Source organism: Papaver somniferum, chromosome 2 (genome assembly GCF_003573695.1).
Source record: "Papaver somniferum cultivar HN1 chromosome 2, ASM357369v1, whole genome shotgun sequence".
NCBI lineage: Eukaryota > Viridiplantae > Streptophyta > Magnoliopsida > Ranunculales > Papaveraceae > Papaver > Papaver somniferum.
Window position 1 is genome coordinate 120,775,006 of NC_039359.1, and position 72,089 is coordinate 120,847,094.

A 72,089-nucleotide genomic window follows, 5' to 3' on the forward strand; every position below is an offset into this window, starting at 1 on the left:
CATCTCTAAAGCTGACTAAAGAAAATGGGAGACACATCCGCAACACTGCTAGATAAAGAGACATCCGCTACACAACTAGATAAACATTATAAGATGCGTCCGCTGATTTACAGTTTGATAATATTAGGAGAGAGATAAAGATGATAGGGACATCTGCTACACAGCTGGACTAATTACGTGTGATGAGTTAAACCAGTGCTAGAAAGATCTTGTGCCAGATTGAAAGCGGACTAACAAAGCAACCAAAATGCATCTTTCTTCGACTCTCTCATAGTACTTAGTAGAAACAACGTCTTCTTCAGTCTTCAACTGTTGATGATAAACTATCGAACCTCATAGAACCTTGACAATTAACTCTTCTCTTCGATTTCTTGCTTGACTTAAAAATTTCTACTTCCCTATGGCCTTATTGAACAAAAAACTAATTATAGAACAAAAAAGAACGTAATGATGATTTTTTTGTTTTTTTTCATTCATTTTTTTTTTGGCACAAAAATCACAAGACAAAAATTTACATGGCCATGAGAGAAGGACTTTAAAAACTTGTATCTTCGCAACTTGTGATGTCTTGGTATCATGAATTCCAACAACTTATATCATTTTCTCTTATAACTTCTTGTAACTAAGTCTTCAACTTTGATTTTTGAATTATTCTTTTCTGTTGTTGCTTCTAAACCTTAAACGTCTTCAACTTTCTTCATAGATTTTGATGTCGCTCTGCTTATTGATGATGATAAGTTTCTACTAAGAGAGAGTCGTAATCCAGTAACTAAGACTACATTGTGAGGTTTCCTTGTCTTTCTGGCATTTCCTTCTGACCTACTTGCCTTTCCATCATGGATGGTTAGTTCCATCACGATTACCCTCTAAAAGGAACAAGTTCTCTCCTGAATTTCAAAGATCTCAATGTCTTTTTCTCTAATGTCTCAATAGAATGTTATCCCTAGCAATTCCAATTTCTATCTTTTCGGCGAGAAACAATATGTAAACTTAGCTAACCGGATACTATGTGATGCTAGAAGTTTCTCCCTTACCCCTAAACTTAAATCTAACATTGTCCTCAGTGTTCTAAATATAAAATTAAAAACATGAACAAGGAGAAACTATTACCACTTGAGGGAAAAGAAATAAGGAAGAATATTACCGTGTCGCATGAAAATGGGTTACCTCCCAAGAAGTGCTAAGTTTAAAGTCTTAAGCCAGACATCAGAAGGAATTAGTCACCCCATAGCATCATATAGAAGTAGCCGGAATAACCTTGTTTAAGACAACTACAACTAGTTGTGGTTCAGGTTCAGGTTCAGGCTCTATAAAAGGGTCTAGATAAAATATTTTCATGGACTGCATTTCCTCATAGCTAAGATCCGATTCAGGTATTAGAGTCTGCAGAAACTCAAGTAAAAACTTAGAAGCACATAATAATAACCTAAATAACTGCGGATCCTTAAAGTCAATCAGGTTTGACTCACACAGCTGACCACAATGAAAGAGGTGGTCATCCTTAAGCAAATGTGTCGACCCTATTCTCCTAAAGTAATTAGGTTTAGTCTCGAAACTTAATAACCGACACATCTGAAAATCGTATGTTCCCACAATTGGAAGAAAAGTTTTTGGTGGGAAAACAAAGTCAATATTGGTATCATAGCCTGGATTAACCATATCAACCAGAGGATGGGTTTCTAACAACTGAGCTCTCTTGCGGACACAACTAGGTTCAGGAAAAAGAGTATGAATAAAATCTTGTAAGATGGTTGAGGCATAAATTTCAAGTCCCAAGTGAGGGATATTTGTAAGACCTAAAGGTAAGGCACAAGGAGAATGATAATCACCCCCAACCTTAGAGTTTTGGGTGTCTCTAGATAGACTAGCTACAATTTCCCTAATTTTTAGATCATCGGAATCCTGAAAATGGTCAATTGTTTCGTGTAGATTATACTCAGGTGATGCATCCTCACTCATATTTAAAATCTCTACGAGTTCATCTTCTTCGTCTAAGACTAATGTTTCTAAATCGCTAGACTCTAAAGCAACATTCTCAGAATAAACTTGTTCCTCTAAACTATCGTTGGCTTCGTAATCATAAGGAAATACTACATCGTCTAAAAAGGGAGTATCTCTAGTCAAATCCTCGTCCTTTTTAATAGGTGAATAATTATTGAAATTATTTGGATTTGAACAAGAAACATTATCATTATTAAGTTCAATTGGAGTAACTAATTCCTGATTACTACGCCTACTTATTTCAAATTCTTCATCAACACTATCCTCATCATAATCATCATTATAATAACATGAAAATGGTTGGACCTCATCTAAACAAGTAGTGTTACCAATTTTATCCTCGTCATCTTTATTATGTGAATAACTATCTTCATTCTCAAAGGTATTATTGGATACACTATATTGGAAATTCAAGTTATTTCGAGTAATACTTTCGTTCGTCTCTAACTCAAGTCTACGTGTCGACTCAACTATCCTCTCAAGGGTCCCCTCCAAAGAAAGTTCCCTTAGTGTTGGATCTAAGTTTTGAGTTAATCTATTGAGGATATCTTCTAAAGATTCAGTCGTTGTTGTAGTCCTTTCGTCCATAACTACGTTATTCACCTCACCTAACTTACATGTCGATTCAGCTAACTTTCGTATCGACTCAGCTAAACCCCGAGGGACTCTTCTAGAGAAGGAATAGGAATATAAGGATCATAAAAAGGACTACTTTTCAAAAGTTTTATTGTATCCTCTAGAGACGAAGAACTATTACTATAATTTTCTTGCTCGAATGACCGATGCACGTGTGGATAGTAATTGCGCTCACCATGGTATGACCCATAACCTTCGAAAGGTTGGCGTTCCCAACCACTATTCACACTATGGTCATAAAAAGAGTGATGTCCATATTGTTCAGTTGGATATTCATATTCATTGTGATGGCTATTGTAATACCAGTTTGACATCCTAACTGCAAGGGAATTCTACACAAGCACAAACAAGGCTGACTCGACCATAACAAGCCTATTTTATCTAGCAAACAAAAAGCACGATGGCTCCCTTAGATTGTTTCTAGAAAAGCTTTTAGTCTTTCGAAAAGGAATTCGTTACAATCTGAGCAAACCTTTCTGGAAATAATCCGAGTTAAGGTAAGTTGAACTGAGGCGAGGGAAGCTCAGTGGAGCTTTGATACCCAAGGCCTCACCGGAATTACAAGGCGGCGCAGTCACGCATTCAACTCACAGAAACCATCATGAACTTCGAAGTATTCTTAAAAGAGTAACCAATATTTTTTGAATGACTTTTCTATTAAGCTCGTTACCCTATCGGTCTCGTTCTAATCAGTATTTTAAGCTTAGGTTCCCGTAGGTTACGTGTTCCTAAGGCGGGCAAGAAGGAGACAGTGATGAAATCCGAATCCTTATCTTGATTTGGCCAGGCCTTTCCCTTTACTAGAAAATTAAATCTGATTGCAGGTCCTCAACATATATGCATACAAAATCATCAAGTAAACCCGCTGACAGGGGATTCGCGGGTGTTTAGAATTCTTACCTCCCGTTCCAGACGGGGGATGAACCATTGAGGTCGACTCGGACCACCGACTCCAATGTCAGTGTACGAACCCGAGGGGCCGAGACAGTATCGTAATTGTCGTCCTTCCCCATGCAGTTTATATTTAAACCAACCCTTCCTTAGGGTTTTAAAAATAAAGTCCAATGTTCAATGTCCGAAAGAAAAGAAAAGAAAATGTCCAAAAATAAAATATTATAAAAATAAAAACTTTGATTACAGTTTCTAAAAAAATAAAATAAAAAAATATAAAAAATCTTCTTCTTCACTCCTTTTGGATTCCTTCTTTGTTTCCTTCTTTAGCTTCGCTTTTCTTTTCAGCACTTTCTCTCTTTTTCTTTAGCTCAGCTCCAAATCTGAAAGCAAACAAGAAATACCAAAACGCATAAAAAATAATAAAAAAAAATAAAACCTAAAAACAAATCTATACACAAGTCCGTGTCGGCGGCGCCAAAAATTGATCGAATTTTTATAGTGGTAAATAGGTTGTCGTTCACTCAGACTTGTTGAAAATGATTTTAGGATTTAATAAACTAAAATAAAATAAAAATATATGTACAAAAAATTGTCACAGTTTGAAGAGAGTTACTGGGACTAGGATTTCGTCGAATTCATAACATAGAGATCAATTTATTTATTATCAACGATGGAAGCTCAATAAATAAAATTAACATGGACTCTTATTTTGCCAAGATATATTTTCAAAAGATTAGTTGTAAATCCTAAGAATGATGTATCAAAACATTTAAGCTAAGCATACCTCATCAAATTAAATGACAACCAATTAATTCAAATCATATTTCAATTAAAATTAATGCAAAAGTCTTAAAAAGAATTAAATCATTTTATCCATGTATGAAATTCGTCTTCCTCCGTTGTCCCAGTGTTGGGGTTTAGCTCATCATATCGAAAACACACTCAAAATATTTATCCATGGCTCAAAAGGTGTTTCTATTGAAGAAATATGAGAAAATGGTAAAAACAGCTCAACTGCAACGTAAATAAGCGTTGCAGAATGACTGTTACAATGGAAACAGAAGAATAAGACTGCTGGATATCAACATATTATGCTACAGTAATATACGACACTTCCTGCGACTGACGCATGAGGGTCGTTGTTCTTCGTGCTGCAGAAACTTCTCCTGCATCTTTTTTTCTCCGACTCTGCAGCTCACCAATCTTCTCTAACTTCACCCCAAACTCTTCATCCCCAGCTCTAATGCTCCTATACACCTTATATAGCCTATCATGCACAAGAAATCTCTTCCATAACTGCAAGAAATCTCCTCCTTAACATGATTACTCGGCATTAAGGAAAATATTCCGAGAATATTTTCTTACTTTTTTTAATCTCTTCCGAGCCTTGATTTGATCCAAACACACTCCCTACACGCTCCAAGATAGATTGAGAAGGCTGTATACACGTGCAGGGATGAAATCTTCATGCCTCATCCACAAGCAAAACAGTGTTTTTCTTCACTCCTCTGTTTTCATCCACACGAGATTGTAGCCAATTTTAGACGAATCCAGCTGGCATACCAGGCATGTTTAGTCAAAGAAGAATATTCTGAGTTGAATCCAGCGATTTAATCTCCTTCAAACTCCCCCAAAATCACGAATGAAAAATACGCTGCACGGAAGCTTATTTTTCCGCCAAAAAAAATGTTCAAACCGTGGGGAGAAAGGTTAGCCCTTATCCAACATCTTGGGTGCCATAAAACAGTGGATGCTAAAGATGAAAATGGGCTACACATAGTCGTGGGTGCCTCTTAGCAGAAGTGGGGGTCCGTATAGCAATTGTTTTTCAGGGGTGCTCCGTGCAACTTTTCGAGCCGCATTTTCCAACAATATTTATTTCCAAAAAAATACCTACATACACAAAATATGCCTATCATGACATAACTGTGCTCTAAATTTATTTATTAAGCTAAGTAAAGAGTTGTTAATAAGAAATACACATATATGCCACACGATCATGTGATTATGACAATCTATTAAAAGCTTGTGTGAAACACATCGAATCTAGGGTAAATGATATAACAATAATTAAATTGATTCTTCAAAAATATATATGTTCTCCCAAGGGTTCCATAACCGGCTTCACAAAATCCATCTTCTCTCAGAATAATCACTTTAGGGTATGTTAACCATGCCTTCTTCAAGTTTTTATAGCAAGGAAGATGATGTCTGGATCGTACAATTTTCTATAAAAAAATTCCGGTTTGAATCATCATAGAGTGATTCATGTCAATACAAGTGTGAAACTACACCTTGTGATAATCTACCAGGTTCTCAATTTGATGGGTTATCTCTCAAGTTGAATCTTATGTTAGAGCAAGTTCGTGCACCAAGCTGTGAACTACAATACTCTACGACGAAGATTGAATCCAGGTTGGACCTTATTGAAGAGGAACTTGATGAATACAGAAATTATGGAAACAATATGGGAATTTCAGAGTAAACTCTTTTGGTTCATTTGTTTAGGAAAATTCTTGTGTTTCAATAAGGATAACTAGGGTTTTGGTATAACATATATTGTGAGTATACAAGTTATTTCCAACGATTTTCATCTTGCATGTTTTTAGGTTATTATTTATATTCTAGATTTTTCGGAAGATGAACTTGCAGTATTTAATCATTATTGGTTTCATGCATCGCAAAGTCTTATGAGATATATGTGTCCTTTACTTTTCGTGAATTGAACTGTTATCTCATATATGCTCAAAAGTTAAATCTATTATGTTTTTTATAAACTAAGAAATAGAACAAACTTTGTGAGAAATTCTAGCAGTATCGATATACTCGAGATCATAGATCTGTCTTATGTTGAGTCATAACGATTAAACTTATCTCCTTGTTCGTAATTGGAATTGAGATTAATTTATGTCGATGTTTAGGATACAAATCCACATGATTTGTTAATGTCCGATAAAATCCTTCCCTTTTTATTAACGTAAGGTCACTCATGTTGTTCTCCTGGTAATGGCATCAAATGGGGGGAGAGTTCTTTTTGAACTTGTGCTTAACTATATCTTTATGGGGAGAGTGGATGTGGAATGTGTAGGGGATGTTTGTATCTTAAATATGCTAGATGAGACACTAAGTATTTTATACTCTATGATATCATCTAAATTAAAGTTGATATGTGCTTCTTTAGTCTTTAAGTATGTTTTGATAGAATTCATTACAATCCCATTGTTTTCGTACCTTTGCCAATTTTTATTGACAAAAAGGGAAGAATTAATTAGTAGTTTTGCACTACATACATATGGTTTATGGATCATTATTTAAGGGGGAGTAAATCAACATCTACATGATTCACCTAGTATGCAAAAAATGTAAGTATTGACTAAGGGGGAAAAACATATCACTGTAGTATTACTTCGAAGCTGTGATACAATTGAACTTTGGAGAAGATAATAATACTATGTTTCTGTAACAATGATTGAGAATATTTTTTTTTTCAAAGTTTTTATCGCTACGGATCTTTAACAACGATACTGAGTTGAACACATTCAAAATCATTGACAACTTGAAGTACCAAAGAATTCAAGGAGTTGGAGAACCAAAGGAATCAAGCATGATGGATTTTGGAGTTTTGAAGTTTTATTTTGTAATCCATATGTATTGATAGTTTTGTCACTAAAATTTACAATGGGGGATATTGTTAGATCATTGCTCGGTCGAACTCACAAGTATTTCTATTTCAAGCTTGTTGTCAAATTTTGTTGATCAAAACTATATCTTGATTTCTAGTCTACATTTAGTCAAGTCTCGGATTAGGATAGAAGTGTGTAGTTGAGTACCAGACATCACTGCGTTATACCGTTTGAAGGCGAAGATCAACCGAAGCTTTTGGAGAATTTCGTCAACAAAAGGTAAGTGAAGACTGAACCACCTATTACTCAAGATTTTGACCTTTGTATCTATGAGACAATGTCGCCTGACTAAATTGGACTTTACATGCACAACAAAAATTTCTAGACAAGTTTATCTTGTTAATTATTTTAAGAACATTTGTTCATACTTGATGAATTTGGTTAAGAACAATTTATTGTTTCTGACCAAAATCGTGATTCATGGCACAAACAATGTCATTGATGTCATTAGGGAATACTTTAAATTCATTAATTGAGAGATATTGAACTACTGTAAATATGGATATAGGACAGTACACTACCAGCTTACATACTGGCGCAACTGTTATAGGTCTGAAGCCGTGGTACATGTACCCAGTACACGTACCATCGTAGCTATAGTTCGGCAACGACTTTTGGTACACATACCAAGTATGCAAACCCAAAAAAGTTATGTTGACTCGTGAACTCAGGATATGCACACATACCTAGTATGCATTCCGAAAAAGTTCTATGGACTCGTAAACTTGTTTTGTTTAAAGGGTATACAAATCCGGTACATGTACCATGACAAATAACTCACGAACTGGAAGTAAGTACACGTACTTACCTTGTCGAATGTTTTCAGATGCATCGGAATTATTTCTATGAGATAAACGTCATTTGAACAACTCTCTAATAAACCCAACTAGACATACTTGATCACATTAAAACCTATGGTTGTGACTCAAGATTAAAGTCTTACAGTGTTATATGAAAATAATTAAGCTTATAGTTCGTCTGGCTTGTTTCGGCTAACCTTTCATGAAGTAGTCATTGTACAAGGTTCAATTACGGTTCATCCTAACCAGAGTGTATACTCTATTAAGTTAATCTCAAGTCAAGTTTCATATAACGGTGAATATTAATTGCTTGATTCCAAAGTTATCTTAGCTTAAATCTAAAGCAACCTTGATCTTGAAAGTCTATATAAGGAGAATCTCAAGCAACTGGGATCTTTGAATACCCGACACTATTCTTGTGTGTCCTAGTTGTAAAATAAAGACGTCCTCTCCTTTAAACCTTTTTAAGCTTAGCGACTAAAAAGACTTCGCTTAGGATTCGTGAAGCCAGGTCCGACTATCTTTATCTTGATAGTTCGTGTATCCTGATCTTGCTACTGATTGTTGAGTCTCACACCGATCAGGCGAGATAAATAGAAATCGCAAAGTTTTTTCGTATCAGTCTTTGTGATTCCACAAGTATATTCCTCTATAACGATTATTTGTTGAAATCAGAGTAGGTATTATTTGTGAGGTGAATAATAATCTAGGATGCTTTAGTATCGGATTTTTAGGTTTGCTAGACATTGTCTATTGCAAACGATTTCCTATGTCACCTTGATCTTTGATCAAAACGGAAATCACATATAGGCTTATATGTGGGAGGCAGATTGGTCTAAAGTTTTCAATTGAGTTGAAGCAACTCTAAGGTTGTAAAGGACGTCAACAAATTAAGGGAATGAATTCCGCAGAGTCTTGCGAGATTCAAGAGGCGTAAGGAGCGCGACTGTAACTGAATTATTGTGACGCTGGATTTGGTCTGAACTGGATTCTAGTCTGAAGTCATTGGTAGTAGGCGAGTGTATGTAGTGGCTTATTACAGTTTGGCGTTAAATCTGGAATAAGTCCCGGGGTTTTTCTGCATTTGCAGTTTCCTCCATAACAAAATTTCTGGTGTCTGTGTTATTTCTTTTTACACATTATATTGTTTATCTTTATAATTGAAATATCGCATGTTGTACGTAAATCAATCAAAGTAGATACGTCGTCCATCATTATTGTTGGATACGACTTGATTGATCTTGGATATTGATCTTTGGAATCTTCCAATAACTCTCACGGTATAATCAGGTTCACAGACTTGTCTACGTTTACATATTGATTGTGAGAGAAAGAGATATACACTGTTCATATAATTCATGATTGAATTCATTCAGTTGTAACTCGCAGAATTGTATTTGAATTTAGTCCATACAGGTTTCCTAAAGAAAAAGTTGGTGGTGTATTTTGGTACGCCCGCATTTTCACCAGGCATTTGTGGATATACTTCCATAAGAATTGTTTATTTATATATGGAATGTTGCATTTCCAAAAAGTATATCCAGTTAATGTTGGGAAGATTTTTGGAAGGATGAGTCAATAGTTGATGATCTATGATAGCTCTATATGCAGTCTTGACATTAAACTCTCCTTCTCTACTAGGTTTCCACCTAAGTTTGTCTTCACCAAATAATAGAATCCTGGTACTAGTGATCTGGATAATCAAAGAGACAACCCAAAATATCTGTTTTACATGTATTGTTGACAGAGTCGATAAACTGGTCCACTATTTTGTAACTAGAGCTGATATATTGAGAAAAGGGAGGACTATCTCTATTTGGAGTCCAAATGTTTTTCCAAATATCCTCTCTGTTAGGAACGTGTAAATCTAAACTTTTCACTAAATAATACGAAGTAAATACACTACTCTAAATGAAAGAGTCTGCACTACGAATGAAGCCCAGGAACCAAATTAGAAAACCTCGCCTTAAAACTTAACTGAAAAATGGGCTGCAGTTGAAGGAGCAATAGGATGGGAAAACAAGCCAGGTCCTAGTGGGAATATAAGGCCTAAAAGAACCGAGAAGTCAAGAAGAAAACCAATAAACATTTAGGTAGAAAAGACATACCAGAGAAGCTATGAGTAAAAGGGAAAGTAGGTTGAATGAAATGATTAAGAATAACCGAGACGAATAGAAGTTTAAGGCCTATTGAAATGCATCCAATCCTACGGGTTGAGTAAAATCAATGGCTTTTAGATGCTAACAGAAAAACAATCACAACGTTATGGATTTGAGTTAACTAGAGGTAGAGGGTACACATAAGTTTGGGGGTTTAGCAAATGCGTTCAGACAGATAGGCCAAGCACATTTCAGTTGCTCATTTATTGGGGACATATTCTAGTACAAACACATAAAAATAATCTTCATTATGATTCATCCGCATCAGCACTCAAGAGCTAGCATATTAGTGTAGCTACAAACTCGTCGAGATTTTGATCGGAGCTTCCACCTAGACCCACTGCTTGTTGAGCTAGCTGCCTCCACTTAATTGAATTTTTCTTCATCTCTTTTCCTCTATCTCCCTCCATAACTTCTCTAATGGATACCTCCAAATCCTTCTTTGTCCATATCCCTTTCTCATCATCACTAACCTTAACTCGTACGCCCACTTTCCACTCATCCGCAATCAACTTTGCATTTGTTGGTTGATCTGTCCACTGTGGTATTCCCACCATCGGCACTCCCAAAGATAACGCCTCCAATGTAGAATTCCATCCACAATGTGTCACAAAACATCCAACTGCTACATGTGAGAGTACTTCCAACTGAGGACTCCATTTCACAACCAAACCTTTGTTTCCATTTTCGATTTCTCCCAAAGTTTTTTCCTGATAGCTTGTGTTCTTCTGACCCCCTAACCACCCACAAGAAATAAGAATTGCTTCCAGTCAAACCCATTGCTAGTTCCTCCATCTGTTCTTTGTTCAGCTCAGACATGCTCCCAAGAGATACATAGACTACCGTGCCATTAGCTCTTGAGTTTAACCAGTTCATGCAAATGCTGCTATCTGGTTTGAAAAGGTTAAGTCCGTAATCATTGTCGCCTTCGATTTTGTTGTCCAGGTACGCTGATGGTATTGTCGGTCCAATCGTTCTTAATTGTGGAAATGTTTTTACCATCCGATCCACAACCTGTATACGCATTTAATCATAAGCTCAAAAAAGATACATATTTTAATTTTAATCCCATTACCTGGAACAACTTTTACATAATTGACGAGTAAAAATTATTATGGATGAAATGGACACCAAAAAAATAGCAAGGATGAAACTGGATTCATCCTTACTTAAACTTAAAAAATAGCAAGGATAAAACTGGATGCATCCTGATGTAAATTAAAAATAAGAAAAAAATATTTGAAAGTAGGTATATGAAACTGTTTGCATCCTGGCTATTTTTACATTTTTGTCCATTTAAACAGTATCAAAATCTAAATGTCTTTTTCACCCAGAAATTGGTGTTTTTGATCTTTTTAACCAATTTTATGTAAAATGAATCATTTACTAAGCTAGTTTATGGAGTGAAAGTGAAAGTGAAAGTTTACTCCTCTCGTTCCATCGAAAAAGAGATTGATGCGCAAGTTTTTCTATGGCTGGGTACTCTAGAAATTCGCCGACCACAATTCTTAGAAAGCGATGTTTTTTCCCGAAAGGATTTCATTAGTGATATCGGTACGTAACACCTTAAAAATCTGAAATCTATTTCGTTAGAGGTCTCTATAGGATTGGTAGATAGTCGAAATCACTCATCAATACTTTATTTGTTTTCTACCAAATGTGGTTAGCATGTGATAAAAAAATCACTCAAAAATCTGAGCACAAAGAACTTCTTGATCAATGAGGTATAATAACAAATGATGAGGTACAGAGAGTTATAGAGCAAACATGAACTTCCAACATGTCGAAGCTATTGATAAAGATCCAGTCAGCTTCTTCTACGTTTACAAATGATTCAAAACAAGCTCCAACTAAGCTGGGTATGTTCCAGGCACACCCAAGAAAGACGGTAAATCTGACGCCTGGAGAGGTATAGGCAGCCCGTGAACCAGAACATTACCATTACTGATTACCGTATTGTCGTCGATCTTTAATAGACCCTTCCCAAACTGGTAATATATATTATTAACAGCACATGGTTGAGTGAAAAATGATCCTCCTACTAACCCAAATTGTCTTGCCACGTCCAAAGCCCATGGCAAGAACGCGTCGTAAATTATGCACTTAACAGGATTTTCTACTTCAGGAGAGCTGTTTAGTTTCTTGATAAGCTGAGCTAATTCAGCTGAACCCACTGTTTGTAACCGTTGTAAATAGGACTCTATACTATCTGATTCAGCGAAACCACCGTTATCATATCCATCCGATATGAATTTAATACCGATGTTATGACCAAGTACTGGTTTGGTTGATTTGGATATGAATTTGGTTATGACTAACGTGGTTTTGAGACCTTTCGAGACTAATCTTTTTAGGAACTGTAGACATGGGTTTATATGACCTTGACTTGGAAACGGAATCATTAGAACATGACCTCTGTTTTCCATCATCATCTTCTCCATATTCTCTTGAACAAACACTCAAATCTCTTGCTATTGTGGAGACTATGGAAGAAGCTTGTTTTTTCTTTTTTGGTTGATCGGCCTATGGAAGAAGCTTGTGGATTGCTCGTATATTTATAGGCCGAAGTGTAAACCACAATTATTTGAATGGTGAACAGTGAACACAGTGTCACGGACAAAGAAATAAGTGTCGTCTAGCTAAGTCCTACACTCCCAAGTACAATAAGTGTCTGTCTATAAGATACACCTAGTTTTTAATCAAGGTCTTACTTGCATAAATAAATCATATAGCAAGTTGATGGTACTTTTTTTTTGGGGGAGAGGGCCTCCGCTTCCACTTTAAGCATACAACTATTGGTCCACATATGTGAAATTTACCTCATCCAAGAAATTGAATAGGGAAATTATCACCGAAAGTGACTTCATCCTCATCCATCTCCAATTTTATTCAAAATAAGGGGCTAATAATTTACAAGAAGATGATTTTAACATTGGACATAATTTTTTTTTTTTTTTTGTAAGTAAGATATTGCATTAAAAACTAAGACTCCGAAGAAGTCAAGGTTATAAGACGAGTAGAGCCATCTAATATGGGTTGTTGAGAGCTCCCAATATTAGATTTATCTACTAGAATTTGCTTTCTACTATAAGTTGGAGGATGAGATCCCATTCAAGACCGGAATTTAAAGTCCTAACATGTTTAGCGAAAATATCCGTATTTTGTTACCTAATTTAGGAATGAAATAAAAACCCAAAAATTTATCACATGATTTAGCTATTTTGTTGGCCTCCAAAATGTAAGCCTTGACTTTCCAGGAAATGTCTGCATTTTTTCCATTAATGAAGTTGAAAATACTCTCACAGTCTTCCTCTATGCTGAAATTCCGAAGTCGTTTTTCTTTAGCCCATATTGCCGCTTGAAGTGTACCTAGCGCCTCTGCCTCTTGTGGATCTGAGCTTGTTGTTTGTCCTGCTCTCCTTCATCCATTGTCTCCTGAATCATTTCTCAAGATAAAAGCACAAGTGGATGGTAATGAATCAGAGATCCAAGCAGCATCAACATTGATCTTTAGAGAATCCTTAGGTGGTGCCTTCCAAATTGGAGTTGGTTTCTTTTTCCTAACATGATCTTTCTTAGGTGTTTGTTGTTTTCCTGAGTGGCAGAAATCTATGTGTCTTTGTACTTCTAAACCTAAGTTCTTAGCATGCTTAGTTTTATTCTCGAAGGTTCTATCACACCTTTCCTTCCATGTAAACCACATTGTAGTAAGTAAGAGTTCGATATAGTTATCATTATTGGTGTTAGATAACCATTTTTCGCAGCATTCTAATATAGTATTCGAGGCATCTATGGTAGAGATGACAGGGTTAGGAAGAGGGTGCCAGACTGATTGAGCATAAGGACAGAAGAAAAGCAGGTGGTCAGTTGTTTCAATTTCAGTCTTGCACATAGTACAAAGTGGTGTTACTTCTTTAACTTTACCAAACAGTTTAGCATTAGTCGGCAAGGAATCCTGTAAACATTTCCACAGAAACAATTTAATTCTTTCTGAGATGTTGAGTTTCCACGGAGAGTTACAGAAAGATTCATGTAAAGATAAGCTTGTCACATCCTGTCCTATCTCATTTAGTTTTTCATACATTGATTTAACAGTAAACGCACCCGAATTTGTTAGTGACCAGTGTATTTGATCTTTCTTAAGCTCATTGTTATCATCTTTGAAAAGATGGATTTGTTTGATTTTGTTTACTATTTCCCTAGGAAATATTGAGGAGATTAGATGTAAATTCCAAGAGTTAGTTTCTGAGTCAATTAAATATGAGACTCTAGTCAGATGAGTAGTGTTATGGGTATTAAAGCTTTGTAGAGTATCCTTTAGACCTGGTATCCAATTATCTTTCCAAATGTCAATATCTTGCCCATTTCCAACTTCCCATATACTGTATTTTTATACTAAATCTAATCCGTGTAAAATGCATTTCCAAGTCCAAGAACTTTTATCAGAGCATTTGGATCTTAGTGGAGATTTGTTTCTAAAGTATCTAGCACCCGTGGTTTTTACCCATAGAGCATCAGGCTCATTAATCATTCTCCAAGCTAATTTGGCCAACATGGCCAAATTAAATTTCCTAGCATCCTTAAAACCTAGTCCTCCTTTGAGAATAGGTTTACAAAGAGACGGCCAAGCTGTAGGATAAAAACCTTTGCCTCCAGCATCCTTTCCCCACCAAAAATTTCTTTGAATAACATCAATTGTATTAGTTACTTTCTTGGATAAAAGGAAGCATCCCATAAGATAAGTAGGTATACTATCTAGGACTTCTCTATTCAAAACCGCTCTACAGGTTTGGGCTAAAACTAAGCTTTTCCATTCTTTGGTCTTAGATTCCATTCTTTCGAGAATTGGGGTAAAAGTTTTTATTTTAGATTTTTCCATAAAAAGGGGGGTCCCCTAGATAAGGGTCTCTAAGGTTTATGTATTTTATTTTCAACATTTTTGATAACATCCTCTGGTGTTTTGGTTCTGCTTTCCTACTAAAGAAAACTCCAGATTTATCGAAATTAATCAGTTGCCCAGAGGCTTTACTAAATGTGTCAATAGTGTCAAATAAATTCCTGCATTCTATAAGATCAGCTTTAACGAACAGTAAACAATCATCCGCAAAGAAGAGATGTGAGATAGGTTCACTTTTGGGTGTGATTTTGACTTCATGTAAGGTTTTATCCTGTTCTTTAGCTAATAGAATTCTAGAGAAGATTTTCATACATATGATAAAAAAGATAAGGCGAAAGGGGGTCTCCATGACGCAACCCTCTAGAAGGGTTAAAAGCTTCACCCGGTGAGCCGTTTAAAAGTACTGAGATAGAGGTTGTAGAAATACATTGTTCAATTAGTTGACAAACTTCATTATTATAACCAAAAGTTTTAAGGGAAGTTAGTAAGAAGTTTCAGTTGACTCTATCAAAAGCTTTTGACATATTTATTTTAATTCCCAAACCTCAAGTTCTAGATTTATTCTTTTTAAAAGAATGAATTATCTCATGGGATACTATAATATTGTCAGAAATTTGTCTAGATGAAAGAAAGGCTGATTGAAAAGGAAATACGATCTTTTCTAAAGAGGGTTTTATTCTATTAGCTATTAGTTTTGCTATAACTTTGTACGCTGTGTTGCATAATCCAATAGGTCTAAATTGACTAGGGTTTTTGGGATGTTTAATCTTAGGGATAAGAAAAAAATGTGTTTTATTCAGATCAGGATTCATAATCTTATCTCTAGAGAAATTTTGGATTGTGTCAGTCACCTGTGCTCCTACTACTGCCCAGTTGTGCAGAAAAAAACTGACTGGGAACCCATCTGGTCCCGGAGATTTATTTGGTTTCATGTTTTTTAAGACTAAGAAGATTTCATCCACGGAGGGGATAAATAAGATTATGTCATTATCAGCAGCAGAGATACTAGGGGAAATACTGGAAAAAATTGAGTCAAGAGAGGACAATTCAGAAGGGGTTTCAGTAAAAAGATTCTTAAAGTAAGAGGTTAAAATGAATTCGGTTCCTTTCCTATCTTTAATGACAATGTTTTGATCATTAACTAGACTCTCAATTGTGTTCCATTTTCTTCTTCTTAAGGTTATAACGTGGAAATATTTTGTGTTCTTTTCTCCTAAATTGATGATATTATCTCGTGATTGTTGTTTTTCTATGTCCTCTTGAGTGTCATAAAGTTTTTCCAATTCTTGAAGTTTTTCTTTCAGTTTCTTCTGTTGGTGTAAAGTGATCCTCTCAGATTGTAATCTTTTAATGTCTTTAAGTATTCGGTTAATCTGTTTATTTGGGAGACCAAAAACATTCTTTTTCCAATCTAAGAGATTATTCCCTACTTGACTAAGATTTTGAACTAAACAATGGGAGGCAACTTCCGAAGTGTCAGAGTTCCAAGAATCTTGAATAACTTGAATGCATGATCTTTCTTTTAACCAAGTGTCATAAAATTTAAAAACCCATTCAGTCTTAGTGAGATGTGTATCTAATCTGAGTAAGATAGGGCTATGGTCTGAACCTACTGCTGCTAGATGTGTCAAAGAAGCATTAGGGAATTGTATATGCTAGTCAACATTAATAGCTGCTCTATCTAGTCTTTCCTGAATGTTATGTTTCCCTTCTCTGTGATTATCCCATGTATAATCACTTCCTGAATATCCTAAGTCATAGAGTCCAGACCGTTCTAAAATGTTAGAGTAGTAATCACTATTGTTTTTACAAAAAGGTAATCCTCCTTTTTTTCCAGATTGATTAAAGATCATATTAAAGTCACCTATTACTATCCAAGGCATCTGTCCTTGAGAAACTTGTATGTTAATTTCTTCTAAAAAATCCCAGGCTATATTCCTATTTGTTGGGTAAGGACTTCCATAAAAACAAGTAAGAACCCATTTCTTAGTATCAAAAGAAGTGTTGAGAATAATATTAATCATGTTGATATTCCCTTGAATAACCTCAAAGTGAAAACCGTCTATCCAAGCTACAATTAAACCTCCTGCAGTTCCTATAGGGTCTACGATGTGGTAATTAGGAAAATTGGATACCAATCTTTAACTAAAGGTCTTTGGTTTTTGGTTTCAGAAAGAAAAAGGATTTCGGGTTTTTCATTGTTAATAAGAGTTGCTAAGTGGTTTTGAGTTAAAGGGATTCTACATCCTTGCAGATTGCAAGCTAGAATTTTCATGCTTAATAGTAGGGGTTTCAACTAAATAAAGGGCTTAAACTAAATAAACAGTGGGGGTCAAAAGAGTGTCAACTTATCAGATAATGTAGATACACATTTATATTCAGCTAAGTTAATTTATGTGTCAAAACCGTTCCTATGCTAAGGAAAAAGTATTCAAAAGTATTGAATCTAGAATCAGTAAAGATGGATGTACAAAATTTAGATAAATTTGCGGAAAGATTAGGGAAGTTTCAATTGTAAAAAGAGATTTATAGGAAAAATACCTGTGTCTCCTCCTGATGATTTGAATAGGTAAATTCAGGGAACGGAATTGGTTGATAAGCACTAGATGTTGTTTGGTGCTCTTGAATGTTGGACCCATATTGATCAATTTTGAAAAGCTTACCATCCTCTGATGGAAAAGTACAATAGCGCTCAGAAGATGAAGATGAAATAAAATCTGAAATTGACATTTTAATAGCAGATTTTGGCTGGGTTTTAGGAGTTTGAAAAGATGATGCATTACAAGCACAGATATCAATACAAGGATGAGAAAGAACGACAGATGCAAAAGGGGGAAGTGGAGAAGTTAGGGATTCAGAAAATTCCTTAATCTCATTAGAAGAAGAGAAGGATAACCTTCTATTCACAACTTGGAGTGAATCAGTATTAGGCCTATCAGAAGGTCCAATATCTAAGGCCTGTACAGGGATATCTTGCAGCAAGCACGTCTCAAGCTGGGGGGCCGGTTCTGTAGCAGACTCGGCCGAAACTCAAAATGATTCCGAATTAGCAGATCGAAACGATTCATCATCAGCAGAAGGTAACAGAATAAAGTTCTCAGGCATATTGAATTGGAAAGTTCTCTTTCCAAGTACAGATGATGTCGCTAATGGCATGTCTTCATCGACCGACAAATTTTCAGTAACCACAAAAGGCCCAAGCACGTCATAAGAAAGTGATGGGTTTTGAGTGATCTCATCTGGGATATCACTCCTGAGAGCAGGATCTTCATCTACATAAGTTCTAAAAATATCATGGAAGGTTTCACGTACTCCTGGATGATTAAGATAATATGGTACTGGTGCCCCAGTATGATCAAAGTTGTCTTTAGGGTTCCAGACTTGTACAAGGACCTTGTTTAACCAATTCATATCATCACTAGGGTATGGAGAATTAACTGAGATATCATAAATGTCTTCAAAGGGTCTACCCTGAAGTACCGCACAACTACCTACTTTGTGTTCAAGCCGCAAACAATGAGAACAAAACTTCGATGGGAGGTTAAGGTAGTTGAAGTAAATAGAAGTAACTGGGAATCTACCTACTTTAACTAACAAATAATTAATAAGAGGTTTTTCTATATTCACCCAGACCAGGACTCTTGGCAAACAATCTGGAGTCTCAGATCCCTTACACACTCTTGAGACATATCCTATTTTACTAGCTATTAAACCCAGCATCTCCATGCTTCGGTGCTCGCATTTAGAATTTGAGATAGAAGCCCATAAAGGAATTTCTTTGACCTTGTCGGTTGAGATTCGCATTCCCTGATAGGCAGTAGTAGCTGCAAGAACATTGCCAAAAGGATACCAAGGACCGTTTGAAGATATCCAACGAAAATCATCTTCATTTCTAAAGGTAATGATGTAAAGGTTGGGGTCGACTTCTCTAATTTGAAAACTTAAATTTGCTCCCCAGAAGTTGTTTAGTACTCCTCTAACTTCCCATTGTTTAAGGATCTCAACGGAAAAAACTCTAGCTAAGATGTTGAAAGTCTTAATCCCTTAATCTCTAATAAAAGAAGGAGGAACAAGACCGGCATTACTATGATTTGCAAAACGCTGAGCTAAAGAGAGACCACTCAGATACTCGTAAAGATTTAGGTTTTCCCCATAGCAGAAGAAAGAAAAGGCGAGAAGAAAAGAGCTTAAAGAATACGAGTATAAGGTCTCACTACTGAAAGACTTTATAGGATGAGCAAGACCAAGGGAAAGATATGTAAAAAAAAAATAATGTTTACCAAAAACAAGTGCCCGTGAATGATACGAAAAACGAGAGAAGGAGGGAAATTCAACCTTAGCCAAACAAAAGTCGACAGCAACCAACATTTGAAATTTAAAATCCGCTGGGGAGGTACGATGAATAAGGAGGAGGAATAAGAACTTTTGACTAGGGATAGATTAAGAAGCGCATCGGTTTGGTAATACCTAGTAAGAACCTATATTCCTAGAGGAAGCAAAGTAGAGGTCTGAAATCTAGTACTAATGGGTTTGGCCAACTTCGAAACTATTGCGAAAACTCAAGTAATGCCTACTGTCAAGATCCTAAAAAATAGAACCCTGATTTTGGGCATACTGAAATCTTACTAGGCATACTGCATAAAGACAAAAAAGGTTGTGAAATAGCTAAATCAGATTACCCCTTAACCCAAATTTCTTTTGATGGCAAATCTGCCCTTTACGTATTAGTGTTAGTAATATTAGTTAGTGATTAAATATTTTGTTTAGTGATTAAGATAATTTTCAGAATTATAAAGGTTGTTTAGATGATTTTTTGGATCATGGTTCGGCGAAACAGGTTGAGGTTCGGCTCACATCTATGAGCCGAATCTACCAAGTGATCAACGGTTCGGCTCACTGAATCTGTTTACTGCATGCGCCGAACCTATAATTTTCAATTCCAGCCCTTTTGCTAGACACTAGTTCGTCTTATATGAAAGTTTCATAGTAAGCCGAACAACATCCTAAATAGCTCGGAAAAAAAATAATTACTGGTTCGGCTTATGTTTCGAAAATCGTATGAGCCGAACATCAATTTGTTATTTTTTGGGTTAAAATATTGTTATTGGTTCGGCACATATTGAGAATATCGTAATAGACGAACCTCGTAAATGTGCTAGGTTCGGCACATATTATGATTATCGAATACGCCGAACCCCTATGCATCTCTATCCGTGACTAGGTTCGGCTTGAAATTTCATGAAATTTCATGCCGAACTGTTCATATACACTTACAGGAAGCTTTTGTGAAGAACAGTTCGGCTAAATGCCAACTCAATTTTGAGTCGAACCCAACACTTTAACCGTCATTTAATCGATGAAAAACATCAAATAGGAGATTGGGTTTGTAAAACTTGCTTTCTTATCCTCATTTCCGGAGTTGGAGATGCAGTTGGTTCAATTTCTGGTTCAATTGGTGGTTGATTTTCAGTTTCTACACCTTCATCTTCAATTGGTTCTTCTTCTTCAATTGATGGATTAGAAGACGATTTGGTTTGCCTAGTCCCTTCTTTTCTTTGTACGAGTCATTATGTGGTTGAGTTTAATCGACGATCAAATTTTTACGAATCGACAATTAATCACGATGATGAATTTTTTTTCGCAGGAGGGGGAAGAGTTCGGCTAGAGGAGGAGGAAGAAGAAGAGATGGTAAGGGAAACTGATTTTGATTTTTTAGAAAACTAATTTTAGATTTTTGTATTAAGTGTATATAGATAATTAAACTACCCATAAGATACCCCTTATAAGGTCACCCAAGATGGGACTATTATTTTATATGCCTAGAAAGATTTGATATGCCCAAAATCAGGTTTCAAAAAATAAGTCCTAAAGAGACCAAAGGTTTACAAACCATTTAACTCAAAAGCCATTTAACTCAAGTTACAAGCCATTGGACATAAATCTTGGTGGATGAAAATTCCTTACCAGTAATCCTCAAGTTAAACCATTTAACTCAAAAGCCATTTAACTCAAGTTACAAGCCATTGGACATAAATCTTGGTGGATGAAAATTCCTTACCAGTAATCCTTATTAATAAGTACTGTTATAAATAGCCCTATCGAATTAGAAGATGATAACAATCACCTGAGTTTGAAACTAATTAAAACGTTGTCAAATTTGTTATCGATCAAAAGTTAAAATAAAAAATATCTTCTTCAGATCTTTTCCCATTTCCCGTATCATTTGATCTAATATCATGTCTTAAACTTGTCGACCAAGTTTTTTTCATTTTTGGTACTTCTCGACCAAGTTTGGCGATTAAATTATATGTTGTCGACAACCACCGTGTGTTGGCAGGCTAGATTTTTCATTAATTGTTTTCGTTGTTTTGCAAAGTTTTGAAGCCGAAAATGCTTATCCAGTTACTCAGAGACAGCGAGGGGAACATGGAGCTTGAGCTCGATCCATGTGCTAGATTATGACGGTATCCATGCCGATCCAGTTTTATCAAAATGACGACTTTCATGACGATCCCTACGTGGCCATCAGATGGTTTACAGTCCCATCAGTCAAGTTCAATTGGCCTTGAAACGGAAAATGACATTTGTGCTTATGTACTCGTTTTGGACCGCATGCGTCCCTACGATAGAATATTATGTCGGGAGCCTCGAGGGAAAGAGCATCGGCGTTTAGAACCGTCAAATCGGCCGCCTTGCGAAACAAAATGGAAAATATTAAATATGTTGTACCAAGCAAGCAGTATTGAGGACGAGCAAGCACGAGTCGGTCATTTTCGTTTAATAGCTAAATTTGTGCAAGATGTTCATGGAAATCGGTTGGGTGTATATAGATTTCAAGGAGATCATGGGAGAAATCTTTTCATGAAGAGTCATGTCACTTGGGTAAAAAGATGTTTCAAAATTAAATTCAAAGTGTTCAAATAAATGAACACATCCATCCACATAAATTAAAAATTAGAATTTAAACTATACTAACTAACTAATAATATTATAACTCGAATTTCCTACAGGTTTTAATCGACAACCTAGTCAGATTTTATGATATTCTTCATGTATGAAAATCTTTAACCAGATCAGTTAACCTAGTCAATTCTATTTGGTGTTTTCCTCATATGAAGAAGAATGTTTTAGCCAAATAAATTAGGTTTTTGATTAAAAGAGATAAAAAACTGAACCGATTTATATGGGTGTTTTTCACATTTGACTTGAAGAATTTTACCCAAACCGGCTAGGTTTCTAATAAAAACCTAGCGAATTTAACGTTTTTTCTCACATAAATAATTGTGCCAAATATCAACTAAGTAATTTATTAATAACTTTGTTGGGACACTGTTCGGCTGAACTCGTAAGTTTTGCTAACTCAAGCTTGTTGTCAATGTTAGTTACACAAAAACTATATCTTGATTTCTAATCTACTGAAGTCAAGTCTCGCATTAGGATTAGAGAATGGTAGTTGGGTATCAGGCATCACAGAATAACCCTCGAAGATTGAAGATTGAAAAAAAATGAAAATATTTGGAAAACTTCATCGACAAAGAGGTATGTGAAGACTAAACCATCCTACTTACTCACGACATTTACCATTCTATCTTATGAGATTATGTCGTATGACTTTAGTAGGTTTAATACTTCAAAGAAGAAATTTTGATTCGAGCTTGTCTTGATAAATCTCTCGATATATGACTTAAGCAATGAATGTTTTTAGATCCTTAACAATCTTGGTGAAGAACAATTTATTGTTCATGAACTATTTTGGTTTCAAGTTGTGTTGGAGCATTACTCGGTCAAACTCACAAGTGTTGGTATCTCAAGTTTGTTTTCAAATTTAGTTGTCAAAACTATATCTTGATTTCTAGTCTATAATTAGTTAAGTCTCGGACTATGATAAAAATGTAGTCGAGAAACAGTGAATCACGGCAGTCATCATTGCTTTCTACTGTTTGAAGGCGAAGATCAACAGAAGCTTTTGGAAAACTTCATCAACAAATAGTAAGTGAAGACTAAACCATCTATATCTCAAGTTATATTCACTTTTTTATCATTTGAGACGATGTTGCATAACTAATTAGACTATCAAGCATTTTCAAGAATTTCGAATCAAGTTTATCTTGGTAATTAGTCCTCGAAATATAATGACTAAGCTTACTGAACATTTGTTCATACTTGATGAATTTCGGTTAAGCACAATTTATTGTTCGGAATCAAAATCATGGTTCAAGTTTTATCGTTCAGAAATAGCCTGGAACAATGATAAGTGTCATTGATGTTATTCGGGAATGTTTCGAATCGATTTAGAGAGAAATATAGAACTATTATAGATTCGGATACAGGACAGTGTTATCAGTCTTATAGACTGGGAAAAATATTATAAATCTGAACCTGTATTACATGTGCTTGTACACGTAGCGGAGTAGTTTTTTATATAAATATCGACTTACAGATTTGTGATACGCATATTTTTATGCACATCAGGTAAAAATTTGTTCAACTCGTGAACCGGATCGGTATGCATACTTGTATGCAAACCATTTTGGAACTGTGGTTACGGAATCGGGATTGGTATCCAAACAGGTACGCAAACTAAAACAGTTATATGTTCCTGAACTCAGTTTAGTACCCGAACCGGTACACAAACTATAATAGTTCTGTGAACTCCGGAACCGGTCGCAGTCTTAAGGTTTCCAAACCGCTACGTATACCTAAATAATTCTGTTAACTCCGGAACTTGGTTTGGTTAAATCTTTACAAACCGGTACACATACTTTGACTGCCCTAAGTCACGAATGGCTATGGTATTTATACTTTGTTCATTTACTAACCATATTGATTATTCTCAAATGCGATTAAATTATTTCTACGAGATAATTAGCATTTGATTAATTCTCTAAAACACTAGACTTATTTGATCACATGATTGTGACTCAGAGTTAATATATTATGTGTTCACGAAAATGAGTATTAATCTTTTAAGTTCATATCAGCAGCTAACCATGTTGAACATAGTCTTTTTGCACGGTTCGGTTACGGTTTCACCTAGCCAGAGTGTATATCTTGTTTATGTAAATCAGATTCAAAGAATCTTCTAACGGTGGATATTGTTTGCTTGGTTCCAAAGCTATCTTAGCTTAAACCTAAAGCAACCTATGCTTTGAATGTCTATAAAAGGGGAACTTCAAGAAACTGGGATCTTTGAATCCCGACACTAATTTTTGGTGTGTCCTAGTTGTATCTAGAATCGTCCTCTTCTTAACCCTTTTAGAGTTTAGCGATTACAAAGTCTTCATCGGGATTCGTGAAGCCATGTCAAGTTATCTTTCCTTAACAACTCGTGTATCTTGATCTTGATCGATTTTTGAGCTACTCACTTGATCAAGATTGATATAAATCATCAAAGTTCTTTTTGTCTCAAACTTTTTTGATTCCACAGGTTTTATACTTGTGAGGTGAATAATAATCTAGAATGCACTTCGGGTTGCATAATTCCGGATTTTGAGGTTAGTTAGACTTCTTCTATTGCTATTGATTTCCACACCTTTGATCAAACTATTTAATTTTAAAAGGAAATCATATATATGATAAATCTGTAGGAAGTGGATTGTTTCAAAGTCTTCAATTGAGTTGAAGCAACTCTTAGTTGGTGTGACGTCAACTAAGGGAATTAATTGCACAGAGTCCTGCTGGGACTCAAGGGGCATAAGGATCGCGATTGTACCTTAATCGGTAGGATACCTTTTAGGGCTCAAATACATTCCAGTCCAAAGTAGGCTAGTATTTATAGCTTCTTAATACAATTTGGTGTTCAATCTGGACTAAGTCCCGAGGTTTTCTGCATTTGCGGTTTCCTCGTTAACGAAATTGTTCATATGTTATTTATGTTTCCGCATTATATTGTTTATATTTTTAATTGAAATATCACAGGTTGTACGTTGATCAATCATAGTAGAGACATCCGACCTAGTTTGTTGGATACGACTTGATTGATTCTTGGACATTGGTCTTTGGTACCTGAAAAGGTGGACATATAACAACCACACCCAATAATTCGTTCGGAAATCTGTATGGACTAAACTCCACTATAATTCCGAGAGCACCAACTTAAATGGACTAAACTCCACTATAAATTCGTGAGCCTGATTGATATGAGAAATAACTTGGACGATACCAAAGACCAATGCCCCAAGTGTCAATCAAGTTATATCCAACAACAAGGTTGGATTTATCTACCGATTGAACTATGCACAACCTGTGATATTTCAATAATATAAAAAAATATAATGCGGAAAACAAATGACACAGACACCAGAAATTTTAGTAACGAGGAAACCGCAAATGCAGAAAAATCCCGAGACCTAGTCCAGCTTTGAACACCACATTGTATTAAGCCGTTACAAACACTAGCCTACTACAATTTAAGTTCATATTTGAATGCATTTGAGCCCAAACCAAGTCCCACACCGATTAAGGTACAGTCGCGTTCCTTACGCCTCTAGAACCACGCTGGACTCTTCTTACTTGATTCCCTTAGATGATCTCCCCCATAACTAAGAGTTGCTATGACCCAAAGTCGAAGACTTATAAACAAATTTGTCTCCTACATATATGTATATCTTTTAGTCTTTTTGTTCCATATTTTGATACATAGATCAAGGTGAACTTGAACCAACTAATACCCCAGACTTATACTCCCCAAGAGCAGCCTAGAAATATCAGTCACCTCACAATAACCCAACTGATTAACAGAAAAAGTTATTACGGAATCACAAGGGTCCGAGACGAAGAACTGTTGTGATTACTTTTTATATCTTACATATCGGAGATAAATCTCGAGTAAATATTGAAAAAGATAAAACTAAATACGATAGAACAACTAAGATCAGAATACGCAACTACAAAGAAAATAGTTGGATATGGCTTCACGAATCCTAAATGAAGTCTTCAAGTCGTTAATCTAATATGGTTTTTGAAAAACCTAGATTAAACAAGAATCGATTCCAGTTTGCAACTAGGACACAGGAAAGTGTCCGGATTAGGTTTTCCAGTTGCTATAGTTCTCCCTTATATAGTCTTTCAATTCAAGGTTGCTTACAATCAAAGCTAAGATAGCTTAGTAACAAAGCATTCAATATTCAACGTTAGATGAACTCTTGATTTAAGATTCAAGTTATGTCTTCTTAGAAATTAAGCAATCATTCTCCATCGTTATATGGTCTTAGCTTGTTACACACAAATGAGATATACTTATATTTAGATATGGGTAACCGTACCTAAACGTGTATATTGGGTTGGCTCAATAACAGTTAACCGAAGCCATATGAGCAATTTTGTCTTAACTACATTTATTTAAACACTTCTAGATAAAATATGATGATAAATCAAACAAGATAGATAATAAAATGAATCTAATTGTGTTTCAAATACAGTTGTTCAATTGTTCACTATCTCATAGAAATATTCGGTTTGATTCGTAACCGTACAAAAAACTTATACAAGAATCAATTCATGAACATTAAGCCACGGTTTGCAAAGTTAATTTGCATTCCTTAAATCATAAATCTATTAGTTCATGAGTATGAGAAACACACATAACTGATTCTAGAACTTAACCACTGTGTTCGCAAACTGGGTACGCGAACAGTGGCTCCGGACCTTGGCCTAGTCAAGTCGTTCAAACCTGGTTCGCAAACAACTATTCCGGACCCAACTCAGGTAAACCCGTCCGCATACTAGGTTTAAGAAAACAAGATTATTGGACCTTGTTGGGTAATTCCATTCGCATTCTAGGTAGACAAACAAGAGTTTCAGACCTGAATCATCATAATACAGTTCACATACTAGATATGCATACCGTGTTGTATCCAGATATGGGTAATTGTTCTAAGATCTTATTTCAATCATTGAAACATCCTTAGAAGAAGACATTGGTAATCTCACACATACCATTAGCTTCAAGTAATTTTCAAGTGATCGAATAATCAACACGAAACTTCCAAAGTTAACATCAAATGACTGTCTCACATAAATCATATAGGATGTTCAAGGTAATTTTCACATGATCATATTTTAAATTAATATTTAGTTTCCAACAAATAAATTATTTCCAACTAAACTCGTCAAGAATATGATGAACACATATTTATAGAAATAGATAAGCGAGATAAACTCAGCTCGAAATATCATATGCGTATAATGTAAAAGCCTATATAGCTATACGACTTAGTCTCATTAGAAGATAGAATAAAATATAATTCTGATGGATAGATACGTTTTAGTCTTCACATACCTTTTGTTAATGAAGTTCCTCCAAGCTCCTCAATAGATGTTTTTTTTCAATTGGTGAACGCCGTGAAGTCTAAAGCTCAACTACACATTATATCCTAATCCGAGACATAGATATAAGTAGACTTGAAATCAAGTATATAGTTTTGATCAACTAAAGTTGACAAACAAGCTTGAGATAGCAACGCTTGTGAGTTCGACCGAGCAGTGCTCTACCAGTACCGTCCAAGTAATCTCTTTGTGATTAGGTTCACGGATTTGTTTATGTAAACTTTCTAATCACAAGAGGGAGAGATATAACTCTATATGTTATTCCTTGATCGAGTTTAACTCTCGGAATTGTATTGAGTTTGTCCATACAGATTTCCTAAGAAAAAAGTGGTGGTGTATTTTGGTACCCCCGCGTTTTCAAGTTGATCATTTGGAAATTGTCCAAACAATGATATTTACTCCCCCTGTCCTAAAATTTCTGTCCTCTATTCTATTTTCTTCTGTCCTAAAATACTGTCGAGCTTCTGTTTATAGTCATATTTTTTAGTCAAACTCTCAAATATATCCTTCAAACTTTTACTATTATAAAATTATTTTAAATATCACCAATCTAATATTAAATGATATCTTCCTCAATAGGAAACAAATCTACTAAGTCAATCTACTACAGTGAGTGCTAGTGAAATCTAATTTTGATGCGTGTTTCTCTCTCTCTTTTTTTAGAATGGATCACAAATGAGGTTTATATACCTGACTAGTGATTTTTAGGAAAAGACAATGAGTCTCTCCATGAAAGGTCACATCTACGGGAATAGTCCAGAGTCACACATCTCCTGGGATAAATTTCAAATTCAAATTGATAGGGTTTCACGAATGGACGAAACCCTACGAGGTTGGGAAATTGTAACTAACTTTAACTTTTATTCAATTTTTCCAACAAAAACCATGTACCTTTTCGAAACAAATTTTTTTCATTGCAATGGAATAACTTAAAAGATAGGTAACATTTAAAACACCAAATCAGTATCTAATAACTAAGAGGAAAATGTTATATATCTTAAAATTGTTGGAAAATCTTCATTACCAATAGGGTAATAATACGACTCGGAGCAACATTCTTGCCTCTTTAGTTACAATTTGTAACAATGGTCTTCCTCTATGTATTACAATCTATGTAATACTTCATTACTGAAAATGAAATTAAAGAAAAAAAAATGAAAGTAGAGGCGTGATATTTACTCCCTCAATGTGGTGTATTGAGGCGTGAAATGTTTTATTTAAGACATTTAATTCCCTACACTTTGTGTTGTTTACAGAAAATGTGTATGTCTTCGGCGTTCGACATTATCTTTGATGATATTCGTCACATTCATATTATTGCTAAAAAGACTCGAATTGATGTAGTATGAACTCCTTGACAACATTTGTTTTATTAAGTCACTAAAATCACTTGGTTTTTTTTTTTTTTTCTTTTTCTATCTGAACCCAATGGAGAAGAAGGATTTATATGCAATCCTGGAGAGATCAATGGAGAGTCACATCTCTTAAAATAAAAGAGTCCAAGCTAAAGAGGTTCTAAATAAATAGACTAATCCATCTGCGACAAGTTATTTCAACAAACTAAAATACTTCTTTCAAAAATTCTAACATTTTTACATAGAACTATTGAAGAACTAATCAACTTGTGTCCCACCAAAATAACCAAAATCAAACAATAAGACTAGAATCGTACTCTTTTCGTTTCTAAACGATATATGCTGATTTTTTGTACAAATTACACATGAAACAAGTTTATTCTTTTAAAACGGAAATAGTATAATAATCAGGAATTCTTCGATAATACAAAATAAGAACTGTACCATAAAATTAGAAATGACAGAGAAGTACTAAAACTAAAAATAGATGACAAATATTCCAAAATTGCTAATAGGGGTACCAAATTATTTGAGATGTACCAATATGCATATAGGACAAAATACACCCCCAAACAATTTGGTACCCCTGTTAGCAGCCTCGAAATATTCTACTTCAAAATTTCAATCAACTTTTTTAATGAGGCTGCTTCCAAATTGGGCCGCAAAAAAAGCAAATGCCTCACCTCTAGTCATCAGATCCAGTCTTTTTATGCTTCAAATGAAAAAGAAAAAAGTCACCAGATCCCAGTTGACTTTTCATATTATTTTCACCAGATCCTTGTTGTTTTAACATGGGCCACCGGAAGACGATCGACCAAACAACGGTGGTGGTGCACAAGTTTTATGGATTTATTTGAAGTAAGATACTGCTTATTCTTTTACCTTTTTGTGTTCTACGACTTGAGGGGATTAATTAATTTTAGCAATTTACTGGTTGCTTACAATAATTTTAAGGTCGTATAATTTTTAGGTTTTGCTAACATAAGTTTGGAAGTGTCCCATGATTCGTTACCAGTCAATGTAAAGAGTTTAAAACCATCAATTCCGACTTATGCCTTTCCAAACGTATTGCATTTTTGTATAGTATCGAGAATATCATGCGAGATCATCAAATACAGTGGCTATTAATGGTTGCGAATAAAGAGTGGAAACTTCTAACTTCCAGCACAAAGAGGATTCGAACTTCGAGCACAAAAGGGTTATAAAAGGGTTAGTGTCTTTGACTTTGCAAGTAGCAGTCATCGCTTTCTTCTTTATTGTAAAAGGAGGCTACAATCAAGAAGTTCATGTTTCAAAAAGAGAACGAAATAGGATTGAATTAGAGGGCGTCAAATTTGTTCCATTTACTATATGGGCTAAGAAACAAAAAAAAAGAAAAATTAAATAGTATATACAAAATTTTATAAAAGATAAAAATATACTCCCTCCCTTCTTTTTTAATAGGCCAGTTTCTATAAATAAAAGTTTCAAAAAAATAGGCCAGTTTCCTAATTGGGAAAGTCAAATGTTATTTTATTTTTTGGGACCACTTTTCTCTTAACTTCTTTTGATGACAAGTGTCATGTGGACCACTTCACTTTACTTCTTTTGCTAACAAGTGTCATGGGGACCATTTCACTTCACTTCTTTTATTGACAAGTGTCATGAGGACCACTTTCAATGATTAATTCTCTTAATTTCCTTAAATTTCCCTAAAAACAAAACTGGCCTATTAAAAAAGAACGGAGGGAGTAATTTATTTTCTAATCTTACCTTGATATACATTCTAATAATATCTAAGGGCTAAAAAGTGCACCCTTACAGATGCAGTCACGAGGATAACCTCGTTACAGCACGACTCCATATATATATATATATATATATATATATATATCGGAGTAAGGCTAACCCTCATAAGAGAAGAAAGTTTGATCTAACGAAGTTAATTCAGTAAACTCAAAAGAGAAGAAGTCTTCTTTTGTACGCTTGGTTCACTAGGTTCTATACCACTTCAACCTACAATCATAGCCTATAGGCTAGATATCTAGCAGCTAGATTGGTCATCCACGTCAGCTAGGGCAACCTCCTAAGTCCTATGGGCTAGATATCTAGCAGCTAGATTGGTCATCCACGTCATTTGGGACCACTATAGAACGTTGTTTGGTTCAGCGCTGAGCGCTGTTTGGTTCAGCGTTTTAAATCTCAGCCGTTAGATCATAAAATTTATCTCCCAGCGCTGAACCGTTCAGCGTTAAAAACACTTTTTGAGCGCTGAACCATTCAGCGTTTCAATCTCGCTGCTAGTTGAACTGCGAGCAGTTGCTAGGAGAGAGAAGTATCCAGAAGTAGTGTTCACTTTTTCCCCACACTTTTTCATGATTTGCAACACTTTTTGGCCAATCTAGCAGTTCTATGTAGCCCATAGGGGTTAACCTAAGCTGGGAAAGGCTAAAGTTGAAAAATCATGAAGCAATATACTTCCAAATTTCCTCCTCCTCCTGTCACGGGGTGTAGTAGTCATCCTGTTATGGGGAATGAGTTATTACTTTGTGAGAGATTGACTAGGGTCCCTGTAAAACCACTCATGAGGTTCAAGTGTGTATGCAAAGGATGGCACTCCTTGATACATACAGATCGAAACTTCATTGATTTACGCTTCGCACGATCAAAAACATGTAATTTTGCTGTTGGTGGTGGTGTCTCCCTTTTTACGAGCTGGCCTCAACTTCGTGTTTTCTCCTTAACTGAAATATTACTGTCTGAAGGAGGAGTAACGACTGTTCAAAGGGAGATATCTGTACCAGGAGATTTTAAAATAGGACTCGTTTTTGGAGCTGTCAATGGATTGATTTCTATAATAGAACCCAACACATATTTTGTTTCTGTGTTTAATCCGAGCACCAGACAGTCAACACCTTGGATAAAATCCATGATTAAACAACAACATGAAGATTTATGTGAGGAAATACAAGTAATAGATGAAGATGGTAATTATGTAACTCACAAGATTGAATACAGTCATGGACGATGGTTTTACTTTGGGTATGATCCTTCCGCTAAGGAACACAAAGTGGTTATTATCTGGATCAAGCATGTATTCCACCGGCACAAACTTTTACGTTCTGAAACTGTATGCGAGGTCATGACAGTTGACGGCAGACAACACAACAACAATCTATTATGGAGAAGGCTTGATGAAAAGCTCTCGCTCCCGCCGGCAATTACACCATACGACTTCTCATCATCCCTTTACACAAATGGTTGCATTTCTTGGCTGCGGAAGGCTCGCCCAGATTTTGGTAGGGTATCTTTGGTCGTCGAATTTAATGTCGGGAGCGAAAAGTTTAGAGTAATTTCACTTCCCAATTACATCATTGAAGAAATTCGTTCTCCTTTTGGTTGTCAGTTGATACAAATCGATGGTCGTCTAGCTGTGTAGCTTTGAAGTTAAGTCGGGATGCCTGTGGAGAGCGTCCTAATACTACGATAAATAACAACACATCAACGAAGATGTGTGTGTTATATGATAATCCCGATGATGTTCAGCACAAGAAATTGACAGATATCAGTAATGCAACAACGTCTACAAGCAGCACAGTCACTGTTAGTGATTTCTATTGGAAAGAAGATACCTTCGTGATGCCGCCTTTTTACTGGAAATCGCTACAACCTAACTCCATTTTAGTTGTTCCAGTTACAGATCTATTCATCATAAGAACGAGAGAAGAGAATGGTTCGTCGTTCGATTTTTACGACCGGAAGAAGAAGAGTTTTAGGAAGGATGCGCAATTTTTTCTGGAAAACAGAAAGTCATCCTATGGTGGGAAATTTTCGTTTGGGTCTTTCATTTACAAAGAAAGCCTCCTGCCTGTAACGTAAGTAACTAGATGTGTAGCCAATGATTACGCAACTTCCCTAAGAGCTAGCACTATGGAGAGGGTTATCCCTTTCCTATCCCTCTCCATCCATAAAACCCAAAAATACCATGTACTATGGTCTCCCAAATTTTGTATAGGGAAGGGATGGTTGGTGTATTCTTACAAGGATGATCAGATCTGATCATCCTTATAGGGAAGGGAAATTGCAGGGCACTCAGTACTCGTATTATTTTACACTTTACGCGTACTGAGTACCCGTAAAGACGTTGATATGCGTAGCGTATGCGTAGCTTTTACACGGCTACTGAGTACGCAGTTCGGAAATTATATTTGTTCGACCTTTTCTCATTCACATCTCTCTCACACCCGATCCTAACCATCCATCGTTAATAACAGCTCTATTTTCTACATCGTCGGATCCCAACGGTCATTTTTTCAAAATCCCTATAAATACCACCCTAATTCTCTACTCAAACCACACCAAATCAATTGATTTCTTATTTTCTCCTTCTTATATCAATTGATTTCTTGTTTCTCTTCATCTTACTATACGTATTTGGTATTTAGATTTATAAAACCACCCAAATTTTTTTTTATCCTAGTAGCTTTCAAAATGGTACTTAATTTTTATCCATACGAGTGTAATCATCAACACTGTCAGCTGGCGTACTTTTGCATAAACATTTCATCACCGCAACTAATTTCATATACGGAGAATGCCCCATAGTACCGGTTGCATCCGGACGTTGAGCCCATTCCGGATCCACTTCAAGCAATTTTCCTAACAATTTCTCGAATAAGTCTTCACTCATGCCTAGACGTTGTTTGAATTGTCTAGAGGTATAACCGGTTCCAGGCGTAAAATAATCATTCATCATTTTGGCATCATGCCACACTCGATCACACGTTATTACACTACGTGTTTGTACCTCCCTTGGTATGGGTTGTCTAATAATACACAATCATTCATCCAAACATAATTGTGTAAACATTAGCAAAGCTTTCTCTTCTTCATCACTATCACTAGAGGAATCCAAATAGATTCCATATTTAGCTCTCACATAAGAATGCATTAGACTCATTATGCACCTTAACACACAAAAAATGACACTATCAATTTGTGTATACCATACATAAATATAAGTCTATATTGAGATGGTAGTTTAATTCATTTCATTTAACATAAATCAAGACACACAACAAATAATCATGGATCTTTCACTAAATATATGTTTCAATAACGTTATTGAATTGCATACTACATACCCAACCAACCTAATATCAAGAATTTCATCAAAATTAAAATCAAAGTCAAATTAATTTGAAACCCTAACATTAGAATCACTCACCTTTAGATGATTTGTTGGATGAAATGATTTGTTGGATGAAATTTGAAATTGAAGAATGGATTTGTTTCACCTTGTAGAAACCATGAAACCCTTTTAATCTAAGCAATCGAATCGCAATGAATCAACATGAAAATCGAAAGGGGGTAAGAGGGGTTTTGAGAGGATGAAAGGAAGAGAAGAAGAAGAAATGGTCGACTGAACCTTGTTTATGTGTTCTTAAACCTATGAAACATGTACTGAGTGCTCGTATTTTGGTCAAGTCAACCAGTTGACTCATACGCATATGGCACTATTCATACGGGTACTGAATACGCGTCTCATGTAGGAAAGGGATGAAAGGGCACCATAGCAAGACTGCCTTTCAAGTGCCATCCCTTCCCTACATTTGAGGGATAGGGAAGGGATATGGTGCACCATAGTGCTAGCTCTAAAAGCGCTGGCATATTTACTTCAGAAAAAAGCAACATCAAATTCTCAGATTCAGATACATATTGAAGCATATCCAGGGATCCTAGACGAACTATTACATATAACACATACACCCAATTCATTACTGTCATTAGATGAATTCAACCAAAATATACACAAAAATCACTAAACAGAAGAAGCAAAAAACATACTCCAGATTCAGATATTGATATATAACCAAGAAATTCAAAAGAAGTAATCCATTGTTACAGAGACCCAGATGCCAATAATATACTAATTGGAAATACAGACATTAATCAATAATATACTAATTGGAAATTGAGAGATAGAATGTAACTTAGACTGGAAGAACAACCTTCTTAACGATTTCATCACTAAGAGCAGCAGTTTGAGAATCAAGAACTTTAAATAGTTTCTTCCTTCTGGTTCTCCAAATTTACATGAATGGAGCCTCGACCCCGTCATAATTCTTAAATTGTTACTTTCTAGTTAAACAAACACTGCGATGGACTCGATCTCCTCTTTTCTTATTCTTCTTCTCCAAATTCTTCTCATATTCCTGAAAATAAGTAGAGACAAGTTCGTCAAGCCATCACGTGTCCCCATATTTACAAATGAATAGGAATTTTATGCAGTTAAAGTCTCAACTATGATTGGAACACTTACCCGTAGCTTCTCTTCAGCGACATTTTGATACCATGAAATCTTCTTTCTTGATGATTTATCTACAAACTGCTTATTCATTTGTAAGTGTAACTTAGCTTGGAAAAGCTCGTTTTCTCTTCTTATCACCTTCATAAACTTCGCGTTATTAGTCTCACTTTCTTGGTTCTTTCCCTCCAAAATGGAAAAGGTGAAATTAGGATTTTTCATCTGTACATCCCTACCCAAAGGCCGGTCATGGGATGGTAAAATTCTTTGCACATATTCATCCCTAAAACTTTTATTTCTGTTCCACAAGGACATGAACTTCTCAACCTGTAAACAGATCGTGGAATCATTATGAACACCATGATTACGAATTTTTAGAGAAAGTTTGTGACGACTCTAACAAGCAAGTAGCAAGGTATAACACAACAGGAGCAAACATACCTGAGAACTGGATAGTTTTTCCAAGGCTGCTACATCGTTACTTGTAGCCAGAGCTCTTGCATTATTCAGTAGTCTATCGAATTTGTAATACTTGGCATTCTGTAAAATTGAAAATTCAAGAAGTTCGTCACTCTAATTGTGCTGGAGGACCATATACTAAGCTGTTGCAGTATTTTAACTTAAAAAAGAAACAAGTGCGGGTCCAACAAGGATGAAAGCATTGTACCCTGTTGTCACGTAATCTTTTCAGCTCAAGCAAGCGTTCATATGCTGCAATTTTCTTCATCTCACTTTGAGCCACTTGTGCTCGCAATGTATCAATCTCATCATCAATAGATCTCTCTAGTTTTCTCGCATACTCAATTCTCCGACTAAGTAATTGCTTTTTCTTTCTAATTGTGTCCAAATCCAAACCCATGTACTACAAGTAAGGACAAAAAGATCCGTGAAAACCAAACAAAGCGAGTCATTTGATTCCAAGTAATAGACACCTATAAAATCCCAATAGAGTTTAGTAAGGCATAACATAACCTGGTACCGAAAACGCCCAACTAGCCCAAATTTAAAGGTTTGATAAATTGCATCCCTCTGCTGACAAAAATCACGATTCATTTCAATGTCATTAGCTCGAACCTTCTCTCTAGTTTCTTCAAGTTGTTTAATTTCCTTACGAAGCTGCTTCACCTCAACCAATGTTCTCTTCCCATGTTGCATCCGGTAATGCAAGCTACGAACCTGCTTCATAGCAAAACTCTCGCATAATTATTCGTGATTATATAAAATTGACAGGAATATTTTTCAGTGATTCCCTATCATCTCTACGTCAAACCGTAACATTATTATATCTAGTCAATAATTATCTTATAAGATTGTCAAGCTCTTCCTCCGATAAACATGCGAATCCCATCTCTGGTCTTGCATAATTTTTTTTATGGAGCTTCACCATAGCTTGGTCCAAGTGGTCCACCCACCTCTTCTCATGCTCCATCTCCATTAAAACCTCCTCTCGAACATTTAGAAGATCCAACAATGCCATCAGCTGGCGTTTAGCTGCCTACACAAAACAATTAAGAGATTAATATTCAAAAACATCACTAGAAATCTGATTATTTGAACAGAATCAAGGTTTGCGGTGCTTTAAATTGTATATTCTCATAAACGGCGACCAAATTCCGCATCAATAACAGCACTAGTTAGTTAAGTACCTCTTCCGTCTTAATGGCTTTAATAAGTTGAAGCCATGCTTGACTGCTCTGCTGCATCTCCTTCTGAGCCTGATTAACTTGGGATTGCAGCTCTGGGCTTTCGTCTAGTTCACACTTCACGAAATAAAAAGAACGAACAGGTTTCGGTTTAGGGCATAAATCAATGGAGCTAAATTCTATAGGCTCGTCCACTCCTGGTTCTTGATTAGCATTCTCATCTAAGCATATACATTCACCTTCAGTTCCATGACTTCGATCTATTAATGGTACGAACTTTAAATTTTCTTCTACGACTTCCATTTCTTGGCTTCTAATCGGTCTCTGAACCTGATGAGAAAAACTTGAATTGAAGGAAAACTCAGTAAGATGAGAATACTTTTACAAAAGTTTGAAGCACTAATCAACTTCTCGTCCTGCCAAAATAACCAAAACCAAAGAATAAGACTAGAAACAGTATAACTAAACAAGAAAAAGATTTCTGTTTCAGTCAGTAAAAATTAAAACTTCTTGAACAGTACAGAATAAATAAGAACGGTACCGGTAAAACAGAAATGAAAGAGAAGTGGTAAAACAAAGAAGAGATGAGAAGAATAAATAAGGCGATTCTACTTAAAAATCCATGAACATTAATTTTTAATTGACTTATAAGGATGCTTACAATTTGGGCTGCAAGAAAAGCAAATGCCTCACCAGATCCCAGTTGACTTCTCATATTATTCTCTTTTCCCTTAAGGCTCCGACGGTGAGACAAGGAAATGACATAATTATTTCTCCATCTTGTCCTAGTGGATTGAGAATTTCCGCGAAGTACCCCCGTTCATGGTTATCCGTTTCAACCGATACATATTTGTATCAGTAGGCACTAACACATGTTCTTAGTGTAACCTAACAACCAAATTTTCCAGATAACGAAACAAAAAAAAAATGAGACAAATAAAATGGCTACTATGAACACTGGTCAGTTTCAGTTAGTATCACAGCTGAAATGGACGCATTATATGAGTGTCAGCGGGTACTGATATTACACTGATATGCAAATTGGCGATCAATGACCCTGTACGATACAGCAAACTGCTCATTGATGTCATTAGATGAAATCAACATAGACCAAATTCAACCAAAATATACACAAAAATCACTAAAAAGAAGAAGCAAAAATCATATATTGATATATAAACAAGAAATTCAAAAGAAGTAATCCATTATTACAGAGACCAAGTTTTAGATGATTATGAAATACAGACATTAATCAAAAATATACTAATTGAATAGGAAAGGGATAGAGGGTAACTTAGACTGGAAGAACCTTCTTAACGATTTCATCACTAAGAGCAGCAATTTGAGAATCAAGAGCTTTAATTGTTTCTTCCTTCTGGTTCTCCAGATTACCAAGAGCTTCAGCTAATTCAGCTTCCAATTTCTTCCTTCCTTCAGCCATTTGTGCTTCAACCTCCACAGTTGTTTCTTTCTTCATCTGGTTCAAAGCAGCAGCAATTTCAGCTCTAGCTGCTCTCATGATAGCAGCAGCTTGTTCATCCAATTCCTTGACTTCACTTGATGTATCTTTAACACTGTTCAATTTCCCTCTAATATCTGCATCTCTTGCATCCATAAAGTTACCCAATGGAGAGTAGTAAATCTTGTCTAAAGCAAACATAAGAATGAGGAATTCTGCCATGATTAATGGTAGAGTAAGATTGAAATCAAACAATGCTGCTTTTTCAATTTCTGCTGCTAGTGATGGTGGAGCCATTGTTAGAACTGCTGCTGCAATTGCAGCTGTTGATTTGAGAGAGTTGGGGTTTAGAGTTGGGGTTTTGATTTTGTTGCTGCTGCTGGTTTGATTGGCTTGGCTTCGGATTCTTAGGGTTGTGAATTGGGGAAGTTGGAATTTTGGAGTTGATTGGATTGAAGGAGATGTGATTAGGGTTTTGGATGAGGAAGCCATGATCATGTTTGCCATCACTGTGATGAAACCAGTTTCTGGTTTTCTCCTTCTCACACTTTTTTTTTTCTTCTGTTTAGTGTTTAGAGGTTCACAGTGAGAGTTGGAGAAGAAGGCTATCAGAAATCCTATCTCATTTCTGTGCCACAGATTTGGAAGAAAATGATAGCAAAAGGAAATTAGGGGAAAAATAAGAAAAGGAAAAAAATGCAATAATTGGATATTCCCACCCAAGTTTCCGCCGTCTGACATCCTGCAAATGCTACTGTACACTACATAGCCGCGACCGTTTTAGCAGCCCTTTTTCAACCGTTCATGTACTAATATTTGATTTCTTTTTGGAGATTTGACGAGTTCTTGTATTTGCAATTTTTTATTTATGGCGGCAACTTGTCTTAGTATAAGGTGTTTGGAATTGATTTCTGTTTCCGATTCCCAAAAACCATCTAAATACTTGGTGAAATTTTATTTCTGGCGGCAACTTGTCTTAGTATAAGGTGTTTGGAATCGATTTCTGCTTCTGATTCCCAAAAATCATCTAAATACCTGGTAACAAATAAGCAAATACCATGTATTATTTCATTTCCGATCTGCTGCCATGCATATAGGTCACATTTGTCTTTGTAACCATGAATATGTTTTCGTCCAAAAAATGTAGTTCAGTATGCTTTATGCACCGCTATGGAACGAGCAGGGCGTGTTTTATTACCCAAAACCCGTTTTTTACTATGCGATTAACAAATAAGAAATTAGCTCAAAATGTTTCACAAACTTACGGTTTCGATAATGTTATGGTAGGAACATAATTGGAAGTATGAAAATTAATATTAATATCTTCTCTAATTGATAGCTATTCCACGACAGTCATTAAATGCACAATTTCATTTGCAATATTATCATAACATAATTATATATAAATCGCCTCTCAATAAAATTTTTGCAACCACAAGTCCAACTAGTAATTGCGAGCTTATCCCATAAGATGAAAAAATCGAGTAAACAAGAATGAAAAAATTGAATCTTCAAGTAAACACTCCTCTATCTACTCTACTCTGCCCTCTCTCCTCTCTCAAAATGAAAAATGAAAAATCAGAAGGAAATAAGCTAAAACTTTACCGTTAGACTCAATTTTTCGACTCTAACGACTACTTTCAGCCGCAACCAAATCGAAAATTTATGAAATCTAGCTGTTTTCATGATCAAATAATTTTCAAACCTTCTTTACTGCATTTCAATCAATCTGTTAACAAACAATATCATTCATAGATGAGTTTCTAAATTCATTCAATCTGTTTTTTAACTCTAATCAAACCCTCTCAAAGTTACTCAAAGACACCCAAAGACACTAATCAAACAGTCTTAAAGACCCCTAAAGACACTTATCAAATCTTCTTTAAAACAAACTGCTTAGCGAATGGAGTATCAATGCAAAACTCAAAAGTCACTTTCTAAAAAGAATAACTTCTTTATCAGTACCAATCTTAATTGATCATGAACCTTACCCAAAGGAAAACAACCTTAAATCATCCAAAAAACCACTGAACAAAACATCCTCAACAATCTTTTCCAACAGAGTTGGAATGAAACAATTAAAAAAAAAAACAAACTTTACCTCATCAGTTATTTCCCATCTGACCTACATACCCAGGAAAAAAACTTGACAAGCACAACTTACCCCACTCTATGTTAATAGCTTTGAACCTATGTTCAATCGTTCCAAAATAGAGTTTGAGTATCAGACTAGAAATCTCAACTGTAGAAGATATCAAACACCCCTAAAATCCCATAACACTTCCAATTTTTAAAGCATTAACTATATCCAAAACCCCAATTTCTCCTCCCTGAAATACAAAGTTCTCAAACTTTCTCAACAGCCAACAAGAAAAGTTATGGCAAACAACCAAGTTTCCACCTCAAACAGTGATATCAGCATTGAAAACCTTACCAACAAAATGAAACACAAATTGATCATACCACCAAATCTTACTCCAAAAGTATACTTAGAACCAGAAAAAATCGAAACAATCCCAAAACAAAACTGAAAACAAACTGTTATAGGTAGACTTTGCAACAAGCTTTCCTTCGATATTGGGAGAATTACCAAAGACATAAGAGAAAATTGGAACCTCAAATCAGAAGTAATAATCAAATTGTACAATCACAGAAGGAACTACTACCAACTCCATTTAAAAGCTAAAGATGATTTTAATCTGGTAAAAGAAGGCGGAGCCTAGTGGCTCATGGGGACTTTAATTGTGCTTGTTGAATGTCCTATTGAAGGAACCTATCTAATCAAATAGGAAGAGTTCTACAAAATCAAAATTTGGATGCACCTAAAAAATTGTCCTACAAATTTCATCACAGTAAAAACCTAGAAGCCATAGTCAGCCCAGCTGGATCCTATATCACTCATAAAAAGCCTTATGGCACACGAAGAGAAAAATGTCGAATGCCTAGTTAATATTTGGGTTAATGAAGCTCTCACATATGGTTAAGAGGTTTACTCAACTCCCTAAAATTCTCCTGGGTGGAATTCCCATACAAACTCTTTAACCTTCCTCTTTGGAACACTTGTAAATGCGTAGATCATTCAACCAATAAAATGCAATGAAGCACTCAAGGAAATCAAAGAGGAAAAAAAACCTACTCAATACAAGGAAAGGAACACCCCCACTCCTAATAACAAACTCCCTAATCCCACAAAATATCATGTCCAACATACCATCACCTTTTCTTCAGGAGAAAATCATCAAACTCTGACACCTCAAGCCTTATTCTTGAAAGCGTGCTCTCCTTTCCAAAATCCGCTAAACCAAGATACTAAATAACTTGCAACCCCCACAAAAACCAGCGCCCACCAAAACAAAACCCAAACCCGAGCCCAAAAGAAAAAAACCTCAAATCATAAATCCCTAAAAAACAAAGAAATCAATCTTAATGTTTTTGAGCTTAACAATGATCAGGTTCTACCTTTCACTGTCAATAATCTTTCAAACAATCACAAAAACAATCTCGATGGAAAAAAGGATACAAAACCAGGACATTGCTCTAGGAAAACACTCTCCCAAACAACTTCAAATTCAACATAGAAATCTGCAGATACGGAAGATCCCAACAATGGAAACACAACAATATCATAGAAGATAACTAATATAATTGTAGAAGCCAACATCAAAAGAAACAAGACGTGTGCTCCAACTTAAATAAATCCTAATCCTGCTGCTACCAACACAAACCTATTCAGTCAGAACCAAAAGATCTACACTCGGGTAAATCTCAATTCTGATGGAGACTCGAACAGTCAATCAAAGGAATTTCCCCAAATTTCTATCGAATCTGAAGGAATTGTTCTGAATAAATATGATTCTATCAAGATCAACTCGAACGAGGTAACCCTAAATCTCCCAATATTTAAAATTCCGTCCATTCACATCCTTCTAGACCTCAGCATGAAGAATAGAATGAATGAATTCTACACTAGAGTCACAATTACAATTACAATACTTGCTCTTTATGATAGCTTGAAGGACATTTCTATGATTGCTCTCTTGAAAAACTTAGTTAGGCAAAAACCAAAAACCATTATATTAGGAGAAACAATTGCCTCACTGAAAACATTTTACATGTATATTCATACTGTTATGCTTCAACTGTACATTGTGTATATTGTTATGTATGTTATCTCTTTGATAAACTATTCAAAGAACTTTGTGGACCAAAGGAATACAAAAAAATACACTAATCATATCAAAATAAAATAAAACAATCACAAAGAAACATACAAAAACAACAACTTAGGAAATTATCTTATCAGCTAATATCTTATTTTTGGCAATTTATTAAGACCATAGCTTGGAACTGCCAAGGCTTAGGTAATCAGTACAACTCTGCTACATATTCTAGCCTGAATGACATGTTAAACAAAGAAAATCCAGACATCATTTTTATCTCGGAAACTAAACAACAAACCCAAAACGTCGAAATAATCCTTAAAAAAATTAACATTCACAATTACTGGATAGTCCCTCCTCAAGGAATTGCAGAGGGCCTTATCCTTGCTTGGAAACCTAACATAAATCTTAGCATTCTGGACCACAACCACACCAAATCAATGATAGAATCTTTGAAAAAACAATTAATAACAATTGTATCCTAACTGGATTTTATGGGAACCCATAAAGAGTCTCTAAAATAGAATCATGGAAAATGATTAGAGAAATGGCTTCTGTCATAACAGAACCATGGGTCATTATAGGTGATTGCAACATTGTCTTATATGAATACGAAAAACAGAGTAGATGTCCGCTAAATCAAACAGAAGCTGATATGTTTATAGACATGTCAGATAACATAGGCCTCCAAGACCTAGGATTCAAAGGTTATCCATATACTTGGAGTAACAAAAGGCAAGGATTAGAATTTACATAACAAAGATTGTATAGAGCCCTAGGAAACAACGAATGGTTTAAAAACCTTCCCTTCTAGCATAATAATGCACTTGTACCCTCTTATTCCCGATCACATCCCCATTTGCCTACAGAATATTTGGAATGATGACCCCAAATCATTTAAATATTTCGGCCCCTGGATTGACCACCCCCAATGTAAACCCTTCATTGAAGAAGCCTGAAATACTAATGTTACAGGCTCATCTGCTTTCTTTTTTACTAAAAAATTAGCCAATGTAAAACATACTCTTAACAAACGGAATAAAGATTCTAATGAAAACACAAACACTAATATATCCAATACTAAGAAAAAAATGGACATGCTAACTAAAACTTACCTTCCGCCATAAAATCCAGAGAAATGGTAAAACTTACTGTTGAACTAAGTCATTGGTACAAAACAAAAGAAGAGTTTTGGAAAATAAAAAGTAGAGAACAATACTTAGCCTTAGGAGATAGAAACACACACTACTTACACGACTCATCTAAACAAATATATAGGAGAAACGGAATAGACACCCTTCAAACACAAGAAAGGTGAGTGGATTAACACAAAAATTGAATAACAAACTTCCTTAATGAACACTTTAAACAAATAACAACTATTGTAAATCCAAAAACTGATGAAAACATGCTGAATCTTATACCCACATATATAACTGACTAAGACAACATAATCCTAGAACAAATTCCAACCTATGAAGAGATTAAAAATACGTTATTCGCAATGGATCCTAACAAAAGCCCGGGACCAGATGGATTCCCACCTAATTTCTTCCAAAAAAATTGGAATACCATTAGCGAGAACTTGTGAATATGGTTCAAACTTTCTTCAAAACTGGTAATATTCTGAAATAGATCAATTCCTTTTTTATCTCGTTAATTCCTAAAATTGAGAAACCCATAAATGTCGCTGAATTCAGACCTATATCCCTCTGTAATACTTCATATAAAAAAGAGATAAACTATTGTCTACATATAAGCTTTGCCTAAGTATTGTTTGTTTCTCGGGAATCTCTTCGATTTCTCTTTTTTATTTTGTAAAAGCTTTTGTTGCAACTAAGTTGCATGCTACTCTTATGCTCTAAATTTTTCTCTCTGTGGAAATCTATAATTTGTTGAGCCAAAAAATTGTGAAAGAAAATCTTCACGTAGCAAAATTTTCATGTATTCGTGTTACCTTAAAAAAGGGTACATTTCGGTTTTAGTTTTGTCTCTTTTGGGTTCAAGTTGTATTCGTACGGGTACCCATGGTTTACTTATCGCGAACTTTCTTTAGAAACCCTAAAATTTATAGTCCCTAAGAAACTATTTAATTACCAAACCTATTGAGTCACGTACGCGTACTCTAGGTTATTTTCTTTTTGTCAAGAATGTCTTCATATTCTCGCACTTGTGATTTTGCAAGAGGTTTTCTTGATAAAGGTATCGTTTTCTATTCCAAAGGGAGGAAGAAAAGAACTCTATTAGAAGTTGATGGTCAAAATCCTGATACCTCATGCTACTATGCCTATTCTCATCAAGATGTTGAGAATGATAAGATGGTTCGCCGAAGTGATTCATGATTTTCTTAAATACTTTGAGGAAGCAAAGCTGTAGCTCGTTGATTCTATGAAGGATCTCGATGTGTTAAGAATTGAGTTGAAAAAGGTTAACTTTGACATTGTTCTCATGAAAACACATGTTAAAGATCTTCTAAATGAGGATATCTTCTCTGAAGTAGCAGTGGATGTTGTCAATGACAAGCTCAAAGGTATCAAGACTCGCGAGGGTTCCGGAAAAGCTCTTTGATTTCTGTTCATGATCGGTATTGATTGTTTAGGAGTCTTTTGGTTTTTAGCTTGCTTTTATTTTGTCTAGGAAACTTCTTATGAGATTTTATTATTGTGTTTTAAGAATGATAACTAGGTGTTTTGGGGTAAAAACTGATTCTGCTGTTTTTGGTAAATTTGGGTGTGTTGATGAGAAACGAATTAAAACCTTAAACAAATGTACTACACAGGAGTACTTTTGAGTTCGAGAGATCAATATGTAAGACTCTGGACTAAACCAAGAAATGGCCGTTCCAGATTCAATTCGGTCACGAAGTGAAGGAGAAGGGTTGATCTTAGGGAAGGAAGCGAAGAAGGTGTTTGAGATCAGAATGTTGAATTATGAAGGTGTGGTTGTTTTTTGACTTGTATCAGAATATGGTTTCTGTCTACTTGTGTTGATAACACTTGTGTCTTGTTTTTCGAAATAGGTTGAAATCCTATTTATACAAGTCATGTTCAAACATACCTGGATCTCGTAGGAAGTGGAGGTGATTAGGCAGTGGAGAAGTGGAGGTGTGTAAAAAGTGGTGATCACCATGTTTCCACTATGAGGGGAAACTGGTCATGCCTTCACCCACTATCTCATTGATGCTAACCGTCCGTTCTTCCATGACACGTTCTTGTGATGGGCACGTTGCACGTCGCACGTTGTAAACCGCCAGAACAATACCCCAGTGAGAATCCCCCAGTTTGTGACATGTTTGATGTCTCGAGTAAATGGGTCAAGTCGTGAGACTCGTCGCTGAAAGCAGCACGCAGTGCTTTTAGGTCAAATAATAAATTATTTGTGAAACCAATATTTATAAAACATCGCTTATAATCGATGTGTATAAAGCATCGCTTTTAAACAAGTGTTGATGGTGGTTTTTAGCTTAGGGTTAAAATTGTAAAACCTTGTATCTGATGTGACGTCACTCTGTAAAGAAATGGAGCCATGAGTGTTAACCTATCTACTGGCATATTTATTGAGCCATTCAATATATTTACATGAAATTTATCCAGACTAGCACATGTAGCAACCATCCCAGATGTTCTGTAAATTTCGGCGCCTTGCCTATATTCGCTTAATATAAGTTTCTTTGAATGCTTTCTATGCTATGTTCCCCGGTTGAACCCTTAATGTGGATGTGGCATGACAATTTGTGTTCACTTGCAGCAGAGTAGCACGAATTTCCAAATATCAAGGATAAGGTCTTTGCATAAGGTATTCAATCAGAAAGCATGTTGCTCTCTCGCAATGAACTTAAAGAACTCTGTGTCAACACATAGAATTCAATCAATTACTTTTGCCACGCCCCCAAGCCCTAACTTTGGCCATGGCGCCAAATCCTAGCCTTGGTCACGCCGCCAAGCCCTAATTTTGGCAACAACGCCAAATCCTAGCCTTGGCCAATCCGCCAAGCCCTAACTTTGGCCACGACGCCAAATCCCAGCCTTGGCCACACCGCCAAGCCCTAAATTTGTCCACGACGCCAAATCCTAGACTTGGCCACGCCGCCAATCCCAAATTTTGGCTACGACTCCAAATCCTAGCCTTGGCCACGCCGCCAAGCCCTAATTTTGTCCACCGTGCCAAATCCTAGCCTTGGCCACGCCGCCAAGCCATAACTTTGGCCACGACGCCAAATCCTAGCCTTGGCCACGCCGCCAAGCCCTAATTTTGACCGGGGAGCCAAATCCTAGCTTTGGCCACGCCACAACGTCACAGGCGCGGCTATGCCATTATGCCATTAACAGGTGCCAACAAAATGTGGCCATAATCAACGGCCACCCTCTCTCCTGAATTACAATCTCAGTCATCCAAGTTCGCCACCGAATTGAGAGACTTGTGGCAAGTTTCAGGCAACCAGTTACCTAAATCTAGTGGCCATGGCTACGCCAGGCGCCACTTGCACCATCGTGCCACTGGCATACACGAGTCATGCAGCCATGCCACATTGCCACTGGCGTACACCAAAACGCCACCGCGCCATTATGAGGCGCCAACACAAGGTAGCCATAATCAACGGCTACCCTCCTTCATTAGATGCGATCTCAGCCATCAAAGTTCGACACCGAACTGACAAACCTGTGGCAAGTTTTAGGCGACTAGACAAAACGAACCTAATAGCATTACATGTTATTTTCTTGCGGTAAGTTTCTTAACTTTGACTTGCCACACGTAGCAAAGTGCTACATGTTTTCCACGAAAACACTTGAGAAATCAAACATGTCACAAACTGGGGGATGCTCATCAGGGTATTGGTCTGGCGGTTTACAGTTTGTGGCGTGCAATGCGCCCGTTACAAGAAAGTGTCATGAAGCAAGATAATTAGTGGTGGTAAAAAGTAACGGTGTAAACGAATTCACTTCCTTCATCATGGAAGCATAATGACCGGCGGTTACACGTTAATTTATTCTTTCACCAGTCAATCGTTTCCACTTCCTACGAGACCAGGTTACGTTTCAATATGACTTGTATAAATAGGTTTCACCTATTTTCACCAAAGAACAGGGTTTCGGTCGGCAACAATACAGTATCTAGAAATCACCTGGTAGTTTTTCATTCTGCTATCCAGTTCTACTTTCAGATACAAGTCATAAACAACCACACCTTCAGAATCAACCACACCTTCAGAATCAACCATTATGGTCTCAACACTCTCTTCGCTTCCCTCTCTAAGACCAACCCTTCTCTTTCACTTTGTGACCGAAGCAAGCCTGGAACGACCATTTCTTGGTTCAGGCCAGGAATGTACAAATTGATCTCTCGAATCAAAAGTACTCCCGTGCAGTGCATTGTTTGGGGTTTAGATTCGTTTCTCATCCACACACCCGAAATTACCAAAATCAGCAGAAACGGTTTTTCACCAACAAATAATTGGCGACCACAGTGGGAGACTAATCTCTCGGTTACAATACCAATTTCTAATTTCCAATTTCGAATTTCCAATTTCATTTTTTCAATTCCGATCTTAAGATGGTAGAATTCAGGTCCAGATCAGCAACATACCCTGAAAACACTAGCGCGGAGATTACTCTTGGTATTAACGTTTCTTCCAATGGCATTAATATGCCACCTGCCAACACCAGCGGCGCAGAAAACGTTCCTTCAGGCGTTACACTTCCCGTCACCAGAGCCAGAGCCGCTGCCGCCACCCCCAACGTTTCTTCAAGTGTGACACCTCCAACAGTCACCAGAGCCGCTGCTACTCCACCATCAGGACGAGAGACTGGGGAGCCGATCCCTTATTACCATTGCTAATTTGATGGAAATACAAGAAGTTTTTGCTAAGGCTCAGACAGACATGGCCACAACTCAAAAGGAGCAAAACAATGAACATCTGAACGATTAGTCAAGGGATTCAGGATTCGGGCGTTAGATTGTCATAAACCAAATGTGACCGAGCATCAATTCGTGGAGTTATGCATTAATGCTTTCTAGGGACGCTGTTCACAAAACCATATAATCTTTAAAGGAGCATGTGTGTGCAACTTTTTATTTCTCCAAGTTGCAGCACCGAGATATATTTTGAAGCTCTCAGCCGAGTTGCGTTGGCACTTCGAACTTTGCTCCAGGAGTCGCTTCTACTTTTCGCTCCAGAAGTCGCTCCGCTTCAACGTTCTCTCCAGAAGCCGCTTAAACGTCTCACCTCCAGAAGCTGCTCAACGTGTCGCTCCATAAGCTGTTCCTCTTCAACGTTTCGCTCTAGAAGCCGCTCCGCTTCAACGTTTCGATCCAAGAGCCACTTCAACGTCTCACCTCCAGAAGCCGCTCCTCTTCAACGTTTCGCTCCAGAAGCTATTCCTCTTCAACGTTTCGCTCCAGAAGCCGCTCCGCTTCAACGTTTCTCTCCAAGAGCCGCTCCGCTTCAACGTTTTCTCCAGAAGTCGACACTCCTCCCTATCAAGGATCGTGATCACAGCCATTCAAGGTTCGCAATTGTGGCCACTTTTTGATCCATCCCGCCAAACCTCGTGGTCGTGGGAAGTTTACTCGCTTACGCATCCAACCACTCCCTTTGCTTCCATAGGCGCCCATGCAATTTCAGCCAACCTATTTTGGTTCCCACGACAATGTAATTTCTTCCGATCACATCTGCTGCCAAGAACTGTTGTTGCTTGTTTGTCAGAGCTTTACCATAGCAACAATCACTACAAAGGTAATCCATACTTCTCCATGTTTTAGTTTCACGTGGAAGAACTAATAGAGTCACCAGTACGGATGAAAGATGATGTATTTATCATGGTCAACTCACCGACCATACAAGATAAAAACATGTAAACCACACTTGGGGACTGAGGCTCTACACGGGATCCCTTCACTATCAAAGCTCAGAAGACACGACCAACCAAAAATCATAGCCACGACAAGGTCATCTACCCTTAAAAGGTGTAGCGTAAGAATATCATAACCTCTCTATCTAGAAGGCGCCTGCAACACTTTATGAGGCCGCCGCGGATCCCAAGCCTACTTAGAGAAAACAACTTCAGTAACCAAAGAGAAGTGCGACTAAGGACTGCTCATCACGGTCCATCCCCGACAACAATCAAGCATTCATGAGATAACTCCAGAGACGCGGATGAAACATTTTTCTTGAAGAGACAGAGGGAGCCACGATTAACACATAACTCCCTCACTTCTACCTCTTCGTTATCCAGAATGTTTTGTCCATGTGATATTCCAAGCATCCCAGCATCACATCCAGGAGAGTATGATAAGATTATATCCAATCCCATAGGAGTAGATTCAAGGTGATGCAATTAAAGTAGGATACATTTGGGGACTGAAGCCTCCTTCATGTTTAGAAGCTTAAACGCGGTCACTACCTTACCAGTGAATGCAACAGAAGCACATCTTCCACGATAAAATAGGTTCAGGATAATTACACATGGGGACTACCAGAATGGGATGCCTTCACTTCCCTCAACCAGGTTATTTCCGATTTCAACATCATCACTGTCGAAGTTTTACGAGCCGCAAGAATTTCTCAACATGAAGCCGTACACGCGCATCAAAGACCCCAAAAGTACGCCACAAAGATACATTCACATATCCGGCCACGCCATCGGATCTAACAGAAATATAAATGGGGACTTCTCACCACATCCTGTTCCATGCAATAGTCCAAGATTCAGAAGATGGTTCAAAGGATGTCGCTTGGAACGAAGTCCTTCAAGACTTGATAGCAGCACATCGGCAACGGAATGCTCTCAGCTCGTCTACTTCACCCAATGACTCTAAAATATTCCGACCATGCAAGCATCCACAACATATCATCATCGCAATCAGAAAGTCCAGACACCAAATAACCTAAAATCAAGGATGGACCAACAACGCAACCACAATCTCCAAGATTAGCCATGACATGATCATTGCCGAGCATATATTTCATCCATTTATCCCAAGATCGCAATGGAGTATGGTAAATTTTAAAATCCACTAGAGAGGTTAGATACTCATTCTTCTGGAGTCAGAGCCTTATTACACATTTTGGAGAAGATGGTACTGTTAGGTGGATACATGCGAGAGCACCTACCTTTGAGTTCTCCTGGATTGCCCTGTTGTTGATTATAACTATTGGATATTTCTTTGTTGCCATTAATGCTGGCTCTATTACCGCTGACAAATGACAAAGAGGAGCCAGATGCTGCAGATGAAAGCACAGAGCCGGACAAACAACAAAAACAGAAGAGGGTCGATACCCCTTTTCATACGAACGCAGTTTCTAGAGTTTGAACAGAATAAGTATTCCTTATTGCTCCATGAACGGGAATAGATGACTAGGCGCACCCCACTCATGCTCCATAACTGAACAAGTAGTGTGCTAATATCTCTGCTCCATGACCGAACGAACAACGCTCCAGCACGAGGAAAACCAGTCGCTCAACCTATCTCCATGTCTCTAGCACTCCGTGGTCAAGCCAACTCTCCATGGCTCCAGCACTCCGTGGTCAAGCCAACTCTCCATGACTCCAGCACTCTATGGTTAAGTTAGCGCCATCACTCCAGCATTCCGTGATCCAACCAGCAAGCTTTCCAAGTGCCATTTCCACCGTTCCACGGACTGAAGCCATCAGCGCCACCATCACCATTTGAAGCCAAAGTTCCAGTGATATCATCACCGCTTGGTAGCCAAAGTTCCAGCACTATCATCACTGTTTCGTAGCCAAAGTTCCAGCGCCATAGTTTCACTATTCCATGGAATGAAGCCAGTTTCCACCATTCCATGGACTGAAGCCAGTTTCCACCATTCCATGACCTAGCTAGCGCCATCTTATCCGTTCAAAGCAGCGCCATCTCCACCAGCCAAGGAAGCGCCATCTTGGCCGTTCAAAGCAGCGCCATCCACCGTTCCACGAATCAGGAGCCAGTCGTGCCATATCTGCTTCTCCGTGATCTAGCCAGCCAAGTGCCATCCACCGCTTCACGGACCTATCCAACAACACCGCTCCACGGACCTGGCCAACAGTGCTGCTCCACGAATCTAGCCAGCAGCACCATTTCATGGATGTAGCCAAGCAAGCAGCGCCGTCCATCATTCATCCATCATTCAAAGCCAGCAGCATCATCTACCTTTTATAGCCAACCAGTGCCTATTCCGCGGACCAAGTTGCAATGTCACCTCTGCCGATCAATAACCAAAGCTGCAGCGCTGATGCCAATACCCCATGGCCAAGCCGCATTTATGCAAAACCGCCAATAAAAGGATCACGGATTCCTCATGCCTTCCGCCAAAGTTTAGTCAAATTTCCCTGGCGATCTCTTCACGTCTTTACCTTTCGATTTTACTCTTGTCTGTCACCATCTCATGCTTACCCCGCAACAACGCCGCTGTTACGTGCTAATCAGGGGACTTAATGTTGATGGTGGGTTTTAGCTTAGGGTTAAAATTGTAAAACCTTTCATCTGATGTGACGTCACTCTGTAAGGAAATGGATCCATGAGTGTTAACCTCTCCACTGGCATATTTATTGATCCATTCAATATATTTACAGACTAGCACATGTAGCAACCATCCCAGATGTTCTGTAAATTTCGGCGCCTTGCCTATATTCGCTTAATATAAGTTTCTTTGAATGCTTTATATGATATGTTCCCCGGCTGAACCCTTAATGTTGATATGGCATGACAATTTGTGTTCACTCGCAGCAGAGTAGCACAAATTTCCAAATATTAAGGATAAGGTCTTTGCATAAGGTATTCAATCAGAAAGCATGTTTCTCTATGACAATGAACTTAAAGAACTCTGTGTCAACACATAGAATTCAATCAATTACTTTTGCGCCTTGCGCAATATACCAGATCTTGCTTGTCGAAAGTAAGGCTAGGCAAACTAGAAAATTAGTCCGCCATGGATTAGTAGGTGCAAAACCTTGCCCAATATCAGGAAACAGGGAGCCGCAACAGCAAAGGGAGCGCGTGGACATGCCTTAGGCCAGCTGGAGCCACTTGCCATTGGCCACGCCCCATCCTAAACCGGCCCTATTTCCGTCGACCAATCAGGTCGCTTTAAACTCTCCACACGCACATAAGTTGTGGCAGGGCCCATACTTGTCGGCCTCATTTCACATCGACCAATCAGGTCGCTCTAAAGACGCCACACTCACACCGGAAGTGTAGCCACGCCCATGATTGGCCGACCCCTCTCATTCCTACCGACCAATCAGGTCACTTTAAAATGCGCCACAAACACTAGAGATGTGGCTGCGCCTTATGTTTGGCTGGCCCCTTTTCTTGACCAATCAAATCGCTCTAAACTCGCCATCATACATTAAAGTCCAAACGCTCCCTGCCGCGCTATCATACTAACTGGAAAGCCAAACGAGCCCTGCCACAACAACATATTAATCGGCATGCCAACATGCCACTCTGCTGCAGTAACATGCCACGAGCCACTTTAGCCTTGGCCACGCCGCCAAGCCCTAATTTTGGCCACGACGTCAAATCCTAGCCTTGGCCACGCCGCCAAGCCCTAACTTTGGCCACGACGCCAAATCTTAGCCTTGTCCACGCCGCCAAATCCTAGCCTTGGCCACTCCGCCAAATCCTAGCCTTGGCCACTCCGCCAAGCCCTAACTATGGCCACGAAGCCAAATCCTAGCCTTGGCCACGCCGCCAAGCCCTAACTTTGGAAACGACGCCAAATCCTAGCCTTTGCCACGCTGCCAGCCCCTAATTTTGGCCACGACGCCAAATCCTAGCCTTGGCTACGTCGCCAAGCCCTAATTTTGTCCACGACGCCAAATCCTAGCCTTTGCCACGCCGCCAAGCCCTAATTTTGGCCATGGCGCCAAATCTTAGCCTTAGCCACGCCGCCAAGCCCTAACTTTGGCCATGGCGCCAAATCCTAGCCTTGGCCACGCCACCAAGCCCTAATTTTGACCACGGAGCCAAATCCTAGCTTTGGCCATGCCACAACGCCACAGGCGCGGCTATGCCATTATGCCATTAACAAGTGCCAACAAAATATGGCCATAATCAAAGACCACCCTCTCTCCTGAATTACAATATCAGGCATCCAAGTTCGACACCGAACTGACAAATTTGAGGCAAGTTTCAGGCGACCAGCTGCCTAAATCTAGTGGCCATGGCTACGCCAGGCGCCACTTGCACCACCGTGCCACTGGCATGCACGAACCATGCTAGTCATGCAACATTTCCACTGGCGTACACCAAAACGCCACCACGCCATTATGAGGCGCCAACACAAGGTATCCATAATCAACAGCTACCCTCCTTCATGAGATGCCATCTCAGCCATCGAAGTTCGCCACCGAACTGACAAACCTGTGGCAAGTTTTAGGCGACTAGAAAAAACGAGCCTAATAGCATTACATGTTATTTTCCTACGGTAAGTCCCTTGACTTTGACTTGCCACACGTAGCAAAGTGCTACATGTTTTCCACGAAAACACTCGAGACATCAAACATGTCACAAACTGGGGGATGCTCATCAAGGTATTGGTCTGGCGGTTTACAGCGTGCGGCGTGTAATGCGCCCTTTACAAGAAAGTGTCATGAAGCAGGACAATTAGTGGTGGTAAAAAGTAACGGTGTAAAAAAATTCACTTCCTTCATCATGGAAGCATAATGACCGATGGTTACACGTTACTCTATTCTTCCACCACTCAATCGATTCCACTTCCTACGAGACCAGGGTACGTTTCAATATGACTTGTATAAATAGGCTTTGAAAAAGCGGGGGTCTAATAACACCACCCAATATTTCGCTTAGAAATCTGTATGGACTAACTCCGAAATACTTTGCTAGAGAATCAACTAGATAGTCAGACTCAATCTATATAAAAGTATCTCAAGGAGTTAATATCTCTCTCTTGTTTTTGATATTACTCAAGCTAATAGAAATCAGCGAGTCCTAATCAAACACAAGGAATACTTGGACGGTAACAAAGACCAATGTCAAAGGATCAATCAATATCAATCAACAACCAAAGGTCGGATTTCCAATGATGATCACAAACGCACAACCTGTATTTTTTAAATTAATAACAAATATAATGCGGAAATAGAAATAACACAGACACCAAAATTTTGTTAACGAGAAAACTGCAAATGCAGAAAAACCCCGGGACCTAGTCCAGATTGAATACACACTGTATTAAGCCGCTACAGACACTAGCCTACTCACAGATAACTTCGGACTGGACTATAGTTGAACCCCAATCACTCTCCCACTAATTCAAGGTACAGTTGTACTCCCTACGCCTCTGATCCCAGCAGGACACTGTGCACTTGATTCCCTTAGCTGATCTCACCCACAACTAAGAGTTGTTGCAACCCAAAATTGCAGACTTGATAATAAACAAATCTGTCTCACACAGAAAAGTCTATCAAAGGATAAATCTGTCTCCCATAGAAGAACCCTAGGTTTTTATTCCATCTTATGATATGAAATCAAGGTGAATAGCAACCAATTGATAATCCGGTCTTATATTCGCGAAGAACAGCCTAGATTAATCAATCACCTCTCTACAATCCTTCCTATCGGAGAACTCTCATGATCTCAATCCAATCAAAGATTGTACTCGTATGATAGAAGATGCAAGATCAGATCATACAACTACGATAAAAGTAGTAATAGTCTGGCTTCACAATCCCAATGAAGTCTTTAAGTCATTAACCTGGTTTTAGAGAAGAAAACCAAAGGTTAGAGGAGAATCGACCCTAGCGAGCGCACTAGTATCACACAGACGTGTGGGGATTGGTTTTACCCAATGCTATATGTCTCATTTATATAGTCTTCAAATCAGGTTTTTGCCTTAGGTACAAAGCAATCAATATTCATTGTTAGATGAAAACCTGATTTAGATTCAAGCTAATATTTTTCGACCGTTAGATCGAACACATAGCTTGTCACACATACTTGAGATATACGTTTACTGGGTTTGTGAAAACCATGACCAAACGTGTACGTGTATGTTGGTTCAACATAGTAACCCAAAAGGTTAACCATATGAGAATTTCATATTAACCTTGTTCTTCTTCACCATAACTAGTTCAATTTACTCAAATGAACTAGTTAGAGAGTTGTTCAATTGATATGAGATCTTACATAACTACACAAGACACAATTCAAACAAAGATGATTCGATTCGATTTGAATCGGCTCATGAACTTTATAGACACGGTTTTCATACTACATTCCTTAGTAATTTAAGTTTCATGTTCAGAGCACATCTTTAGATCATAACCCACTCAAGTTCGCAAACAAGTTCGCAGACTTAAGGAAACCAATCAAACTCGGCAGAAAATCTCGGCAAAAAGACTTCTGCCACGAGGTTCGCGGACTGAGTTCGCGGACTAAACACACAAACGAGTTTTTGGAAATCCCAGCAGAAATTCCCAGTAAGAGAACTTCCGTCAGTTCGCGGACTGAGTTCGCAAAGTGAGTTCGCGGACTTGGCAAAGCCAATTCCTCCGGTTCCTCTCAATCAACAAAGTTCGCAAACTTCAGATTAAGGAATAGGACTTATGTACATATGTGTTACCACACAATGCTTATATCCATCATTGGTTATATAGACCTAAACTCTCATTTCAATCATTGAAACATTCTTAGAGGACGTTATATAGTTGTGACACTATTTATCGTCAAAGCGGTTTTCAAAGTGATTGAAACATTATGACTTTCGTCACTTGGTGAAAATAAACCGATCAAAGCGAAACCTTTACCAACACATGATTTCGAGATATAGATAGGCGATATATACTCGGCTCGAAATATCAAATGTGTATGATCTAGTCTATATAGCATACGACTTTTGTCTCATAAGAAGTGTAGGAGATATAAGAGATAGACTTTTGAGTGATAGATAAGTTCAACTCTCCACATACCTTTTTGTTGATGAAGTTCCACGGTTCCTTGAGTAGATCTTCGTCGTTGTATGATAAATCACCATCAAGTCCTTGAGCTCAACTACACTTTTCTATGCTATTCCGAGACTTAGCTATGTAGACTAGAAATCAAGACTCATAGTTTTGATCACTAACATTGACAAACATGCTTGTTATAGCAACGCATGCGAGGTCGACCGAGCTATGCTCTAACAATCTCACCCTTTGTCAATTTTAGTGACAAAGCTATTAATACATATGGAATACAAAAAAGATAAACTTTAGTGGCTCCTATTCCATAGTCTAATCTTCAACGTTCCCTGAAATCTTCGTCCTTCCAAGTACTCCAATGATCCCAAAGGTTGTAAGTTTAGCATCACCGTTGTTGAAGATCCGTAGCTATAACAATGAGAGAAATCGAGATTCTCGATCATCATTATACAGTGACATAGTATTATTATGTAACATCAAAGTCCAATTGCATCACGACTTTAACAATAATACTACGGTGATATGCATCACTCCCCCTTAGTCAATACTCCATCTCACATGCAAACCACTCCCCCTTACACAATGATCCGAAAACCATATGTATATGTAGTAGAACTACACATTAATTCTCCCCCTTTTTGTCAATAAAATTGGAAAAGGTACAAGAACGGGATCCTAATGAAATTTCCGAGAAGAGACGTTTCATAGACTAAAAGAAAAAAATACATACCAACTTAATTTAGATGCAATCATAAAGCCGAAGCTAATTGTATTCATCAAGGAGTTTTAAGATACAAGATAACCCCTATAAAATTCCATAGCCTCACACCCCGCAAGATATTACCATTAAGCACGAGTTCAAAAGAACTCTCTCCCTTTTGATGTCATTCCCGAAAGAACAACAAGAGCGACCTTAGTTTCGAAAGAAAATAAGGATTTTTAATTGGACACCAAAAACCATATAAATGATTTTCTATATCAAAACTCAACCAAATTAATCACAAGTAAATCCATGATCAATTTAATTGGATACGCAACTAAATCAAACCAAAAAAGTGATCAATTCAATTGAAAGTGCTCAACATAAGTAAACTTACGGAGCTACGACTAAGGTAATCATACGGATATGACTAACTTAATCATTCACATACTCAACATAAGGAAAAACCTTACGGAATATACGACTACATCAACCAATAGAACATGGTTAGTATAGCCGTTCGTATACTCAACACAAGAACTTGTGGAATATATGAAAACTCAACTAGACTAATTACAATAGAACCCATAATTAATCTAATACAAACAACCAAAATAATCACGAAAGTAATCAATTTAATTGTCAAAGGATTTTCTCGACAAAAGAAGACATTCCGAGCAAATAACTAAATAACCAACCAAGATGATTAATTTAGTTCATAATGCTCAACATATAGCATCTTATGGAACAACCAACAAAGCCAATAAGAATAATCGACTTAGTTGTATCGTGCTCAACATAAGACACACAATGGAGCCTTCACGGTAAAACATAACAAAATGGATCAATGAAGATCAATACCGTGGATAACATATAAGGATCTATTTTATTTTCCATCATAACGACATAATAGACTTTATCCTTGTCACACAAAAGATTTTACCCTATTTTCCGTCAAATACATGACTGCATAGGCATAACTTTTGTAATTATCAAAAGCCCATTCGTCCTTTCATCAATACGAATACCAATTTATGAACGACTTTACTTTTGACAACATATGGGACCTTCAAGTTCACGGATGCAAACAATACATATCCCATAAAAATATTGCAATACTTCAAAATCAAACAGATTAATACTGCAATAACATCCTCTTCCAAATATTTTAGAATTTAAAAACCAATAAACCTAAAAAATAACACAAGAAGATGAGAACAAAAAAATAGCTATGTGTAGTCACAATCTTCGCTATTCAAAACGCTAGTTATTCTTCCAACTAAACCAAAAAGAAGACTTACTGCCAACAATGATCTCTTCCAAAGTTTCTTCAGAGAACTCCTTCTCGTTATTGAAGAATCCATTGACAATGGGATCATTCAACTCCTCCAAATCTTTTGAAAATACTGTCAACTTACTAAGTTCTTTTTCCAGTTTTCCTACAGTGTTTGAAGATTGAGAAAACATTCGTTCATAGTGAATTATATCTTCTAAGGATGCAGCGATCCGAGATTTTAAGTTGTTTCTTTTGCTGAAGAATTCTTTTACCAGGTTCCTGAAGTTTACATCACTTTGATAAGAAGACAAGAACCAGTTTGAGGAAGGATTTTTACCATTAATTGTAGCCTTCACTTTCTTCAAACTTGTGGAGGGGACTCCAGTACACCGACGTACGTTAGCTGCCAGAGTTGCATTCCTGCTTGTGCTGCATCTAGTAACAGGTGCCATGGAACAGAAACCTTTGAGACACACCGTTCGTGAACAACTGAAACCCTATACAAACAAGATCTTTTGTATTTTTAGAGATTTCTATATATATAAACAAAAAATAACCAAAAATACACTTCTTGAGCTAAAAAAATGCAAATCCCCATATTCTCAAGATAAAGATGAGGATGCAAACGTCTAGGCTTAGATAGAGACAATGAGATCCAAAATCTCTCCTTGTTTATCACATTGTGTCTTTTCAAGGTTAGATACATGAGCAGAGATTCTTCTTCTTTTGTCCCCTGAAACGCTTGTCACGTAGGACCTGCAACAGTTATAAGAAGGTTGAATGGATAAAGAACATTCCATAGGAACAAACATTTCTTTACACTCAAATTCTTCAACTCGTGAGCGTCCTTGAGGAATGAGCCTGAGATTATCTCTGAAAGTGTCTAAATAATCTCCCACACTCCTGGATACCCATTTAGAACCGATATTATAGACTTTGGACTTGCATGGTACAAGGTTCCACACAACATGTCTATGAAGTTGATCTAACTCATCATCCATGTTTTTTACCCAAGAGGAGTTGCTCAGAGTTATATCAATATTTAGTGGTTCTAATTGAGAAGAATAACAACCAATTGGAAGATGTCCTTCTGTTTTGTTTGTAGAGTTTTTTCCACATTTAGAGATGATAGATGATACATACAATGAAGAATCACCTAACACATGTAGAAATGGCTACACCAACTGTCACTAAACCATTGAAGGAGAGAGATAGGACAAGAAGTAAGATTACCCATACCATCAAGATTTTTCTGTTTGGAATTTCCTAATAGTATTGTACGTCCTTTTTGAGTAACACAAGGTTGCACAGTATTCTTGGAAGGATTACTTGCAGCCTCCAGACTCTTTAAAGAAGACATACAGGCTCGTCGAGGATGATCGGATGAACAACCATATGAGCCAGACCCTTGAAATTTGTCTGAGTGGTTCCTAGTCACATTAGTTTTCTCAAAAATTGGTTGTTGAACATTATCTGAATAATGACTATTCTTTGGAAAGGAACAATTGGATACTCTCAGATTCAACAAGAGACTCTTACTAGATATCAAATCCTTAAGAGTTGCAATTTCTGCAACGAGACCAGAATAGATCCGGATTTGTTCTTTAAAACTCTTTTGAAGAGTAACCAGTTTATCAAACCTTTTTCTACGGTTGTTTTTTAACCCTGGTGAAACATCAAATGATACTTTATGGTTCATATAGTCAGATCGCTACAAACACATACTTTTGTGGTCTTTAAACGTGTTTTCCTGCTCTGATACCAATTGAAAAAGAGGGGGTCTAACAACACCACCCAATATTTCGCTTAGCAATATGTATGGACTAACTCCGAAATACTTTGCTAGAGAATCAACTAGACAGTCAGACTCAATCTAGATAAAAGTATCTCAAGGAGATAATATCTCTCTCTTGTTTTTGATATTACTCAAGTTAATAGAAATCAACGAGTCCTAATCAAACACAAGGAATACTTGGACGGTACCAAAGACCAATATCCAAGGATCAATCAATATCAATCAACAATCAAATGTCGGATTTCCAATTGATGATCACAAACGCACAGCCTGAATTATTTCAATTATATAACAAATATAATGCGGAAATAGAAATAACACAGACACTAGAATTTTGTTAACGAGGAAACCGCAAATGCAGAAAAACCCCGGGACCTAGTCCAGATTGAATACACACTGTATTAAGCCGCTACAAACACTAGTCTACTCCAAGCTAACTTCGGACTGGACTATAGTTGAACCCCAATCATTCTCCTACCAATTCAAGGTACAGATGTACTCCCTACGCCTCTGATCCCAGCAGGAAACTGCGCACTTGATTCCCTTAGATGATCTCACCCACAACTAAGAGTTGCTGTAACCGAAAATCGCAGACTTGATAATAAACAAATCTTTCTCACACAGAAAAGTCTATCAAAGGATAAATCTGTCTCCCACAGAAGAACCCTAGGTTTTTGTTCCGTCTTATGATATGAAATCAAGGTGAACAGGAACCAATTGATAATCCGGTCTTATATTCCCGAAGAACATCCTAGATTAATCAATCACCTCTCAACAGTCTTACTTGTATAAACAAGAGGACGTCGAGGAATAACGAACAGTGAGACGAAGATGTTTGTGACTTCTTTATCTTGCCTATCGGAGAACTCTCACAATCTCAAGCCAATCAATAAGATTGTACTTGTATGATAGAAGATGCAAGATCATATCACACAACTTCGATAAAAGTAGTATCCGTCTGGATTCACAATCCCAATGAAGTCTTTAAGTCGTTAACCTGGTTTTAGAGCAAAAAAACCAAAGGTTAGAGGAGAATCAACTCTAGCGAGCACACTAGTATCACAAATACATGTGGGGATTGTTTTTTCCCAATGCTAGATGTGTCCTTTATATAGTCTTCAAATCAGGGTTTTGCCTTAGGTACAAAGCAATCAGTATTCACCGTTAGATGAAAACCTGATTTAGATTCAAGCTAATATTTCTCAACCGTTAGATCGAAAACATATCTTCTCACACACACTTGAGATATACGTTTACTGGGTTTGTGAAAACCACACCCAAACGTGTACGTGTACGTTGGTTCAACATAATCACCCAAAAGGTTAACCATATGAGCATTTCATATTAACCTTGTTCTTATTCACCATAACTAGTTCAATTTACTCAAATGAACTAGTTAGAGAGTTGTTCAGTTGCTATGAGATCTTATATAACTACACAAGACACAATTGAAACAAAGATGATTCGATTCGATTTGAATCGTCTCATGAACTTTATAGCCACGGTTTGCATATTGCATTCCTTAGTAATTTAAGTTTCATGTTCATAGCACATCTTTAGATCATAACCCACTCAAGTTCGCAAACAAGTTCGTGGACTTAAGGAAACCGACAGAGTTTTCCAAACTCGGCAGAAAATCTCGGCAAAAAGACTTCTGCCAGTTCGAGGACTAGGTTCGCGGACTGAGTTCGCGGACTAAACACGCAAACAAGTTTTTGGAAATTCCAGCAGAAATTCTCGGTAAGAAAACTTCCATCAGTTCGCGGACTTGGCAAAGCCAATTCCTCCGGTTTCTCTCAGTTAACAAAGTTCGCAAACTTCGGATTAAGGAATAGGACTTATGCACATATGTGTTACCACACAATTTTTATATCCATCATTGGTTATATAGACCTAAACACTCATTCCAATCATTGAAACATTCTTAGAGGACGTTATTTTTGTTTTACACTATTTATCGTCAAAGCGATTTTCAAAGTGATTGAAACATTATGACTTTCTTCACTAGGTGAAGATAAACCCGATCAAAGCGAAACGCTTTACCAACACATGATTTCGAGATATAGATAGGCGACATATACTTGGCTCGAAATATCAAATGTGTATGATCCAGTCTATATAGCATACGACTTTTGTCTCATAAGAAGTAGGAGATAAAAGAGATAGACTTTTGAGTGATAGATAAGTTCAAGTCTCCACATACCTTTTTGTTGATGAAGTTCCACGGTTCCTTGAGTAGATCTTAGTCTTTGTATGATTAATCTCCATGAAGTCCTTGAGCTCAACTAAACTTTTCTATCCTAGTCCGAGACTTAGCTATGTAGACTATAAATCAAGATTCATAGTTTTGATCACTAACATTGACAAACATGCTTGATATAGCAACGCATGCGAGGTCGGCCGAGCTATGCTCTAACAGGCTTCACCTATTTTCACCAAAGAACATGGTTTTGGTCCGTAACAATACAGTATCCAGAAATCACCTGGTAGCTTTTCATTATGCTAGCCAGTTCTACTTTCAGATACAAGTCATAAACAACCACACCTTCAGAATCAACGATTCTGGTCTCAACACTCTCTTCGCTTCCCTCCCTAAGACCAACCCTTCTCCTTCACTTTGTGACCGAAGCAAGCCTGGAATGGCCATTTCTTGGTTTAGGCCAGGATTGTACATATTGATCTCTCGAATCAAAAGTACTCCCGTGCAGTGCATTGTTTAGGGTTTAGATTCGTTTCTCATCCACACACCCGGAATTACCAAAATCAGCAGAAACGGTTTTCACCCACAAACAACAAGCAGCTGAAAATTATCGATGTGCACGAAGCATCATTGTTTTAGAGCTCGATTGAATCAGTCACGGATTGAGCGTCTTAAAAAAGGTAGCATGACCGACCACCTTTGGGTGATCGTTTGGTTGCTCTAGGGATGAGCTATTGCTTGGTCGATCACTCCCTGTGAAGGATGGGTGGCCAATGATCACGGCATCACCTTGTTGGCCATTTAAAATCCGATCCAAACCGTCCGACCAGGGTAGCTAATCTCTGGACGGACGAGGTGATTTGCGGAAGTTGTACGCTGTCGTTGATTGTATTTTAGGGTTTGAAGCCGTGCGGCTACCCTACCATTAGGCCAAACGATTCGTGGCATTTTCCACTGATTTGGACTGACCGATTAGGTACACGCACAGATTGGTTGTTGGTGAGTGTGTAAGCATCTTGTTGGCCTCCTGAAATTAGATCTAGGCCTTCCGACCAGGCTGGTGAAGATGGGCGGCCGTGATCGATTTGCGGAAGTTGTGTAACGCCGCTTATTCATCTTAGGGTTTCATAAGCGCGCGATCGCCCTACTTTGGGCAAGCGGTTTGACGCGCTTCTGGATCACCACATGTAATTCGATCAGCTGGGGATAGAGGTGAGCCGTCGACGATCATGTTGGCACCTCTTTGATCGTCTAAAATTAGATCTAAGCCACTCAATTCGGCTAGCAAAGATAGGTGGTCACGATCGATTTGCAACAGTATCTCGTTGCCGCAAACACAACTTAGGGTTTCTAAAGCAGCGTGTTCACCCTATTTTGGGCGAGCGATTCTATACACTCTTGGATTTCTGTGAGCAAGTCGATCGACCACGGGCGTAGCTGGGTCGTCGATGAACACGCCAGTACTTCTTTGATCGTTCGAAGGAAAATCTAAGCCGTCCAACTAGGCTAGCTAAGTTGGACAGTCATGATGTTTCTGAGACCGTTTTGGCCGGTCTTAGCCCGTTTGAGATCTCTTCTTCAACATCGCGATCACCCATGTTTGGGGTTAGCGTTCGATGACGCTGGAGTGTGCTAAATGGAGTCCGACCGGTTGGGGTATTAGTGGGCCCGCCGGTGGTCATCATGATGATCGCCTAGTTCCTCTAGGAGTAGACTAGGCCTATTAAATTGCGTGGCCAAATTTTGTGGCCGTGATCGCTTCTTAAGACTGATATGGATAGTCTAGATTTTCTATAAGGAATTTAAACGCGTTCGATCGAACTAAATTTTAATTAAAAGGTTTGTGAACACGCTGATCTCTTTGTCAGAGGGTGGTGTAGCCTATGTGAGTGTTTTCATGCAGGTCTCAATATTGAAAATTCAGGAGATTTATGCTACTCCATTGCGAGTGAACATTAATCGTTATGTCATGTCAATATTGAGAGTTCAGCTAAGAACATAGCATAGTAAAACACTAGGAAGGCTCCGGCATTAGTGAGTAATGCAGCTAAGAACTTAAATACTCATTAAGCTCTATACTAGTGAACAATTCATCTAGGAGCTTGAGTTTCAATATAATGTGAAGAGAGACATAGGAAATCATCAGATTCTGATATATTCTCCAAATTCCTTGCAAAATATAGATATATCAAGGTCTACTACTTTTGATGTCTGGTCAGGTAGATAGACTTTTACAGTTTTCGCCCTAAGCTAAAAACCACCATCAACATTAAGTCCCCTGCTTAGAACGTAACAGTGACATTGTTGCGGGGTATGCACTAGATGGTGACAGACGAAAAATAAAATTGAAAAGACGAAGCAGGTAGATATTACCAGGGAAATCCAAATCGACCTTCAACAGCGGAATCGTGTGTCCAGTGGCTTTCGTAGTAGAGTGTTGCTAGATCAGCCATGGGGTATGGGTGCGGTGCGCTCAGTCATCCATTCCCGTTCATGGAGAAAGAAGGAATCCTTCGTCTGTTCAAACTCTAGAAACTCCGTTCGTATGAAAAGGGGTATCGACCCTCTTCTGTCTTTGTTGCTCATCTGGCTCCGTGCTTTCGTCTACAGTGGCCGGCTCCTCTTCATCACTGTCAATAGCTCGATCATAAACGTGCCAATCATCAGTGGAGGTAAGTTTATCTTGTCTTCGTATCTTAGATGTGAGCGTAATATCCATTGGTGGTTGATCAAACTTGGATATTTAGCTCGTTGTGAATGACTTTCTTTGTTAGCGGTGGTAGAGCGAGCGTCAACGGCAACAAAGAAATCTCCAATAGTTATAATCAACAGCAAGGCGATCCAGGAGAAATCAAGGTAGGTGCTCTTTTCTATTTTGCGCTTGTAGCCATCCAACAATACCACCGATCTTCTCCAGAATGTGTAATAAGGTTCCGACTCCAGAAGAATGAGTAACTAACCTCTCCAGTGGGTTTCGAAATTTTCCAAACTCCATTGCGCTCAATTGCAAGAGGCCTTGACTTTAAGTTGCTTAGTGTCTGGACTACTGAGTTGCAATTGAAATGTTCTTTAAACTCTTGATCATTGACTGGAACGAAATTGTATTTATTCTGACTCTTTATCTCATAGACCTATTCTTTCCTTTCTGATTGCGATGATGACATGCTTCGAAAGCTTGTATGGGCAAGATCTTCCGGAGCCTTTGAGTGAAGTATATGAGCTGAGAGGTGTCGCGTTGCCGAGGTGCTGCTATCAAGTCTTCAAGGAATTCGTTCCAAGCGACATCCTTTGAATCATCTTCTGAATATTGGATTGTTATATGGAATGGGATGCGATGAGCAGTCCCCAGTTACACTTCTGTTTGATCACTAGAGCTATATTTTTGAGTCGGTTTGGGAACACAATGCGGTCTTGTAAGGAGGTGTAGATGTGTACCAGATCCGATGGCGTTGCCGGATACGTGAAAATATCTCTACGGCGTACTTTGGAGTATTTGATGCAGTGTACGGCTTCATGCTGAGAACTTCCTGTGGCTCGTAAAGCTTTGACATTGATGATGCTATATCAGAAATAACCTGGTTGAGGGACGTGAAGGCATCCCGTGCTGGCAGTCCCAGGTGTAATTATCCTGAGTCTATTTTCTATTGAAAGACGTACTTACATTGCATTTGATGGTAAGGTGGTTGACGAATTGATGAAGGCAGAAATCTTTTGGATTCGTCACTTGTTGATCAGAGTCGTGTTTGATAGATCTGTATAGTATCCAAACTTTTGGCAGCTCTTGCACCCCTTCCATAGGAAATTGGAAATCTAGAAACACCGATTCTGATTTTGTCCGTGATGTGGCATACATGATGCAGTTGGTCTGTGTGGCTTGATGAAGTGTTGAAGAGGCTTCAGGAGAGAGCGTGTGTTGAAGCGGCTTCTTCTGGAGAGAGTGTTGAAGAGGCTTCAGGAGAGAGCATGTGTTGAAGCGTTTTCTGGAGAGAGCGTTGAAGCGGCTTCTGGAGAGAGCGTTGAAACGGCTTCTTGAGAGAGCATTGAAGCGACTTCTTCTAGAAAAGAGTGCGTTGAAGCGGCTTCTGGAGAGAGCGTTGAAGCGGCTTCTTCTGGAGAGAGCGTGCGTTGAAGCGACTTCTGGAGAGAGCGTGCGTTGAGGCTTCTTCTGGAGAGAGCGTGGAAGCGGCTTCAAGGGAGAACTCCAGTGAGGGCGCCCTTAACCCTTGATTTTGAAAAATGAGTTCTTCCCATTCTTCTGAGGCGATACGATATGGCAGATGGGAAGACGACACACAAATAGTGCTGGCTGGCAAATCGTGTTTTCTCCTCATGGGAAAGAATACCATTTCTATTGTAACATCTCAACGCATGCAACGCTCTCTCCGGTTATTCGAAATAAGGGAGATAACAATAATGATTAAGGATTCGACCAACCTTCAGTTTGATTTTTCCTTGCAAATTACATGCTTCTTGATTGACCGTCTCTCTTGTGTTGAAGAAGTATTTGACTGACGGCGAATGAATTTCATACTTAGCCTCAGTCCCCAGTTTACGTGGTTCTATCTTGTATGGTTGATGGGTTGACCATGATGAGGGTATAACCCTCTTGCATCCATGTTGATGACTATGTACAAAACAAGTTGGCTGGAGCTTGGATGGTTACGATCAAGATCCTTGAAAGGGAAGAGTTATGACTACAGGCACAAACCTTGGCAGTGACGAGTGGTGGTTAAGGCCATGGATCAAGAGCGTCATCTACGAGCACGAACCTTGCTCGGCCACGACCATGAACATGGACGGGCTTTGGTAAATCATGTATGTGAGTTTATTCTGCCTTATTTATTTTTTGTGAAGCAGCTCCTCCCTGATACCCTGCGTGCGGAAACTCGCCTATTGTTTCTTGCATGAATGCTTCATCATGGTCTGTACGGTTTTGTGGACGGAGTCCCCAGAAACTATGCAACTCCTGATCGGAAGAGGATCTCTATGCACTCCTTCGACGCTTAGTTGAAGTTCTCCTCCATCCACCTTCTCTTTGAAAATGCGCTTCAATTTGTTGCAATCGCTAGTGGGGTGATGGATGAACCTATGGTAACGACAATATTTTGTATTTGCCATTTCTTCTTCGATTGGAGGACGTCTGGTAGGAGGTAGATTGATGACGCCATCTTGAATCCATGCTTCTAGGATTTCGATTACCTCTTCAATTGTACACGGGAAAATTAGATTTAATAATATCACCGTAGAAAATTAGATTACCTCTTCGATTACCTCTTTAATATAAAGGGGAGTGGATTCCATTGTGAGATGAAGTATTGACTAAGGGGGAGTGATACATATCATCGTAGTATTATTGTCAAAGTTGTGATACAATTGGACTTTGAAGCTGTGTAGTAATACTATGATACTATATAACAATAAGAAAACAATCTTGTGGAATTATTGTTATGGATACGGATCTTCAACAACTGTGATGTTGAGTTAAACACATTCAAAATCATTGGAGTACTTGGAAGTGAGGAACATTTCGAGTAATGTTGAAGAACCAAGGAAATCAAGCATTTATATGTGAAGCTACAGAGTTTATTTATTTTACAATCCATATGTATTGATAGTTTTGTCACTAAATTGACAAGGGAGAGATTGTTAGAGCACTGCTTGGTCGAACTCGCAAGCGTTTCGATCTCATGCTTGTTGTTTGTCAAGTTTAGTTGCCAAAACTAAAAGTCTTGATTTCTAGTCTACTGATAGCTATGTCTCGGATTATGAAGAATGTGCAGTTGAGATTTTGACTTCACGACGTTCATAGATTGAGGACGAAGAACTACTAAGGGAATCTTGTGGAACTTCATCAACAAAAGGTATGTGGAGACTTGAACTCATCTATTACTCAGAAGTCTATTTCTATTTTATCTCCTATTGAGACAAAAGTCGTATAACTATATATACTTTATATTATACACATTTGATATTTCGAGCTGAGTTTAACTCACTTACATATTTCTAGAAATAGGTGTTGGTAAGCTTTTGCTTTAACCAAGTTCAACTTTATTCTTGACGGAAGTCCAAAGATGATCATGTAAAAATTTCCTGGTAACATCTTACATGATTTGTGTGAGACATTCATTTGATGTAGACTCGGAATGTTTCGTATTGATCTATTGATCACTTGAAAACTGCTTTGAATCTAATAGTTTCTGTGAGATAGCGATTCCCGTCTTCCAAGAATGTTTCAATGATTAACATGGAGTTTAGAACGATTAACCATTGATTGGATATAGCACATTATGTGTACTTGTATGCTAACTGTTGCAAGTTATTCCAAGTCCGGGAACTATAGTATGCATACCTTTTGCGTACTGGTTTGATAGATGAAGTCCGGGAACTTAGTATGCATACCCGTATATGTACCAGATTAAAAGTTCAAGTCCGGGAATTCAACTAAGTTTGGACATGTACGACAGTATGCGTACTCGTTCTCATACTGGCGAACCCAGACCAAGCCCAACTACTTAGGTATGCATACCGGTTTGCATACTTGAGTGGGTTAAGTTCTAAAATCGGTTTATATAATAAGGAATACAATCTTTTGCAAACCGTGGCTATAATGTTCATGAATTGATTCGAGTGAACTACAATTGTGTCTTGTATATTTCTATGAGAATATAAACAATTGAACAACTCTAGAACTAGTTTCATTTGAGTAATTTGAACTAGTTGTGATTAAGATGAACAAGGTTGATATGAAAGTGTTCATATGACTAACTTCGGTTAACTATTGTTGAGCCAACTATGTGCACACGTTTAGGTACGGTTACTCATATCTAAATGAAGTCACATTTCATTTGTGTATAACAAGCTAAGTTCGATCTAACAGTTGAAAGATATTAGCTTGACTCTAATCAGGTTTTCATCTAACGGTGAATATTGAATGCTTTGTTACCAAAGTAGCATTGATTGCAAACCCTGATTCGAAGACTACATAAGAGAGAATTCTTGCAACTGGGAAACCTAATCCCCACACCTCATGTGTGATACTAGTTGCGACTAGAGTCGATTCTCCTTTAACCTAGGTTTTTCCTAGAACCATTATAGGTTAACGACTTAAAGACTTCATTGGGATTCTGAAGTCAGACCCAACTATTTTCTCTGTAGTTGCGTGTTCTGCTCTTACTTTGTTCTATCGTATTGAGTACTATCTTCTCTAAGATTTGCTTGAGATTTAATCTCCGATAGGTAAGATAAAAAATAGTCACAATCATCTTCGTCTTTGTGATTCCACAATATCTTTTTTCACTTTTCTACGGTTAAGATAATTGTGAGGCGATTGATATTACTAGGTTGTTCTTCGGGAATATAAGTCCGGTGTATCAATTGGTTCCTGTTCACCTTGATCTATCAAAAGATGAAACAAAAACTCGTAGGTATTTCTGTAGGAGACAAATTTATGTATTCAATAGACTTTTCTTTGTGAGACAGATTTTTTTATGAAGTCTTCGACTTTGGGTCATAGCAACTCTTAGTTGTGGGTGAGATAAGTTAGGGAATCAAGTGCGCAGTCCATGGTTAAAGAGGCGTAAGGAACGCGATTGTACCTTAATCAGTATGAGATTGGTTAAGGCTTAACTACATTCCATTCTGAAGTTAACTTGTAGTAGGCTAAAATCTGTAGCGGATTAATACAGTGTGGCGTTCAAATCTTGACTAGGTCCCGGGGTTTTTATGCATTTACGGTTTCCTCGTTAACAAAGTTTTTGGTGTCTGTGTTATATGTCTTCCGCATTATATTTTTATATAATTGAAATATCACAAGTTCTGCGTAGTTCAATCAATTGGCGAATCCAAACTTTTGGTTGTTGATTGAAATTGATTGACGCTTGGATATTGGTCTTTGATACCATCCAAGTTATTTCTCATATTAATTCGGCTCACAGATTACCATATGTTCGATTCAGATTGATTTGAGAAATTGAGATATAACTCTTAGATGTATTTTCCTTGATTGAGTCTGACTGTCTAGTTGATTCTCTTGGAAATATATTGGAGTTAGTCCATACAAATTGCCTAAACAAAATATTGGGTGTGGTTGTTAGACCCCCGGTTTTTCAATTGGTATCAAAGCAGGAAAACATGTTTAAGACCTCATAAGTCTGTGTTTGTACCAATCTGATTCTGTGGACAATTGTGTTATCTCTGACAAATGCATCACCAGAGATAAAAGATATGTTTCTATGAAATCTATGAAAGAGAAAGACTTGTCGATCTCACATAGAGATGAACTTGCGGTTCACAGGAAAGAGATAAGTATTAATATGTGTTACCCTGATTATCTTACTGACGAGTCTGACTCTGAAGTAGAAAGGGAAGTAGTCCAAGAAAGTGCAGCGATTCTAAGTTAGAATCCAGCCAGTTGAAATCAATAGGCTGAAATACAAGGTCAATACATTGGTTGGTATGGTAAAAGATCTTGATTCCCAATTAAAGGTTCTTCGTGAGGAAAATGATATTTTTTGTTCTTCCCGAAACTTTCTCGAGGCTAAACTCAAAGAATATGCCCTTGAAATAGAACGACTATTGAGTAATCTCTCTATTCAAGATAAAGGTCATTCTGTAGGATCCATCATACCAATAACTTCTGACTCTGCTGTGATGATAGAAAACGTGGCTAGTTCTAATCATGTTTCTCTAACGAAAACAACTTCAAAAGCTAAACCGCCCTTGATATTCCTAAAGTGTTTGGTTCTTCCACTGATCATGGATTTACCACGTCTTAGGAAAGAAGAAATCTTCTAATGATGTGCATAATGCTACACACTCTAATCACTCCCGTGATCAGAAAGTATGTTTTTTCTGTGATTCAAAAGGACATGTTCAACGAAAGAACAAACTTAAGAATGACAATTACTTTGGTCGACTTCATCACACCTTAGATTTAATACTCAAAGGTGTAACTGACATTCAGATGTCTAAACCTATTGGTTTTAGTACTTTCCCCGTGAATTCTTCCAGGAAAGTCAGTTTAATATGCTCAATGAACGTTCAAACCAATTGTAACATAATATAAATCGTTCAAGGAGATTTCAGAAAGGTTCTTCTCAATACTTTGTGAAGAATGATGTTCAAGATGTGAAAAAGGTACCAGTAGGTGGAAGCAACAGTGGAGATACGAAGGACAACCTTAATCTGATAATTGAAGGATACAAGAATCTTATCAACAAGATGTCAAAATCATCCGTACAAACTTCTTCTGGTAAGGATTCAAACTTAGTCTCGTACTTTGATGATAGTAAGTTTTATGATACTTTCTCACATCACAAAGGGTTTCCTCTTCAATTATACACGGGAAAATTAAAAGGAAAAAGAGGATCAACCATGGAAAATATTCATTTGATGAGCGTAAAAGCTCATACTTGTGTTAATTAATCACAAGAGTTGAATTCTTACTCACAAAAATCATGTTGAGTAAGATTTAATAATAATCAGGTATACTTTGGTAAAATGCTTTCTGCTTACTTGAGTTATTTTCTTATCGTCCATATCTAAACCATTGTCTACAAATAAGCTTTGCCTAAGTATTGTTTTTTTCTCAAGAATCTATTCGATTGCTCTTTTTTATTTTGTAAAATCTTTTGTTGCAACTAAGTTTACTGCTACTCGTTTGCTCTAAATTTTTCTGTCTGTGGAAATATAATTTTTATTGAGCTAATAAATTGTGAAAGAAAATCTTCACGTAGCAAAATATTGTTGTATTCGTGTTAGCTTAAAAAAAGGTGCATTTAGGTCTTATTATTGTTTATCTTTTGGGTTCAAGTTGTACTCGTACGGGTACCCATGGTTTACTTGTCACGAACTTTCTACCTAAGATTTACCATCCCTAAGAAACCATTTAAATACCAAAC

At 37.6% G+C, this 72,089-nt stretch overlaps 3 protein-coding genes and 1 pseudogene across 6 annotated transcripts; 1 reads left to right on the top strand and 3 right to left on the bottom strand.

The window, feature by feature from the left end:
* Nucleotides 1-10,423: 10,423 nt before the first annotated feature.
* Nucleotides 10,424-12,689, bottom strand: LOC113353865 (annotated as a pseudogene).
* Nucleotides 12,690-31,195: 18,506 nt separating this feature from the next.
* On the top strand, nt 31,196-32,170 carry LOC113351855 (putative F-box protein At5g52610). Its single transcript, XM_026595771.1, has one exon. It carries the CDS (start codon nt 31,196-31,198, stop codon nt 32,168-32,170), a length of 975 nt encoding a protein of 324 aa, XP_026451556.1.
* A 2,383-nt stretch (nt 32,171-34,553) lies between these two features.
* LOC113348967 (proton pump-interactor 1-like) lies at nt 34,554-37,663 on the bottom strand. Of its 4 annotated transcripts, none has more exons than XM_026592885.1 (7): nt 37,375-37,663; nt 36,685-37,011; nt 36,011-36,533; nt 35,706-35,900; nt 35,480-35,578; nt 35,054-35,365; nt 34,554-34,946 (listed from the first exon to the last, which is right to left on the bottom strand). In XM_026592885.1, exons 3-7 carry the CDS (start codon nt 36,221-36,223, stop codon nt 34,866-34,868), a joined length of 900 nt encoding a protein of 299 aa, XP_026448670.1. In that variant the 5' UTR covers nt 36,224-36,533; nt 36,685-37,011; nt 37,375-37,663; the 3' UTR covers nt 34,554-34,865. The 4 variants fall into 4 exon arrangements, with proteins under 4 accessions (XP_026448670.1, XP_026448669.1, XP_026448668.1 ...); XM_026592884.1 differs by having other exon boundaries at nt 36,685-37,024; XM_026592883.1 differs by having other exon boundaries at nt 36,685-37,097.
* Nucleotides 37,664-37,823: 160 nt separating this feature from the next.
* LOC113348968 (ATP synthase subunit b', chloroplastic-like) lies at nt 37,824-38,763 on the bottom strand. The gene has a single exon (XM_026592887.1). It carries the CDS (start codon nt 38,645-38,647, stop codon nt 37,976-37,978), a length of 672 nt encoding a protein of 223 aa, XP_026448672.1. The 5' UTR covers nt 38,648-38,763; the 3' UTR covers nt 37,824-37,975.
* Nucleotides 38,764-72,089: the final 33,326 nt, after the last annotated feature.

Bases quoted from the DNA above. Each gene is read 5' to 3' on its own strand.
- LOC113348968 (XM_026592887.1), bottom strand. From the start codon at position 38,647: ATGGCAAACATGATCATGGCTTCCTCATCCAAAACCCTAATCACATCT.
- LOC113351855 (XM_026595771.1), top strand. From the start codon at position 31,196: ATGAAGCAATATACTTCCAAATTTCCTCCTCCTCCTGTCACGGGGTGT.
- LOC113348967 (XM_026592885.1), bottom strand. From the start codon at position 36,223: ATGAAGCAGGTTCGTAGCTTGCATTACCGGATGCAACATGGGAAGAGA. The intron at 35,366-35,479 runs GTATGTTTGCTC...ATCTGTTTACAG, and splicing joins AAAAACTATCCAGTTCTCAG to GTTGAGAAGTTCATGTCCTT. The intron at 34,947-35,053 runs GTAAGTGTTCCA...ACTTATTTTCAG, and splicing joins TCGCTGAAGAGAAGCTACGG to GAATATGAGAAGAATTTGGA.